The 72,089-nt window shown below is 41.2% G+C and overlaps 2 protein-coding genes across 3 annotated transcripts in view; one reads left to right on the forward strand and one right to left on the reverse strand.

The window, feature by feature from the left end:
- Positions 1-4,595: 4,595 nt before the first annotated feature.
- Positions 4,596-43,027, forward strand: LOC140652798 (acyl-CoA (8-3)-desaturase-like). Its single transcript, XM_072864024.1, is given in 14 exon segments — positions 4,596-4,616; positions 29,194-29,451; positions 32,519-32,629; positions 34,843-35,040; positions 35,438-35,539; positions 35,714-35,842; positions 37,286-37,346; positions 39,321-39,397; positions 40,237-40,334; positions 40,997-41,064; positions 41,067-41,092; positions 41,810-41,889; positions 42,665-42,790; positions 42,976-43,027. Coding segments are annotated over 14 exon segments (1,407 nt in total).
- A 12,772-nt stretch (positions 43,028-55,799) lies between these two features.
- The window catches only part of CAT (catalase), a 22,613-nt gene continuing 6,323 nt past the window's right edge, over positions 55,800-72,089 (reverse strand). For both annotated transcript variants that reach the window (XM_072865777.1, XM_072865778.1), the window contains exons 3-13: positions 71,080-71,190; positions 69,506-69,636; positions 68,472-68,576; positions 67,278-67,403; positions 65,738-65,929; positions 64,645-64,797; positions 63,345-63,483; positions 60,655-60,785; positions 59,890-59,997; positions 59,176-59,262; positions 55,800-58,713 (exon numbers count right to left, since the gene is read on the reverse strand). In XM_072865777.1, coding sequence (XP_072721878.1) covers positions 58,648-58,713; positions 59,176-59,262; positions 59,890-59,997; positions 60,655-60,785; positions 63,345-63,483; positions 64,645-64,797; positions 65,738-65,929; positions 67,278-67,403; positions 68,472-68,576; positions 69,506-69,636; positions 71,080-71,190 — 1,349 coding nt within the window. In that variant the 3' untranslated portion in view covers positions 55,800-58,647. The remainder of the gene's footprint in view (positions 58,714-59,175; positions 59,263-59,889; positions 59,998-60,654; positions 60,786-63,344; positions 63,484-64,644; positions 64,798-65,737; positions 65,930-67,277; positions 67,404-68,471; positions 68,577-69,505; positions 69,637-71,079; positions 71,191-72,089) is intronic.

The raw sequence follows: 72,089 nt of genomic DNA on the forward strand, positions 1-72,089 counted from the left end.
TAAAACGGAGCTGGAAGAGCCGATCCTCCACTTTTCCATAATACAGTGGTTATACAGGTGTTATGGCAGTATTATTACCTAGGTTCGATTCTCTCCCTAGCAAAAGTGACTCAAAGCCATAATGCTCACCTCTCATCCATGTATGGACTGGATGGTGACATGTTCACCTCCCCTTGGAAGGGGTACCACAGTGCAACAAAGAATTCAAAACTGGCAGAACTGGCCTCTCATTTAGGCATTTCTTGTCTGGTTCTCAGAACACTTCTTGGGAAGGAATTTGATCCCCAGTTTAGATGTTTTCTACACCTTACACACAATGACTACTGATAATTGCAAGAGCAATTTCCATCCTTTGTAATTGCATTCATAAGAGTGATACGGTATCTAAGCTGTCATCTTAGGCAGCCTGGGCCCTTAAGTTGTACTTCGGAGCCCGTCCTTGGTCAAACTCCACCAGAGACTAGAAAACAGTGTGCCAGGACTGAGTCAATTGTTCAAATGTTGGGTTTTGGTATCCTTTTTGAGGAAATTGCTATCAAGGGACATACCCTGTGCACATACTGCAGTCTGAGAAGCACCGTGATGGGTCTCTGGTACTAGGAATAGGCAATTTAAAATCAGGATAGTGCCGCTCCTGTCCGTGCTTCAGCACTCGTTACTGCCACTTAGAATAAAACAACAATGTGCCTTGAATACTAGAGGATGAAGAGTTGCGTGCAGAAGTCCAGGACAAACTCGGAGTGAGAACCAGAGGGATTACTGGAGAGCCTACAGAAGCTTATGAAGTGGTAACTTTTATAATGCTGTTGTAAGAGCTAGTTGGAAACATCTGCTATGGTATATGATGTCTTCTGTTACACAGTGCTGGTAGTCAGCTACAAGTCAGGCTCTGCATGTACAAGTTAGAGTCTGAATGAAGCCAATGTGCTAATTCCCTACTTCTCAACAATATATTTGGTGCTGAACATGCCAACTTTGCTTTGCAGCATCTTCAAGAGCCAGTAATGGGTTCTTTAATGAACGGTCGAGTTCAAGTGGTCACCTGGACACAGGGGAATAAAGTGAGGAAGAGGCCAGTGTGTTGATGCTATGTTAACATGATACATCACACAACGTAGGTATTCCTGTAGGACTGGCAGTGCTATTGTATTGACAGTGTGTATAGGGGTGTTGCCAAATGCACTTCCGTGAGAATAGTGTAATCTCTGTGCTTAATGTATGTAATTACAATAAGAACTAAACATAAAGTCAGATATACTTCTTTAAGATCTGTAAGTGTAGGTAGCTTTTATTTCCTCAATACTTTAATGTGAACTTAGAAAATTATCTAAATAGCGATAAAAAGTAAATGAATTTGTTCAGCTCTTACAAAGTAAAACCTACTTTCACCACTGGGGTTTTGCATGTCAAAGAAACTAACAAATATTGCTAAAATAAAGGTGAAAAAAAGAGTCAGTACTTGCGTTTCAGAAGGTGCCTGTATGCTTGAAATTCTCTGGTTTTCATACCAAGAAATACTCAGCTTGCAAAACCCTGCTCAGGGGGGAGAACTAATCAGAGATTATCTTTCCTCATGACTGAACCAAAAAAGGTACTAACCTACAGCAGTATTTGGGCCTTTATCAAGTCCAACCGCAGCTGCCTCTGCTCCAAAGTTTATTTTTTGGAGAAAACGAGTAGGATTATTAAGAGGATAAGATGATGGAAAGATACATTCTTTCAGAATTATGTCAGTAATACTGTAATAACTACAGTATAATAAATACAGTAATAACTACCACACAGGTAAAGGTTGGCAACTTGATAAGAAATCATGAAGCAATTCCTAACAAGGAAGAGTTCGTTACATATTTTTAGACTCAGGTTGAATCTTAATCAGCAGAACATTTCCAGCTGGTAGCCAGCTTAACAAACTTCTGCTGCTTCCAGTTAGACACAGAAGAATGTTTCTCAGTATACTTATCTTCTCCATGGACTGGAGGTTTCCATTGTGACAGTTTTGTCTCAGAATATGAATTATATCACTAAGCTTCAAGTATTCTTTTTTGATGAGTTGTGAAGATGTTCCTCATTTGGACCCTTGGTCCCTTAAGGGTATTTATATCTTATCAGAAAGATGGTATGCCTGTTACGGCTGAGGATACATGAGGAAAAATGAGAATCAAGCAAAATAATCTTTACTGATTTGACTGGCCACTAAACTGAATCTGGTAACGTATGGTCTGAAAAAAAATCATTCTCCCCTGAAGGACCTACATTCCTTCTTGGAAGTAACAATTAACATTTGAAAACATATTTGAAAACACAGATACATATATGTGATAATACATCTTTTCGGGACAGTTTAGGTTTCTAGGGGATCTAGATCTCTCCCTGCTGACTGCCCTATCCTTAAATATATTCACCACTCAAGTGATACTTACCCTATCTGTATATTTTATCAGCAGGGTGGTTATGCTTAGCATAAGCAAATACGCTTATACTTGAGGTTTTGGTTTTGTGATATGTTGAAAAACCAGCATGTTGGAAACATTCTAGTGGAAACATGTACAGCAATCCATACTATCTTTTTGTGCCAATTAATCAAGTTTATTGATTCAAGGGTGTTGACACAAGGGTGTCCACTAGAGCTCTTATTCTGATCTAGGATGGGGTAGAAGAGATTCAGTCTACATGTATCAGTGAAATAAAAACAACAGCAATTTTTTAAAGCACTATTCCTTTCCTTTTGGATTTGTTTATTGCATATAATACCCAGGAAACCTAACGTGAACCTCTAGAATCTCCAGCATCAAACTCCAGTGTGAATTAGTCTTAGATTTGTTTTATAAGCCTAGTTTCCCATGGAAGCCATCCCTGTATGGTGACTCCTGATTGTTGGGTTCTCTCACATTGTGGTGGGTTGACCCTGGCTGGACGCCAGGTGCCCACCAAAGCCACTCTATCACTCCCCTCCTCAGCTGGACAGGGGAGAGAAAATATAACAAAAGGCTCATGGGTCAGGGTAAGGACAGGGAGAGGTCATTCACTAACTACTGTCATGGGCAAACCAGTCTCAACTTGGGGAAATTAGTTAATTTATTACCAATCAATTCATAGTAGGATAATGAGAAATAAAACCAAATCTTAAAACACCTTCCCCCCATCCCTCCCTTTTTCCTAGGCTTAACTTCACTCCCGATTTTCTCTACCTTCCCCCCAGCAGCACAGGGGGATGGGGAATGGGGGTTGTGGTCAGTTGATCACACGCTGTCTCTGCTGCTCCTTCCTCTGCAGGGGGAGGACTCCTCACACCCTTCCCCTGCTCCAGCGCAGGGTCCCTCCCATGGGAGACAGTCCTCCACTAACTGCTCCGTGAGTCCTTCCCACAGGCTGCAGTTCTTCATGAACTGCTCCAGCATGGGTCCCTTCCACGGGGTGCAGTCCTTCAGGAGCAGACTGCTCCAGCGTGGGTCCCCCACAGGGTCACAAGTCCTGCCAGCAAACCTGCTCCAGCATGGGCTCCTCTCTCCACGTGTCCACAGGTCCTGCCAGGAGCCTGCTCCAGCACAGGCTTTCCACAGGGTCACAGCCTCCTTCGGGCATGCCCCTGCTCTGGTGTGGGGTCCTCCAGGGGCTGCAGGTGGAGATCTGCTCCACCATTAACCTCCATGGGCTGCAGGTGGAGATCTGCTCCACCATTAACCTCCATGGGCTGCAGGTGGAGATCTGCTCCACCATGGACCTCCATGGGCTGCAGGGGGACAGCCTGCCTCACCATGGTCTTCACCAAGGGCTGCAGGGGAATCTCTGCTCCGTTGCCTGGAGCACCTCCTGCCCTCCTTCTTCACTGGCCTTGGTGTCTGCAGAGTTGTTCCTCTCACATATTCTCACTCCTCTCTCTGGCTGCAATTGTGCAGGGTTTTTTTCCCCCTTCTTAACTATGTTATCCCAGAGGCGCTACCACTGTCGCTGATGGGCTCGGCCTTGGCCAGCGTCGGGTCCATCTTGGAGCCAGCTGGCATTGGCTCTATCGGACATAGGGGAAGCTTCTAGAAGTTTCTCACAGAAGCCACCCCTGTAGCGCCCCCCCCGCTACCAAAACCTTGCCATGCAAACCCAATACGCACATACAGGATCATTTTTACTGGTCTGTATCAAACTTGACAGGAGAATAGCAGCATCAACAACTGCTGTCTTAAGAAATGCGTGCGAAGTGTCAGTTGAGCACAAATGAGATGCGTGAATCCTTGTGTAAGGAAAAGTGGCAAGAGGAACTTTGTTTCTTACATCATGTGGTATCAGAGGGTCGCTCCCATTGATTCTCAAAAAGTGCTCATTTGTGACAGCAGCTTCACTCTGCTTTGGTTTAACTATCTAGTGTAAAAAATGTTATGTATTTTAGAATTAGCTATTTATCACTGCACAATTCCTGTGCCAAAAAAATGGTGTGCCGATACACACAGTTTCATACCAGCACAGTATGGAGAACGTTAAGAGCAAGCTAATTATGCAAATAAAGCCTATATACTCTGCAAGAATTGCCGCATACAGAAATCTATGTGACCTTAATTTCACTCTGACTCATAATCTCATTTTTGTGAACAGAACTGTGCATGGCGGTTGCATACCATTCGGTATGTAACTGGGGGTTGCTTACATAGGCATTTCTGCCCATTTACAACCTCTTATATCGCTGTCACACAGACTGATTAAAGCTTCAATTACCTGTGTCTATGGGGCTACTTAGAAGAACAAATAGGCATGAGGTGGCATAAGAGAGACCATGTTAGATCAGAGCAATATTCCAGCCAGCCCCCTGTCCAAAAAGTGGATACCTGAAGAAAGATATAAAAACAGATTCAATAGGGATTAATTACAACGTCTATTTTATTATTATATATGGACTGAATATGTGGTGACTTATCTAATCTGGGAAGGGAAATAATAGCAGCTCTGGCCACTGAGACTGTTGCTGGCAGTGATTTAAAGAGTAGCTCTTCTTGGGAATTACTCATTCTACTCCCACTGACCTACTAGGACCTTTGAAATCCCACCCTCATGCTAGATGTCCCAAGTATTAGTCTAACCTTCTTCTATTCCTCTTGAATTACAAAATAGCCTAAGACACTTTGGCCTGTTGCAATAGAAGTGGAGAACCAGGCTGTGGCTCCTCATGAAGCTGAAAAAGGATTTGTCTTCATATTTTAACATTTGTTGAAGTGGGCGCTAGAGCTATGTACACCATGAGAAAAAAAACACAGTAAAAATATAGATGAAAAAATCATCACCGCTTTGTTTCTGTGTGACTTTTTTCTTCCTGTGTATTCAGAGAATGCACACTCTTAACTATAACATCACAGTAGGAGCTTACCTAAAAATAGAGAGCTATGCCGTTAGAAAAGTGATTTCAAACTAAGATTCCCTGTATTATTCCTGTTATGTCAGGGTGAGCAGAGTCCACCAATTTTGGAATGTTGTGTCTTGCTTTCTATCAGGGCCCGCTGGGATTTCTGCTGCACTCTTTCAACACACCATTATGAAGCTCCAACCTGCTGAATCAGAAACGCTTTTATGCAGCAGCCATGCACACGAATGAGCGAAGCAAAGCAGGCATGTGCTGCCCATAAAAATACTCATTATAATAGCTTTAAATGTCAGCTGTCAGACATGAGCTAAAAGTTTGATATTGCAGCATACCAAATTTGCTCAATGTATGGGATGATGATGTAAGCTGCTTAACCCTGTGAAGAAAGTTGCAAGCTGTGGGTGTGTGAAAATGAAAGAGAGGTTCTCAGCATAATTTTTAATCCTTTTTTATTAACTCACTACTTCTTTTGACTGCCCTTACCAACTTTTAAATAAAAAAATACCTTCAGTAAGAAGCTGTGACATGCTGACAGCCAGTGAGATAAAACTCAGCCTTCAATCACTGTGTAGAATTGTGTAAAGAGTGTAAAACATCTGTGTCAACCGCACCTCTCAGCTTGGTGGTGTCTGCAAACCTGCTGAGGGTGCACTCGATCCCACTCTCTGTGTCGTTGATGAAGATATTAAACAGTACTGGTCCCAGTACAGACCCGTGAGGGACACCACTTGTCACTGATCTCCATCTGGACATTCAGCCGTTGACCACTACTCTCTGGATGCGACCATCCAACCAATTCCTCATCCATTGAGTAGTCCATCCATCAAATCCGTATCTCTCCAATTTAGAGAGAAGGATGTTGCGGGGAACTGTGTCAAAGGCCTTACAGAAGTCCAGATAGACGACACCTGTAGCTCTTCCCTTGTCCACCAGTGTAGTCACTCCATCATGATTTATTCATTCCTCACTTGCCAGCCTTATACATTACAAATTATTTACTATTTTTTGTTTACCACTTATGGTAAAAAGCTACTATAGACACAAGCAAGATAAAAAGCTTCAAAATGGCAGCCTGCATTATAGTGAAAAAAATAAATTCATATATGTAGGTTCTTTTACAGCTTTCTTGACATGAAGTTGCTTTGGTGGTTTTGCAACTGCATTGGTTGTCCCCACTATTTGCCTGCTGGCAGGTTTAAACTTGCAGAAGTCATGTTCATTCTGATGAATTAATTGTCTCCTACATTTATTTTAGATTTATAAAACAAAATGAAATAGTAAAAGCTTCCAATTGAGACTGGGTTTATGCCCCTGCTTTTCAATCCTTTGAAGTACGTGGAAAGCCTCCACCTTCATTTAGTGGTCTCTGACATATGTTGTATGAAGGATGAAAGAGGAGTGATGGGTATGTGGACTGAAAGCATGCAAATCCAGAGTTGAGCCTCACAGGTGCTGCATGAGGTTGGAGAAGTTTGCATTTTATAGCAATATCTATAGGTTGTAAACCTAAGCCATGTATGTGAATTTTATTTACTGTGCAGGAAGACTTGTAAGCAGGGTTGTATGCAAGTTAGTAGTCCACAGCAATTATTTACTGTCTAATGCACTAGTAAATGACTGGGATCAGCATGGCATTGGAAAAGGGATTTTCCATTGCTTCTCCCTGGTTGTAGCTAAAACTCTGCAGTATTTCCTGCCCAAGGTGTCCTTCTTTGCTAGATTTCTTCTGCAACAAACTACTTATGTTGAGTGCAAGCTCCAAGTGCTGTTTTCTGGTTTGGACAGGCTTTGTGAACAGGTAAAAAGGAGTGGTTGGGCCACTTTTAATTAGAAGTGGCATGTGCTTTTTATCCAGAGGATATTAAGGCAGCAGTCCGATAGCACATCCTGACTTCTGTGCTCTCTGGCATGAGATGAAATTTAGCAGTGCGTAATAACATACTAGAAAAAGTACTGAGGACATTTTTCCCGGACTCAAATAATATGTTCTTTGGACTGTGATTTACCGTTTGACCATCCCTCTAAAATGTGTCCTCTCCAATGAACCAAGGGACCTGGTTTCATGAAAAATCTCAACTCCTTTTTGTTGCTTTAATCCTTTCAATTCTCTGTATCATGGGCATGAGTCCCTCATTTTAACTACTTATATTTAAAAATATTTGGTGACTACAGGCAATATGTTTTATTTTTAACTAACATCTCCTTTTCTCCCATATGGACTGTTGCACCCTTGCTACACTTATCAGTTAAAAATCTGAATATCCCTAGATTCATTGTAGTTGTAAATACGATCTGTGTAAGTTATCTTGCCACCTTCATCTCTTGCTAATAACGTCTGGGCTACTATCTCAAGTTCTGTTACTCCTGGTATTTTGCCAGTCTTTCTTTGCACTGTAAGTTGATTTGATATAAATACTGGTGGGATATCAACTATAATGCCTGGATTTAGGCAGTTGGACTGTTTCTGTGTGAGCTGTCCTTCCCTATAAATGTCGATTGCTATTTCTTACCACAAGTACACCCAGTGTCTTAAGTGCAGCAGAGAAGAGATGCCAGCTAATTTCTTGCAAATTTATTGAAAGTATGCCAAGAGTAATGGAGATAATGGCAACAAATCTAAGTATTTGGCTCTTCCAGGGAGCTGTACAAGAGCCCTGTTCCCTACCCTTGTATTATGATGCCTTTCAGGCCTTGATCAGCATCGATTGCAGTACTTTTATGTTGCCCTCTTCATTCAACTCAAGTGGCTCTTCTCCACTCACCTGCTTGTTGCAGCAGGAGAGAGAACCCCAGGTTTGGTTCTACATGCCAGGGTGGTTTCTCCTTTCTCACCAGCGTTCTCCTTGAGTGGTTGTTTCCCTCGGTCATGCTCCCTAAGTCAGTATTGTCATAACCTTTCTGTGTCCACCTCAGGGATCCTGTTACCTCCTTTTCTCTCTGTGCCTCCTCAACACCATTCTGACCTGATTCCCTCCAGCTCCAGTCCTCCTTCTAGCCCTGCTAACAGGGCATGACTGGAGTGCACTTTACCCTGGCATGGTCCAATTGCCCAGTGTCAGTGTGGCTGGGGCTGGTCATGGAAATAAAAGCTTGCCTTCCTTTTTTCTCTTACTGAAAGTGTGGCTTTGGAAAAATCTGTGGAATATAATTACCTTTGCTGTTTCTTCTTCAGAACTGCAGTTCTTGTGGAGCAGAAGATTCCTGGAAAAGGAATACTCTCTTGATAAGCAAGCTTTTAAATATGACCTCAGATACTAAAAGCAAGGTTGAGACATTGCTGCCTTGTTTATACAGCCTATTTTATTGTCTTCCATGAGTGTGTTGTCACTGTCTAGCTGCATGAACCAGGGTGTGTCTTGCGTTCTTCTTGCTGTGGTGTCTGAATCTGCTGACAGCAATATAAGTCCTCTTGTCTCTACAAAAAACCTCTTAACATGTTTCCCACTGGTAGAGCTACTCTGGGGACAGGGCAAGGTTGCATGGATTTTAAATAAAATCTATGGCAAGGCAATCACGGGTTGTCTCTAATCATAGAATGGTTTGGGTTGGAAGGGACTTTTAAAGATCATCTAGTACACCCCCCCCTGCCATGGGCAGGGACATTTTTCACTAGATCAGGTTGCTCAAAGCCCCATCCAACCTGACCTGGAACACTTCCAATGATGGCACATCCATCACAGAAGACTGTTACTCATTTTTGTGCCCAGACTACAGACTTTGGTTTGTTAATATGAGGGGTTTTAAGATAAGAGCTCTACAGACAAAGAGAAAAATTAAGCAGTGACTAGAAGCTTCTGTTACTCCACAACAGCAGTATCTGGTCATCCCACATGTCTTTTTAATGCATTGATCTTCGTAATCCTTTTGGGAGCTGGGAAAATGCTATATCGATTATAGGGAGAGAAGTCTCAACATCTGCCTCTAAATCGTTTGAGCGTGCAATGAGTCATCTATTTTTATAAGAAGACTGTGGCAGAGAAGGTAACTAAGTCCAAATTTATTGCATCACTGGACCCATTGTGAAAGCAAATGGCCATATAGATGTGTCTGTTAATATGAAGGGGAGAGATTCAGATGTAAAAGAGATGAGAAAGAAATGCAAAATGGCAAGTTAGAAACAGGTTGGACGCCTTTGAAGACGAATGTTTGGACTAGTAGAAGTGGGCTCAATCCCTTCTTGCCTGGCTCTATCTTTGTCTTGTGTCTCAGCCTGCCATGTGGTACTTCTGTCATCTACTTTCTCTGTATGCATTCCAGCATTCTTTCACATTTCATTGTGATATTAATGCTGATGAAAAAGTACATGAACTTGGTGCTAACTGGTGAGCTGGCACCTAATAAGCCCAGCGTTGAGCCCCCCAAAATTCTACATTTGTCTTAATGAGTGCTTGCATGGTGGGACTGCCAGGAGAAGATGGTAAGACCTCCTTCTATTTCCTGGCAATTGGATCTTCCCATTTACAGTATCCTATAGCTTGGACTCACTCTCTACTGAACTCATCTCCAATCTGAACTTGTCCTTTGGGTCACTGCTTGATACTTTTAGCGTCATCCCCATCTGGAACAGGGAGCAAAACCTGCCTGCTCCAGGTGCTGTCTAGCTCATGTGCTTACTAAAGCCAAATAGTAGCCGTGACAATGTGCTCCCCACAGTGGCAAATGCATCAAAATGAAGATGAAATACATGCCAGGATTCTACTTTACGTTTTCTAAAACCAAAAAGGCAATTCTTAGTTATAGAAAAAAGAGGTCAGGGTGCTAATAATTTCAACACAGTTGTCCATGTGATCTTGTTTTCTTTGTAAAGATAAGCCTTTAACGCGTGCCTGGGAGAAAGATTGCTCCTCTCTTAGATTTTCAGGTGTAAATTTCTAGGCCCTTCTTTGAGGAGACTATTTCTAGACAATATGGAGACGTAGTTTTCAATGTGAAATTACCTTATTTTGGAGTGCAATCCTCAGCTACTGTGCGCGTTTTACCTCAATTCAGGAGTCAGCAGTTCCCCTTACGGCTTAAGGACAAATCAAAGCTTTTTTTAATTTACAAAGTGCTTTCAAAGGAGTGTTTGACTAGATCCAGATCTGGAGAAAACTATTCTGTCTTTCTTCACTCACTAGGGAGAAACATCTGAGTTTATAATTGATTAATAATGGGACAACTAATGAGAGAAAAGCTAGAGAGCCTCAAGAATTTGATCAGAAAGCTGGAGGGGTTGAGAAGGTCAGAGTAGTATGCACATCATTTAGCTTGAATATATTTTAGTAGCATAGTCTTACCACAAATAACATACAAAGAGGGATGCAGTTTGGTGCTTTGAAGCATCCTTGCCTCCTGAGTGGTAGAGTATGTACTGATACACTCAACAGGACTGATTGTGGTCTTTGCATTAGATCAAATCTTGGTCATTGGATCAAATCTTTAATTGGTGGCTTACAGTATTCTGTACTTGTTTGGTCTTTCTCTGGCTCAATACGTCTTGCACTTTTTGCTGCACAATGACAGTCTTGCTAGTAGAGAGTAAAGGACTTCTTTCTTTCAATATGAAAGGGAGTGGGCTGAAAAGTGGGGAGACACAGCTTTGAGTTTTTTAGCTATCCATCATAGAATCATAGACTCATAAAATGGTTTGGGTTGGAAGGGACCTTTAGAGGTCATCTAGTCCAACCCCCCTGCAATGAGCAGGGACATCTTCAACAAGATCAGGTTGCTCAGAGCCCCGTCCAACCCGACCTTGAATGTTTCCAGGGATGGGGCATCTACAACCTCATAACCTCATAATCATAAAAGGCATCTCTGTTTCTATTCTTTTTCTAAGAAAAGGTGGGCCTTGTGTACACTAGCAGGTCTTAATGGCCCTGACCAACCTCACCTGGGACCCTGATCAGGGTCCCCATGTAAGCTCAGCTCTGGGTCTTCAGTCCCTCTCTGAACTCAGCTGGGCCTGGCCATGACTGCCCCACTGCCCCTGACCTGTGGACCTGCTTCATCACCACAAGCTTTCTCCTGGCTTTTGGGACTTGGTTGAACCTGACTGCCATCCCAGGCCTGCCCTGCTCACCTCTCAGGTATGGTGAGACAGGGCCCAGCTGACATGGCCCTGCTGCCTGTGGCCCTCCCGCTCTCCATCTTGTGAGGAGCTGCCCTCCTTGGCTGCATCCTGACAGACTACTCTTGGTCTTCAGCTATAGCTTGCACCTTGAGTGCCATCTAGGTCTTTCTGTGACTAGCCAAAGAAGGTTTCCAGAGCGTTTGCAGACTTCTGAACCCATTTGTGTCCTGCTCATTTCACCTAGAATCACAGAATACCTCAAATTGGAAGGGACTCATAAGGATCACGAGTCCAACTCCCTGCTCCTCACAGGACTACCTAAAACTAAACCATACGACTAAGAGCGTTGTCCAGACGCTCCTTGAATTCTGACAGGCTTGGTGCCGTGACCTCTTCACTTGTTGAACTGCTAGAAGAGGTGGAAGATCCCAGCATGATTTCCTCATGAATAAATTTATTTGCAGTCCAAATAGTTTAGAGGTATAGCCTGTCTCAAGGAGAAAAATAGGAAAGAATTAGGAAAAATAATCCAAGTTTGCCTCCTTGTGGTAACTGTGCCACTGTTATGCCTAGAAATGGACCATTTTTTCTTTTTCTTTGTATGAATTCCTCCCTGTTTGCTGCTGAGACTGGAACAGCTGTGTTCATAAGAGATTGCCTAGAGCATCCCTGGCCTTTCAGCACTTCAGCTGTGATTTTGGAGACTCTTAATGCTAGCCAGCATTGTTCAGGTAGGACAAAGAGAGAATGCAGTTTTCCCTGATAATATCCGACACTACAATGCAGTGCTCCTGCATTGAAGTCCTGTGCGCTTAACACAGGAATGTTATCCAAAGAAGTGTAATGACAATATTAAAAAAAATTAATATCTTTCTCCTGGATTACTGCTATTACCATTTGTGTTAGGTGCATTTGAAAATGAAAAGGTGGTGCGATTGTAACAATTAATTTATAGCGCACAGTTTTGCAGCTGGAACTATCCAGTCAAACACTGTTCTGTGGGTAAAAGAACCCAAATTGTCTTCAGCAAGAGAGTCTTGTTTACGAGAGAGCAGGAAGCCAACAAACATTAAAAATATAGCTGAAATATAAGGACTTGCACGGAAATAGAAGGAATTACAGGGAAAGGCTCAGGGAACAGTTAAGGGCTTTTCTCCTTAAGCATCCCCCTCCCATGGATGAAAGGGAACCTCATCCTCTGGCATTTTTATGAACAATCTTATGCCCAGGCAGGACTGGAACAACATTCTTTGAGACCGGTGGACTTATTCACCTGCAAAGCTTCAGCTTGCTTACCAGGTACCCCTGATCTTTGGTATCCTTTCAATAATAAACAAAACCATGCACAACCAAAAGTAAAAGCCACAGCAGGCTACAGACTTCTAAAAATCATTTCTGAATTACACATTGTTATCACTCTTCTTAGGAAGTAAGGAACTTTGCAGTCAATAGCTGTAATAAACTCATATAAACGAACAACAGACAAATCTTGGACAGCCTCTCATTCCCAGCCTAAGAAAATGCAGAGTACAGAAAGCCAAATTCTGTATTTTTTATTTAGAAAGCACGATTGTCTGACGGCCATAAAAAAATCATGCTTTCAGAATTTTGCTAAAAGCCTTCGATTAAAAACACTGACAGATTTCTTTCCCCAGGACAAGGGACAAGTTACAAACCCCACAATGGTGAGTGGGTAGACCACATGCTGGGTATGGTGCTAGCTATGACCACTTGAAAATACCAGTTTGTAAGTAGCTCATAAAAGAGAGAAAAGATGAGATGAAAACACTAACATTGTTTGTGGATTAATTGCTAATAGCAGCATATTTGGAAGCCAGGACTACATGGGACTTAAAATTCACAACTTTAAGCCAAAACCTGTATATTTAGAGCAGCCATAGAGCACCTGTACAAGGACAGTTGTCCACATGGAAATTCACAGTGTGAAGTTCATAATAGTGCCTTGCTGCAGTTTTTTTCCTCTGTTTCCTGACTGCTCTGCATCTTGTTCTTTGAATGAATTTGACTCGCGTGTTTTTCCAGCAAATTGTGAAGGCTTGTTCATAAACTAGAGGACTCGGCAGGCACTTGCCTACACACCTTACTTGCCTGCAAGCCTAAACAAGGCGGTTCAGCATTCTCACCTCACATGCAATTAGTTCTGCTTTTCAACATGATGTGGAGAAAGGAGCAAGCAACAGGCATGTTTCTCTAGCACCTTCTTTTTTGACATAGGTTTGGATACTGGAAGGAGTTTGCCAGTGTCCAGGAGGACACATCATCTCTGAGGAAACTATCTTGGCAACCACAGAAGGTGTTCTTTGCTATCACCTTATGGTGCCTCATTTTCCAAGGGGGAGAGACTCAGGGTCTGCATGACAGGTCAGAGTCCTTGAGTTCACTTCTGCACAAGACTCCTCCAAAAACTCTTCTCCAAGAAATGGAATATAGGAATAGCTACATGGCCTCTTATACAAGTAGCCTTTTCTTTCAATCCATCTTGCAAAAAGTGGAAGGGGGTTTAGTCTGACAGTAAGATCTTGATCTAAAACTGCAGTAGACAGCAAGACACAGACAAAGGATCAGCCTAGCCAAGGTGAATATTTAGTTATTCTGTGTATTTTCAAATTCAAATAAATCTACGAGCAAGGATATTACTCTACTCCAACGTGCAAAGTAAGTTGACAGAAGTCTCAAGAGAGAGCACAGTGTTTGGAGTATGGAGTTTGAGTCTAAATAACAGAGCCTAGTTTCTCATAACTTTATTTTCCTTAACTGCAAGTTCCCATTGAAAGATTTTTTTCTTTTTTTTTTTTTAATTGGTTGTTAGCTTCTATCTGTCTCATAATAGCTGAGCCCTCAGTGGAGATACTTGAACGAACTTTCGGAACCAGATGTCAGTTTATACAAACTTGCAGGAACTTATTCTTGGCTTATTCTAATCAAACTTGAAATGGTGTAGAGGTCCCAGTGAGTTCAAAAGTTGTTGGCTGGGAGGAAAAGTGAGCTGAGAAACAGGTAGGCACCTGTTAAATCTCATTTTCTTGGAAAACCAAGCTAAAAAGCTTAAAGAGATGTTTGTGACTTACAAGCTGTAATTTATTTTTCAAACGAAACAGGAAAGAAAAGTGCAAAGAAACTAGTCCTTTTCTCTCATGTCCAACCAAGGCAGTGAGAGCTGCTCCTTTTGACCCATTGCTTCCTCAGGACACTCCCCACTTGCCCTGTTTTAATGTCCCTTGTAAAATTGCATTGCTTTAATATCTGCGATGCAGCCTACCTGAAGGCTTTGTCTGGATAATGAGTTAGTGCAGCAAATACAGAAGTAGCTCAGGGCATGAGTAACCAGTGTGAATTCTTGAGGGTCCATGATAATTTTCTATCCACTTTTCACAGCTATGTGTAAGCTCTACGCCTGCAGTGGGAAAAAAAAAAAAGGTGAATATTGTAAAAGCTCTGTATAGAGATTCTGCGCATGGGTACTTCAGTCATGGTCCTGGTTGAGGAGAGGAGAATAGGAAGTAAAGGGTGAGGTGACATGGGACTGGGTCATGTTTGGGTCCATAGGTTCCCTCAGGTGTGATGCTGGCAGGGCATCAAAACCTGATCCACTGTGGAAAACTATTGGCAACATCACAGTGACTGCAGTAGGTGTTTGCTTTCAGGGCTGATGTGGTAAGATTGTAATTTCTTAACCTGTTTCAAGCTGGCTCATGAATCATAGAATCATTTAGGTTGGAAAAGACCTTTAAGATCATCAAGTCCAACCGTTAACCTAACACTGCCAAGTCCACCACTACACCATGTCCCTAAGCGCCACATCTACACGTCTTTTAAATACCCCCAGGGATGGTGACTCAACCACTTCCCTGGGCAGCCTGGTCCACTGCTTGGCAACCCTTTTGGTGAAGAAATTTTTCCTAATATCCAATCTAAAACTCCCCTGGCGCAACCTGAGGATGTTGAATGTTGTGGAAACCCAAGGATGTTCCTATTAAAAGCGGGTCCCACTTCCTTATGCAGGACAAATGGACCTTTTCTAGAATACATCTAAAATCAGATTGTCAAGCCCCAAAATTCAAGTTACAGAGTTAAACTAAGAGTATAGGGTTTTTTTAAGCCTACAATTACCACCAATAATTTAAAAAATAAAAGAATGTTTTCAGAACTTAAAAGGAAATGCATTCTTTCCCCTTCTCCTACCCCTGCCCCAAGAAAACCTTCTCCCAGCACTCACTGATTTCTAAGTTCCTCTTATGCAGCGACATCAAAGTTTCAAGCTTTTCTGAGTAAGCATAAGGCACCTTTTCTCCCTTCTTCTCTCCACTCTATTCATGAATAGAGGATTTTTTTTTTTTTTACTTTTGTGACTGCTGAGACGAGAACTGTTAAGAAAAATACCCAGAACTGCAGGGCTCACGATAGAAAAGCAAGTGGTGATACCACCACTGAAAATGCATCCCAAAAGAAAACAACAAAGGTCAGTATCAGGGATAAATACCTAGGCATTAGAAATAGCAGAAGTTTTTCAGCTCTCTCCTGATTAGATTATGTCTAGGGGCAGTTTAGGGAGAGAAGGGATGTGGTGTCATGGCCTAGGATTAGTCTTGCATCTCCTTTGCTTGCTCCGTGTCATATCCTCTGACACTCTAGTAGTGGTTGGGACTGACTCCAACAGCCTAGGCTAATGAAGCTCATTCCTTTGCCTCAATCTGCAGCTCACAAAGCCCTTGTATGCCTCCTACAAAAGGAAATGAAACTGCCTTATGTCCCTGATATAATCCCTTTAGTTTCATATTAATTTAATTATGTTGCCCTTAGCCTTTTGTCCCAGAACACTGGGGGATCCTGCTATATAGAAGGTCATATTTCGAGATCCAGATCTCCCAGGTATAATCCCAGCTGCTGTCAAGCTTTAGGTTTCATGTCCAAAAAAACAGCACTTGCAGCATTGGGCCAGCCAATATATTGTGGAGTGATTTGTGCGTTTGGCATCACTGCCTCCTTAGGTTTATAAGCTGTGAGCAATCAGTATGTAAGCAACTAGTAGCTGCCCAGGGCTAAGATTAAACAATTAGTACTCCCCTTGGATTTTCAGAAGTATCCCACAGACATAGCCCAAGGCCTCTGTTTGTCTAATCAATGATTAGGAGCAATTAAGAGAAGTAAAATACAATACTTGCATGATATCCACTAATATCCATCATGCTGGGCTGGTGCAAAACACTAAGGAAATGTGTTTTTAAAATGCAATCAGTTTCCTCCCAAGGTTAATCCTTCAGGTGCATCATGGTACACCTAAAGAAAATATCATACTAGAACCTGGTGTCTATAGACAGAGAAGAAGAAAGCATTCCATTGAGTTAACCTATCTAACAGTAATCCACAAATCCAAATAAAGACCTAGGGTCTGTGCCTCAATGAGCTCGTTTCAGCGAGGAGACGAGAGCTCTTGAGCCATCAATTCCAAGGATGTAGAATTGAAAAGGAAGGGACTGCCATCCTGTGCCTGAAATTCAGTGAAGGACTCACTATAAACTCTGATTCATGTTACGTAGGATGTAACATCAGTTAGTCCATGAGCCTTTGCTGGCGACAGAAAAGGGACATGCAACAAGTGTATTTGTGAGGACAAACTGGATTCTTTTATGCATATCTTGTTTCTCCCCAAATATTTACAAGGAAGTTCACAGTATCCCTTCTGTCCATATAGCAGCTGTCCAAGGGATCTCAGGAACTGGGAGATGGGATACGTCAGATGTGCATGAAAATTCACCTCCTTAAGTCCACATTGTTTACCTGTTCTTTATTCTTATCAGGTATTATAATTTTCCCAGTTCCTTTTTTGAGTCTGGGCAGTACTTTTGCTTACCTCCATAGCTGCTTTGTCTGCCTCCGTTGTAACTTTTCTTTATCTTTTAAGGATGCTTTTTTTGGCTTTTTACCAAAACCTTCTGGTTTGATTAGATAGTTTTAAATTATGCATACTCTGAATAAACTCCTAGGAACAGTTTCTCTTTGTTACGCTTTGCTGACCCATAATTTGTAAAAGCTGAAGTAAAAATCAACTGGGAACAGTTAAACTCCTGTCCTTTTGCCAATTTCTCTTTCAGTAATACAGGTCAGCTTTAAATGAAGAGCATAAAATAATCTTCTAACAAAAAAAAAGCAAGCATGAAATAATCTGGTAAGCATAAATAAACATAAGTGAGGACAGGTTCTTAGACTTTGAGCAACTGAGTATCTACATCAAATAATTAGATTCTTGACCTAACTGATCTGATGACATCAGAAAAGAAAAATAAAATACTGCGCAGTTGATCCATGGAAGCTATGCAGGGATTGTGCAAGCAAATATAAAAGTATTTGTCATAATTTATGAATGTTTTTTCTAATGACTGTTTGAGACCTGTCAAACTTTCCGTGCCACGTTCCTAATGCTGTAGGTAGAGAGCTAAGCATAAACTGTGCATAGAACAGCTTGCATTTAAACATTATGATAAGGGCCTTGGCAGAACATCCATGAAATAAAAAATTTCACCATAGTAGGTATGAAACTGCTTATAGGAGCTATAACTCATATATTGCTGATTCTAATAATAGATTCTACTCACTGTATATGCTGTCCTACATGCTCAATTGCTTTTGCAGTATACATTTTTGTAACTGTGATGGTTCAGATAAGTTCCTGAACACTTAGCATTGAGGGAAAATGCCTCAATGTTTCACACTGCTGAGGACTGCAGTAGTTGCACACTGGCGTCATTTCACGATTTTCTTCACATCCAGAGAACTTGAATTTGAAAGCAAAGACTTTTTTAACTTTTGAAGAATACACCGATGACTGACATTGTCAGGTTTCAGGCTCTTATAGACTCTATCTGTCTTTACTTTTCAACCTGTGTCCTAAGGTCCCATGTCCTATGGGCATCCAAGGTCTAGAGGGGGGCAGCCAGGGTCTAGGGGGGCCAGCCATTCTGATCAAGGGTTTTGAGGGTTTTGCCAGCACTCTTATTTGAGTCTGTACACCTGGGGTGCCCTTCGTGAAAACAAGGCTACAGAAGGAAGTTGGTGCATGCCTGGATATTTCCTGCAGCGCGTCTGCAAACTCAGGCTGTGGAAGTGCTCTTCGGTGTGTTCATATGGATAGGCCAATTGGATGAGGTTCAACAAGGCTAAGTGCCAAGTCCTGCACTTGGGCCACAGCAACCCCACGCAACGCTATAGGCTTGGGGAAGAGTGGCTGGGAAGCTGCCCAGCAGAGAAGGACCTGGGAGTGCTGGTTGACAGCACTGAGCCAGCAGTGTGCCCAGGTGGCCAAGAAAGCCAATGGCATCCTGGCTTGTATCAGGAATAGTGTGGCCAGCAGGACTAGGGCAGTGATTGTGCCCCTGTACTCACCACTGGTGAGGCTGCACTTCAAACACTGTGTTCAGTTTTGGGCCCCTCGCTACAAGAAGGACATTGAGGTGCTGCAGCGTGTCCAGAGAAGGGCAACGAAGCTGGGGTCTGAAGGGTCTGAAGCACAAGGCTGATGGGGAGCGGCTGAGGGAACTCGGGCTGTTTAGCCTGGAGAAAAGGAGGCTGAGGGGAGACCTTATCGCTCTCTACAACTACCTGAAAGGAGGTTGTAGAGAGGTGGGGGTCGGTCTCTTCTCCCAGGTAACAAGTGATAGGATGAGAGGAAACGGCCTCAAGTTGCGCCAGGGGAGGTTTAGACTGGATATTAGGAAATTTTACTTCACTGAAAGGGTTGTCAAGCATTGGAACAGGCTGCCCAGGGAATTGGTTGAGTCGCCATCCCTGGAAGCATTTAAAAGACGTTTGGATGAGGTGCGTAGGGACATGGTGTAGCGGTGGTCTTGGTAGTGTTTAGGTTTACAGTTGGACTCTATGATCTTAAAGGTCTTTTCCAACCTATACAATTCTGTGATTCTGTGATTCTGTGATTCTGTGATAGAGCTACAGATTTTCCTGACACACGGTACCTGTCCTGGACCTCTCAGAACATAATACCCTGTTTATGCACAAGCTCTAAGTCCTCTGCCGCCTGGTCCAAACCTGCCTTCCCTGGTTTCTCTGAACTGCAGGGATTATCTGGCCCTCCTGGACTACGCATTGTGGATTAAAAATTGCCCACAAACCCCAGGGACCGTGCAGTCCTCCTTAGGTAGTAATCCCAAGACTACTTATTTCCCTCTGTCTGGTTGGTACCTTTGGTATACCTCATCCTTGGATTCTTCAGGCCTCAAAAAAAGCATCGAAGATAATTAGGCCTGGAGAGAGGGAAGGAAAAGGGGACAGAACAGGAAGAGAGGGATGAAATGGCTGGCACTGCTGAAGACAGTACCAGAGGAGTAAACACAAAATCTCCTATCTTAGTCTGAAATAAGCAAACAAAAAGAAAGAGGCTGAAAACAGTTTTGCTACCTTCAATTACGTTTATAGATAGAACTATTAATTTTAACCTTATAGATTCTTTAAACATTGTTTTTGGAGGAAACAATTAAAAGTTCCATTTGAAAAATAAGAAACTTTGATTATAGGTAAGTAGGACACAGAAAACTTTGAGCTTAACTGAACAATATGCAACTGCTTGTTTTGTCCCTGAGCATGAGCAACAACATATGACCATTTCCTGCCCTTATATGAAGATGTTTCTAATACAATAACCTTCTTAGAGGTGATACCACAATGCAACATTCACTTATCTATGCTCAGCTACTTAACACCACTTACATTGGCTGATTGAATTATATTATCTGTTCTTTGTATGTTGGACCCCTACACTTCTATTATAAAGGAATTATAATTACACAATTATTTTTATGGTTCCTTATCAATGTGTAAGAAAGAAGCTTTCAACAGGTATTAATTATTCTTATACATATTCAAAGGCACAGATGAGGGTGACTTGTCTGTGACTTACATGGCATCGATTGAACTGTGGCCTTGTTTTACAACACTGAACTTGCAGTTAGTAAATCCATGTAATTTCCAGAGCTAGCTGCACTTCTGGGCCTGGGGATGTGAAGTAAGTTGGCGTGTATCCTATACCTATGCCATCTATACAAATTTAGATTTCCAAATGCAATTGCACGCCAAAGTCTCTGTTAACCTGATAAATTCTGTTCGGCAAGCAAGAATGATTTGTGTGGTTTGGCTAACATAAGAGCCAGCATTAACTTCCCATTTCTGCGTCTTTCCCCTTAACAGGGAAGCAGAAGGAAGAAGATCCTAAAAGAAAGGATGAGTTGTGATGAGATGTGGATCCAGTCCCTTCAGGTGAAACAAGGCAATTAGGTAACCTAGTAGGTGCTAGGCACAGGTTGTGCAAGGAACCAGTCCAGCTACAAAATATAGATCCTCCCTTTTAATCTTGATAATGAATGACAGAATGAGTTGTATTGCCCTGCTTTGCTCCCCCTCATTTCCCTCAAATAAAAGTGACTGAATTGTTCTCACAGAGTAAGTGGGCATCCAGGATTTCGTAAGACTATTCTGAGTGTGCAACACGCCAGTTCTCAGTTGAGATTGATTGAATAACTTGACTGTGATTTTAATATTCTGCCTCCCTTGGGGAGAATAAAGAAGAATCATGTAGACTCATTACTGAAGGTGAGGGATGGTGAATGCACATTGGTAATTGTAAGAGAGTAATTCTGCAAAAGTTTTTTTTAATTGTTTGATTTTCTATTTCAACTGCTTCTTCAGACTTTTTCTGAAATTTGTTTCAATCATTCAAAAAAAAAAAAAAAAAAGAAAAGTGGTGATAAGAGCTGAAAGAACAATTCCTTAAAGAGCTCTGTTATTTCGCTTATGAAAGAGAAGATGAAGAGGTAAGCTGGTCACTGTCCATAACAAATGGAAGGAATACAAAGAAAATCTGAGTAGATCTCAAGTGCTTCGGTTTTCTTTAAATCTTAAATTTGTGCTGCCTCCAGGAATGACTGTTTAGAAAAAGAACATTATCAACCCTAACACTGAAGGACTTATTAAATAGGATTCATCTTGCCTAGCTTTATGAAGTTAAGCATCTAGTCTAAGCTAGTGTCTAGGTTCTCTTGTCAATGAACATCTCTAGATAGCCATCTCTAGATGTAATTTATTCTGTCCATTTTTCTCAAATTATTATAGAGCAAGAAGAAATAAATCATTTAGATTACGCATTTTTAGACAGCTAAGTGAATGAACTCATTCATTGTATCTGAACTATTCTGATGCTCACATCATCCTCTTTTGAGACAGACAGATGCCATGGAGCACTTTCTATGTCTGTACCACCATACAGCATAATCCTTAAACCTGTAGGTGATAAAAAGAGGTTAGTTTGTTAAAGGAAATAATCTACTTGCAATATAGTGAAATAAAGACGAGTTAAAAATACTTATGTTTACCTACTATGTTTAAGTCTTCCTTGTTTTGTTATGATTTTGTAGTCACATTTTTCCATCCTTCATTTTCAGGTCATTCTGTTTCTGTATTAGTCAGTCACAAACAGAGCAAAGGAAGCTGCTCAAATTAGAAGTACTTATATATGTCTGCACATTCAGTATCCTCTAGATATTGCCTGAGCACCCTTTAGTGTAAGTAAATATTAATATGCCTTTTTAAAAAAATATATGTGCAGTGTTGTCATAGTGGCTATATTAGCCCAGGAAAATGTCATGTGGCTATACTGTTTCCAATGCCTGAACTACCTGAAAGAGTTAAGTCTAGAGCCATATAAGCTCAGCCTCACTCAAGATAACTCATTCTTGTTCATTTAGAGTGTCTAGAGTATGTATACATGGGCACTGAGTTTTTCTCTGTCAACAGAGAGGAGCTGGACTCGATGATCCTTCCAACTTGAGATATTCTCTGATTCTAACATGATCTGGCTGGGATCACATGGGAATTCAAAGGCTGAGAAAGAATACAATAAATTTCCAAATCCTGGAATAAAATCTTAAGTGTTGTTTTCATTAATGATGTCTTGAGAAGGACAGTGCTACTGTCTGATAATCACCCACAAGCACCAAGGGGGGGAAGCCATGGGAGAGCAACGATGTCTACAAGCCAATGCTGTGGTGCACCTCTGAAAAAGCAAAAAACAAACTTATATCAGTCAAGGAATTGTCAGTAGTGAAAGAAAAAAATTAGTCGTCTTGGTCAAGACTGGGGAAATCTCTCCTAGATGATTGTGCAAACTGTTGGTTGCCCATTCCACAGAAAGATTAATTCAAAACTAAAGAGGGAGGGCTCCTTGGTAGATCAGAGAAATGCTGTGTTGATCGTATGATCGGAAGCTAAAAGAACCTAGCAAATTTGAAGGTGATGGTTCCAGTATTTTTCTCCAAATGAAAAGTCAAGAACCAATACAACTGTAGTTCATATATATGTATTTACATTTCGTAGAACAATATGATTTTTGTAGGAGCCTAGTAGGTGCGAAGAAATACTACATTTGCTCTCACTGATGTAGTGCTTCAAGAGAAGAAGTACTGTCATGAGATCTAGTGAAAGAAGCACGTTATGCCCATATTGTTATAGAAGCGACTTCTCAGGAAGATAGTTTATAGTGTTGTGCAATGTGTTTTCACCTACTGTTTGATGTGACTTGTCTGTACCTGTTGACATACCTCAGAAGGGAACGCTGGGTGGATCTTTATCTTATGAGGCAAGTTGTAATAACCAGTTTTCTCCAAATACTAACATAGACAAAAGCTTTCTACAAACGATATCTGTGAGTCTATGCAGAGTGTGGACACAGTCTGCAAGTTCCATGTGCAGGAAATTATTGCTGGCTTACTTAGCATTGTGCTGCTTCATCTCTTGGAATTCAGTTTCTCTCCTGTATAGGAAAAAGAGGTGCTGCAGTGGCATATACATAAAGAATGCCCCTCTCTTTGTCTTTCTTTCCAGGAGGATATGTGTAGTTACTAGGGACACTGTCACAAGTTTCTCTCCAGATTTGCTTGAAGAACCTGAGTGATTCCAGGTTTTGCTGCACTTCCCATCCTTGCCACCGGTGTGATGGCAACATAATTACTACCCTTACGAAGTCTCTCTGCTGAATTTCCATCACCAGTGAGAACCACATTTCACATGCTACACCATATAATTTGAGATTGGTTTTGTTCCTTTCCTTTCATAATTCCGATGTCTTTTGTTGCTTTTGCTAAAACTTATTTAGAGTTGCTAGGCTGTTTCTTTGGCCTTTTCCAAATACTATCTTCATCAGAATATCACTCTCTGAAGATTAGGAAAGGAAGTAATTACGGTTATGACATATTTCTGAAAACCAGGGACTAAGAAATTAAGAAGTATGCAATATTAATCCCTGTCTCCCCCACAGATTGGCAGTGTGAAGTGGAAATCAGCTGAGAATATTCCAGGCACACCTAACATGTAAGCATTTAATGAACTGGATGGTGAAAGGTCAGTTTAGCAATGCTGTGATACAGGATTATCTGGAAGAGCCAAGACTTTCAATGGGATTTCAGCCTCCCTCTGACCCTTTTGTGTACAGAGGACAGCGTTACATGTACACTTGCAAACACTCAGCCATAATTCATATCTGTGCTGGTTTGCATAGATTATATCAAGTAGCAGGAAATAGGGATCCTCTTGCTGTGGAGATTTCCAGGAGTAAGGCAGTTCTTGTTTGATCTGTGCATTTGATGGTAGGAAGGTGAAAGTGTAGTGACAGGATCCTGGCCAAGAGACTAAAAGGATCCAAATTTTGAGACAGGGTAGTAATCTGTATGGGGTAAGCTATGGCCACATAAAATCAAATCATCCGCTCAAAGTGTGTATCTCATTGCACTGGCCAGGGACAGCCTAACTGGCCTCTTAACACAGGCAGTTAACTGAAGTGAGACACTTAAAGTTAGGTATGATGAATCTAGACCTAAATATTTGACCTTGTAGGGAAAATGTAGACAAATTCTGTTCACTGCAATTCTAAAATGAAGTAAGAGTGTCTGTCTAGGTAGGGGGAGAGGGAGAAAGAGAGGGACTGGTAGATTAGGACATCATTCAAATAATGTAAAGATCTGGGTGTAAGTTAACTCTTGTTTTCAATTCTTCACATGACTGAGTTTGAAATACTTTAACTGTTTCCTGATTTTCAGGTGTTTGAGTTTGTAGAACAGCTACTCTCTAAACTGAACAGGATAACACGAGGGAAAGTTATGTAGACTGGTAAAGCTTTCAGTTGCTGAATTTCCTACTTCTTGTTCTAATAAGAGAGTAATGCTCCCTGCTGGAGTAAGTGCTCATGCACTTCATTTTATGTGTAGGTTTGAGTAGAGGTGGTATATGATTCTTTATCGTGTCTTCCCTTTCTGTCCCCTGTTGTAGTAGCAAGGTAATTGCTGCCACACATTGGAAAGTTTGAGGTGTGAGAAACAGGGCTGATAAGAGAAATCTCTTCCTCATTAATGTTACAAAATCTCTTCTATTATGCAGCAACTTTAAGCATGTGAGTACTGACATTTCCATAACTTTTGTACCCAGCGTCTTTCTCAGCTTATCTTCCATTTATCCTAATAACAGTACTAGAAGTTATTCCATGTTAACATACCCCAGGAAGCAGGGTGTTAGGTGAATGCCCGGTTCCTTCGCCGTGTTATCTGAGTTGGAAAGAAACTTGACAAATTAAGTCAGACTGTTTGGGTACTGAATGAGCTATCCTTCCCCACTTACAACATGGAGCTCCCACAAACCACCATGCCACAAAGAATATACATTCTTTGTATATTTTGTTCAAGTTCTTCTCTTCCCTGTTCTTGTGACATGGTATTCCTAGCTTGGCTCAAATGACTTTTGAGTTGCTACGGCTCTGGGAAGCTTCTCCGTCTTCTTGACATTCTTACCTGCCTTGTTCAGACATGCAGAGACACATATTTAGTGCCTCTTCAGCACTGAATTTGTGACAGGGAACTTCTGGTCTGATTTAGATAGAAGTATGGTGATCTGGTGCTTTGAAAAGCAAGTTGGAATGAGGTAAATGGGAATAATGCAAGGTTTTCTTAAGAGTTTAAGTTGTTAAAAGTGAGGAAATGTTGGTGGGAGAATGCTTCCATATGTTTCCATAATTTCTTCAAGGGGTTAAGGCATCCACCCCATCACTGTGGGTGCAGTCATCACCAAAACGGGCCATAATCAGCTGTACTAGCCCAAAAGGGTGTAACACGGTATGACAGAAAAGAGATTATATCACTCTTTCTATTCAGCAAGTCTGTGTTGCAAATCTTGAGTCATACACTGATGCTTTTTGGAGGGCAGTAGATAAGATCTGTTATTATGAAAGAAGACGTTACACCATATGAAGATTTGAGGATACAATTCTGTCAATGTCACCTTTCCATTCAGACTGTAAAACCTTATAGCTGTGTTTCAGCATAGGTATCCCATGCAAACCTGGCAGCCATAGCACAATCGTTTATGTGACCATCTTGAGTGGTGTGCAGCAGCAAGTCACTAGGCATGAGCATAAGAAATCTTTCAGTCAGAATACAGTGGGTTTTTTCCTATGAACTTCCAGCTTTTTCACCCATTCTTTGTCTCTTTACTGATCTCCACTGGGTTATATTATTTAATCTTTCAGATATTTCTGCAAATTAGCACAAACAGAATCCACCTTTGCTGTGTCATTATGAAGAGGACCTCTCAACACAGTGCTAGTTAACTAGTGGAGCACACCCAAATAACGGGGAACATCTGGAAAGAATATGGTTAGCATCAGCTCTGTGCCACATCAGCTGCTCCACTAAAACACTATTTATCGGAGCCTTGCTCACTTGAGTCTTTTCTAGACCAGTGTTTAGGACCATGAACAACATTCAATGAAGAATTTCTGAAGATTTACTAAAGGTCCTTGCCAGCATTGTTATTGCTCCAACAATGTGACCCTGCTGTGTGGCTCTAGAGGAAGCGTTCGGATTACTACAGTGCTACATGCCACTGGTGATCTCTTCCCTAAAACATGATCTTCAATTCATAGCAGAAAAGGGGGAGTTCATGGTCATCAAGTAGTCCCAGGAAGCAACAACATTTGCAATGTTTTGAACTGGAGGGGAATATGGATCAGCGTGCTTGGGATTCATTTTTTATGCATATTCTATGCAAATTCTATGCAGAATATTTTATGCATATTATCTGCCTCTCTTGCTGATCCAGTGGTAGCTGCAGCTTTACATCAAAGATGATAGGAAAAGAAGGTAATTTTATATTTTACTCCACAACCTGTGATTCACTGAAAAGGTAAAATATCAAGGGGATTTGAATTTATTTCTCTTGTGTATTGCTAGATTGCCCTGGCCATCTGACTAGCCTCAGAAAGGTGGAGAAAAAGATGAAAAGGAAATCTCTCAGTGATGTTGTTGAAGCTATTTAACTTCATGCAGGATTTTAAGGTCAGAAAAAGCAGCTAAGGAGGTACGAACATAGGACAAGGGGGGCTGAACTCTTCCTCCTTTTCTGCTGAATATTCAATGTTGAGTATTCAGTGTAGGAGGGAAGCTAAAAGGAACAAGTTCTGCTGTACTCCTGAAGGTGTGTACTGGTGCACTGGAGATGGCTTATCTCAAAAGCTATAAAAACATGTTCTGTAAAAAAGTACCAAACGTGAGCCTAAGGGATGGCAAAGCCCAGGAACGAGAAGGAAAAGATGCTTTCTGACTGCCTGCTATGACAGGGGAGAAGCAAAGAAACAGATCGGTGATAATGACTATTAAACTTCTTTTTAAGGCATCTTATTGCATTGGCTGTCACTGGGAGCTGGGCTGAGAAATCAACTTTAGTCTTTTCACACCTTCTTATAAAGGGAAGAGCCATAAACACTAGTTCAACAACTTAACTGTGGTAACTATATGAGATTTCTCATGGTTCTTTGGATCAGCATTTCTAACTTGAAATATAGACTGCAGAATTATCATCAAGTGAGAACTTTACTAGCCCAAGCAGCCTCAAAAGCAAATGAACACTGAGGAAAAAAAAAGGCAAGTAGATGTGTGAGAAATGTTACAAATGTGTAGGAATTAATTCAAATGAAATACTGCAAATCATCAAAAGATAGTAACTCAGACAAATTAATTTCAGCTTTGATCACATGCGTTGAAAACTCTCTCCTAATTGTGTGCTCCTCCATCTGGGTTGATGTTGATGTGGGCTTTACATGTGTTTTTCTATGGAATAAAGAAATCGTTGGCTCAGTCACAGTTTTATAGTATTTTCAAGATGTTGTGGTCTGTTTTGAAAAGAGACAATTATGTGAATGCTATGACTGTTTAGAAAGACAGGAAAAGCTGAACCAAATGTTGTTTTGCAATTAATACTGATTTCCTGGAGTCCCCGGGTCAATAGTTTACTTGATAATTTTACAAACAAGAAGGGGGCAGGGCAAGAGGAATCAAAAACAATTTCACAACCTACCATCAGAACCTGGTATAACATATTGTGTGTGCCGTCCCAGGCTTATCCAAGGTAAGAGAAGCATCAAGTGCAGAGCTCTGAGAAGAGGATTATTACTGTAAAGGGCATTGTGGAAGACGACTCCTCCCTGCTCCGTTCTTGCTATGCGTGCTGGAGAACTGCAAGTACAGAAATACAAAAATCAGGTTCTAAATAGAACACTGAGCTCTTTAAGAGGTTGGCATGGTTTGTTTTTTTCTTTTTAAATTGGGCATAAGAATGTGCATAACTCATGTTTCTTCCAAAGAGGTTCATGGACTGTAACATCTAAACTAAGCTGCAGAGTGATATTGTTTTTCTGGTTAACAACAGGTTAATCGGAGGTGTATGCGAAGTGAAGTGACTGTCAGAGCCCAGTAAGCCTGTCCTGGGACCAGAATGAGCTAGCTGAGAAAAAACCCCTAAGTGGTCAGATAGCCTTTACCTGTGGTTACTGCTGTGCTTTGCATAGAATCACCAAATCACAGAATTGTATAGGTTGGAAAAGACCTTTAAGATCATCGAGTCCAACTGTAAACCTAACACTACCAAGACCACTGCTACACCATGTCCCTAAGCACCTCATCCAAACGTCTTTTAAATACCTCCAGGGATGGTGACTCAATCCCTTCCCTGGGCAGCCTGTTCCAATGCTGGACAACCCTTTCAGTGAAGTAAAATTTCCTAATATCCAGTCTAAACCTTCCCTGGCGCAACTTGAGGCCATTTCCTCTCATCCTATCACTTGTTACCTGGGAGAAGAGACCGACCCCACCTTGCTACAACCTCCTTTCAGGCAGTTGTAGAGAGCGATAAGGTCTCCCCTCAGCCTCCTTTTCTCCAGGCTAAACAACCCCAGTTCCCTCAGCCGCTCCCCATCAGCCTTGTGCTCCAGACCCTTCCCCAGCTCCGTTGCCCTTCTCTGGACACGCTCCAGCACCTCAATGTCTCTCTTGGAGTGAGGGGCCCAAAACTGAACACAGTATTTGAGGTGTGGCCTCACCAGTGCCGAGTACAGGGGGACCAGCTTGGATCCACTGTGGCTGCCAGAGCTGGGATAGTGAGGAAGCGGGGTTTTTTTTGTGGGGGGGAACCCAGAGCGGTTGGAGCTTGTGTGGGAGCTCTGCCTGCAGCCCAGCACCGCGGGCCCGCAGCCGCCCTGCCGACCTCCCTGGGGCCGGGCAAAGGAGGAGGGCGGCGGGCCGGGGCTGCGGGGCGGGTCCCCCTCATATGCCATGGCGGGAGTGGGGTGCTGGGGCCGGTGGAGCGGGAGGGAGGGAAGATAGATAGATAGATAGATAGATAGATAGACAGACAGACAGATAGATAGATAGTGGCACCGCTGCGGGGTGCCGGGGAGGTGCGTGAAGAGCGGGATGGGGATAGGGATGGGGATGGGGATGGGGATGGGGATGGGGACCGGGACCCCGACCCCGCGGCGGGCCGGGCGCTGGGGCTCTTCACCTGGGAGGAGATCGGGCAGCGCAGCGGCCGGGGCCCACCGCCGCAGGAGCGCTGGCTGGTGATCGGGAGGAAGGTGTACGACATCAGCCGCTTCTGCCGGAGGCACCCAGGAGGGGCCCGTCTCATTGGCAGCCACGCCGGGCAGGACGCCACGGTGAGGGCCGGGGTGGGGGTGGGGGGGACGGGGATGGCAGGGAGGTGCTTGCTACCGGCTGGTTTTGAGATGAGGGGCAGAGAAGGTCGGTACCTGGTAGGCATCGTGCAGCGAGAGCTTGGGAGGTGACTTGGGGGGGAATTGGTGGGTTTAGGGGTATGGAGCAGGGTCGGGGTATGGAGCGTCACTGCTACGTGCACGCTTTCCAGCCTCATGCTATGGAAAGAGGCAAATAAAGAGGCTGTTGGCCCGTGGGGCACCCAGACTGTAACTGTTTATCCAGCTGAAGTCTTTAGGATTGCTCTTATCTGCTGATCTTGCTTTTGCAGCTACCGTGATGTGACCTGCAGTGATTGCTTACAGGCAGGGTAAGGTGGGGAAGCTGTCACAAGTAGTGCATCGGCCCTGTGGCAACGACAGTAGCTGCTTCCAGAAACATACCTTTAGGAAAGGTATCCCTCCTAAATGCCACCCGGCATAGCTTGGAGGGAAAGCAAAGACAGCAGGCTTTCCCACGCAGTCTTCCAGAAAAGTTTCTGTAGTTGTTGCATATGGTCCTTCTGACCCTTGAGATGAACAAAATTGAAAGGGTCGGCTGGTTAACAAGTGTCCAACTGCTGGCGAGTTAGTGTGTGGGCAAAAAGGCTTCTGCTCATCATGTTTCCTTGTCTGACTGCTATTTTAATGCCATGGAAACCTGGGGTAAAACCCACACCAAAACGTTCAGCAAATTCCCTGGAGTTCTTGCCTCCTGGTATATGGAGGAAGGGTGAAAAATAGTGGTAAATTAACATCTATACAAAGATGTGACAAATGTGATTGCTTCCTTGCTGTGTATTTTGAAAGAAAAAACCCCAAGACAAATAGTTCCCTGATCTTCCATATATAAGGGATATTTGAGGCTCACGGAAATAAAAAGAGTTTTCAGTCCACTAAGTTTAAATTTCAAATTCCGTATTAGCTACACTTTGCATTCAATATTTTCCATCATTCATTTGCTCTAGTTAGTACTGTCAGGTTTCTTTCATTTTAGGATGCTGGAATACCCCAGACAATGGATGAACCTGGAAAACACGGATATTTTGTTTCTGGGATCTGAGCTGGTTCTTATAGGTTGGTTCCATGTCCAGATCATTAAGCCCTGCAAGACTTCAGCCAGTGTTGTGTGACACCAGCTCAACTGTCTTCACACACAAGTGTGAAGCACATTAAATAAGCTGTGCACCATAACGGAAAAATGCCTGCTTATTTTCCCCTCTCTCTTGTTAAGCATATATGATAAAACTCCAGCTCAAGGGCTGCAAGTGAAATTAAGAGGAACGGTTTTTCCTTTGCTCCAGAGATGCTGAAGAACACATAGATCTTCATCAACTCGGCGCTTTGGGATAACAACAGCATCATCACTTCTGACAAGGCACAATATTCAGAATATGTATTTATTCCAAGGCAAATTGATACATGTGATTCTGGAGTATCTTGCCCTGCTTGAACTCTGCACACTTGCAAGCTGTGCATCTTGGCCTCTGCAAAATCTGTGGAAGAGAATAAAAGGTGGAATATTTGCTATAGGTTCCTGTAATACAGTACAGAGAAAGCCATGCTGGCACTAGTCAGCCTCTAACAGAAGCAGGGTAAATTAGTGTGTGTGGACTTCTGTGCTCTCCTATGTAGCCTGATGATGTGTGAACTATCTTGTTTAGAGCAAACTTGGTTATATCCACACTGAGTTGCAGTGGGAATATATCCAGGACATTGTGGGTGAAGTAAGAAACTCCTCTTCATTACTAAGAGCAGTTTCACGAGGCAGTGTGAATTATTTTGCGGAGAAACTGCTTGCTGATTTTTTTGATTCATCAGCAATAGCAATTATGTGCACGGTATTTAAACCCACTGTATGTTCCTTATATGCCTCAGTGTTAGACATGCAGTTGCCCAAACCTTTGTCATTTTGGAGTGGAGGACAGAAATTCTGCAGTGGTTTGCTCAAAGAGATTAGCTAAACAACTTCATTTTGTCACACAACCGTTCTTAATAAACATTTGCCCAGAGGAACTCTGGGGCTGGAATGCAGTAAAGTGCTGATTCTGGTCTGTTTAGGATGACTGAATTGAATCGGATGAAAGGTGGCACAAAAGCAAGCATGCAAGCAGATCAATAAGTTGAAGGCACGGATGTACAAAAGCAATTTTCCATGGTTGGAGAATCTTCAGGGGAAGTTCCTTTCCTACAGACTGAATGCTCAGCTCAGTCTCAGCTGTGCTTCAGGGCTCCAACTGCCCCCTTCATGCTCTGTCAATGCAGTTGTCTCCTCCTCTGCTTTTCTGCATCCTGTCCCTTCTGTCCCCAGCCCTGCCTGGAAGCTATCACACCATTGCTTTTTCATGCTCATATCTTTGAGAGATCAGTAACACCAGGCCTGTGCTTATGAATTGTGTCCTTGCATTCATTTCCTTCTGAATATTTCCAAGTACTACAGAAAAATAGAAATTTCTCTGCTGTCACTTGGTCCCTGATGAAATGCTTCCTGTCTTAGTTAATTTTGGAGTGGAGTTCTCTACCCAGTGAATAAGAGGAACCACATTTTTCTTTTAAGTGGTCAGATTTAAAGGGCAATTTTCTCTTTTGACAAATTGCACAACAAAGAAGATTCTGGTCTGCTGTTAAGAAAGGTCTTTTGGGCACCTGGATGTCCAGGAAGATGGAAAAGTCACTAATATTGGGGTTGAGAAGAGGGGGAAGGAGAAAGGCAAGGGAACTAGACTCTGCTTTAGGCGTACGATGGAGGTTCATTCAATTTTGTATTATGGAGCTTGCATACCTGTACTGATTGCAGTAGTGGAAGTCAGACCTCTTCCGTTTGCCAGCTGGAATAAGATCTCATTTAAGAGCATAGAACAAATATGAGAAGAAAAAGGTCAATAAAAGCTTGAGGAGATAGAAAGGTAAACCAGCCGGCTTTGCTATTGTGGTTCCTCCATAGTGAATGTCTTGCTGTGCACAGCAGATTGAGGTTAGTAACAGAGAATTTGCTTTTCTTACCTCTTCCTTTACTCTTGTGCATTTGCAGGATGCCTTTGTAGCATTCCATGTTGACAAGGTACTGGTGAGCAAGTACTTGAAGTCACTGCAGATTGGGGAGCTGGCACCAGATCAACCCAGTATTGAGCCCACTAAAAATGTAAGTCTATCTTCATAAATCAGATCAAAGGTACATTAAAGGGAAATATTCTGAGATTAGACTTTGTTCTTCTGTGTCAGCGTAGCTCCTGGAACAATGGGATCCAGGTTCTCCACAATTTTTTGTGCTACTACTTAGAAACAATACATGAATATTAGTCTGAATCCACATTATGTGGTTGAGTAGGAGATTCCTGAAGATGAATTTTTCTTATCACAGCAACTCTACATAAATAGCAGAGCCTTGGTTTGCTCTCACGAATATATCGCAGCTATCACCTTTTCTTCTTTCCCTTGCTTTGAGAAAGAGCTAACCAAAAATGAAGTAATTCTTTCCAGCTGATAGTAAATGTTCAGACTGTACTCCCTCCTGTTGTAGGTATCTGTAGAGAGAGACTGCAGGTAGAGTGTTTTAGCCTTGAGTTAAGTTTCGCAGGCTGTATTGGCATTGCCCTTTTGGACAGCCGCCTTGTAGCAGTCTCAAGGTCGTTCACAGAATGACCGTTCACAGAAGCACCGTTGATGGTTACCCTCACAGTGCCAATCTGGTATGTCAAAGAAAACCTCATGAGAGGGGCACAGACAACAAAACAGGAGCAGTCTTGGAGTACAAATATTCCCTGGGCTGTATGGTCCTCATTGCTTCCTGCTGTCCAAGACTATCTGTTTTCCCCATTCCTTCTAGCCTGCCCTGACTTTTCCTTTGCATAGTCCCACACTGCATGCTGAAGGGGGGCAAGATGATTGTCGTGGTTTAGCCCCAGCCGGCAACTAAGCACCACGCAGCCGCTCGCTCACTCCCCCCCAGTGGGATGGGGGAGAGGATCGGAAGAGCAAAAGGAAGAAAACTCGTGGGTTGAGATAAGAACAGTTTAATGATTGGAACAAAATAATAGTAATAATAATAATGAATTGTAATGAGAAGGAAAACAACGAGAGAGAGAGAGGAACAAAACCCAAGGGAAGGAAAAAACAAGTGATACAACTGCTCACCACCCGCTGACCGACGCCCAGCCAGTCCCCGAGCAGCGATCGCTACCCCCTGGCCAATTCCCCCCAGTTTAGATACTGGGCATGATGTCATATGGTATAGAATAGCCCTTTGGTCAGTTTGGATCAACTATCCTGGCTGTGCCCCTTCCCATTTTCTTGTGCACCTGGCAGAGCATGGGAAGCTGAAAAAGTCTTTGACTGTAAACACCGCTTAGCAACAGCCAAAACATCAGCGTGTTATCCATATTATTCTCATACTAAAATCCAAAACACAGCACTATACCAGCTAGTAGGAAGAAAATTAACTCTATCCCAGCCGAAACCAGGACAATGATACATGGCCCCATGTAACTCGGACATTAGAAACACAATTCAGAGCAGCCTGGCTGTGCCAGAATGGCATGGCCACACTTCCTAGGTAGGTGGGAACCTCATGAACCCTCTTACCTATCTGTGGCCATGCTTTGCCTATTTCTCGATTCCATAGCTGGCCTGCACCAGAGCCTGCATGTGCCTTGGTCCATGCAAACTCCATTTCCCCAAAATGATTGGGAAAGTAGGCTGGCAAGCTCCTTTGTGGGTCGGGTTGCATGGAGACAGGAATCAGGCTTGGGAGGCATCTGCAGAGCTGGCAAAGACAAAGGGGGGTTATTCTAGCACCCGTGCTGTGCTCATTTCTTCTTCCATCCTTCCTCAGTGCCACCAACCTGAGGCCAGCTGGGCTGTAGGTGCCATTTTCATACAGGCATTTAACCCTCCCCTGTTGATCTTGGGAAGGGTAAAGTGAAAACATATATCAATCTATTGGAACTGGCAGAAGAGGAATAATTTCATCCCAAAGACCTACCACAAGATGGCATGCTATGTTCATGCACATACAGTACACCTTCCACTAGACACAACTTCCAGCTGAGCCCTGTGCTACCTGCCAAGAAGATGATGGAAGCAACACCAAAGATATAGTTTTAGGGGTTGAGGGTACGGACATTGTGCTCTGTGATGGCTGCTGCTTGCTCCTCTGCTCTGTGTACCTTGTCAGGCAAAGACACAGAGAAGCTGTAGGAAAGCAACCATGAAGTTTACTAGTGTGCAAGCTCAGCTCTTCCCCATTTGGCCAGATCCTTTGCTCTTTCTTTCCTCCATTAAAGTGGTCCTTGGCTTTTGAGGCTGCAGTGCTACGCTCTAGAAAGAGGGAACATGTAACACTGGTGCTTCCCACAGAAAATGCTGGTGAAAGATTTCTGTGAATTGTATGCTACTGTTGAGAAAATGGGACTTCTGAAGCCAAATCAACTGTTCTTCTTCCTGCACCTCACCCACATCCTCCTGTTGGATACTGCTGCTTGGCTCATTCTCTTCTACTTTGGGACATCCTTAATGCCCTTTATTGTCTCTCTGGCAGTGCTGACCATTTCCCAGGTAAGCAACTAAGTACACAGCATGTACACATGGACTTGCATCACCTTTCATACACATAATATTATTGCAGTTTTGTAGTCCTCCATTTCCTTACTTGGCATAGTTCTCCTTTGTCATTAGAAGACAACCACTATATGACATGTGGTTACAGAAGATGTAAAGAAGAAATTCTGCATGTGGGGAGCTCCCACTAAGCCTAGTCTGGGATTCTTTCAGCAAGATATATTCTAGGGGAAGCCTCGAGAGTATCAGGATTTCATAGTTCCTTTCTGATTGTGACTTGGGAGCACTGTCCAAGAAATAAATCTCACTATTTCAAAGCAAAGGATGGGTGTGGCAGTGTCCTGGTCTCGATTCCTCTTTCCCCCCTCCCAAAGTTTTCTTTTTTCCCTTCCAGGTCCAGGCTTCCTGGTTACAACATGATTTAGGACATCTTTCAGTATTCAGGAAGACCAAGTGGAACCACTTGCTGCATAAGTTTGTGATGTGCCATTTGACTGTAAGTACCTGACGCTGGAAAAACTTGGTAGATTTGACGGCTTTCCTGTAAAAGTCTGTGTTCTGAAGACTCTGTGGAGGATAGTGTGTTCAGCATTGCGTGAAGGAGGGGAACTGGAGAGATTCTGGCTCTGAAAGCGTTGTACTTTTCGAACTTTGTTCTTCCCTGAGACAGGGGGCATCAGCCAAATGGTGGACTCTTCTGCGCTCCCGGCACCATGCCAAACCCAACTGCTTCCAGAAAGATCCTGATATTGATATGCACCCTTTCTTGTTTACTTTGGGGAAGAAATTCTCTGTGGAGGTCAGTGTGTGTGTGTGTGCACTCATGTACCAGGAACTGGGAAGAACACCCTAGTCAACAAAAACATGGGGTACCATAGTGATCTAAAACTAAGATGTGATGACAGTTTCTGAAAAAAGATTGCTTTCATCTGTGTCTCCTTGCTTCAGCCTTTGTAAGCAGGTCACAGTTTGCATTCAGTTCACATAAGCACAAAATTTCTTGAACAGCTGACAAGTAGATGTAAATAAATTAGACATGATGTACGTGCATCATATATAGGGTGGAAAATCCATCAGCAAAAAGACTGTTAATGGTTATAGCAACTTAATGACCTAGTAGAACGACTCAGTAGTTAATGATTATTAGATAACTTGTAAACATTAATATAAAGCATGTCTGCAGTTGGCCTGGGATTATTACTTTAATATTAACGTCTGAGGCTCAGAGATACAGGTGGCTTTGGCATGTCTATGACTTCTACGAGAAGGTAGAAGCCTTGCTGTTCCTGGAGCTCTGTAGGACTGGTTGTTGGCAGGTCCCTCTAGTGGGCACAAGTCATTTGACCACACAGGATGTTCTCAGCTTGTACTGCTAGGCCACTTCCAGGAGCAACACCCTAAGACAATGCTGAACCCTTTTTATTGTACAACTTCAAACCCCTTTTATTGTACAACTTCATCAAATCTTGAGATCTTGTCAGTGTAGCTACACCAGTGAAATATTTATTCTCCTTGGAAGACCTTTTCCATCATGAAACTGTCATTGAAGTGTACAGAATCAGACAAGAAAGTCGGGGGTGGGGGGGGGGTGGGGAACATATTACTATTTTTGACCGGTAATATAACTTAGCCTTGAAGTATCTAATATTTCACCAATTGAATTATGAATGTGGTAAGAACACCAAACTGGGGAAATTCAACAGTTAAAATTCACCTCAATCCACCCTCAAAATTATTTTTGTCATAACACACCATCTTTTAATGGATGAAATGTTCTGGCATAGTTTCTACTACATCATTCCATGCCAACCCAGACAATGGTGGTATCTGTGACAGCAGTTTCCTTCCTACCATGTATCAACATAGGTTTTTCTTACGGGCTGTTACCTCTCTTTTGGCTTGTCATAACTATATCTAGAACTACTTTTCAGCAATCACTTATTTAATTTATTTTCCCCTACTGGAGAAAAATCTCGTGCTTGCTTAACAGTTTATCTCTGAAGGATTTTACAAAGCTGTAAGGCATTAAAGTCTTACATTAATGGAATGAGGATTTATAGAAAAGGCATATTATGTATGTAAACTAATAGGACAGGTACAGAAGAGGGAGACAGTAGGAATAAGGGTTGTGGGAAGTGTGCAAGAAGAGTGCCTCTGGGGAAGAAAGAATGGAAAGCAGCAAGTTACCTGCGCAAATTGCTTAGTTTCCGCTCAGGTTTTTTTTTGCTGTTTCTTTTCACAGCTTGGGATCAAAAAGAAAAAATACATGCCATACAATCACCAACACAAATACTTCTTCATCAGTGAGTATCTCCGTTCTCCTGCAATACCATGAGGGGTACTAATAGGGCTTGTAGATCTTACTTTTGACCTGTAGGACTTGAGCAGAACTAAGGTGCCTGCACGAAAGAACATAATAATCAGTTTGCATTTAATTTTTGGAGGAGTTGAAGACCTGACTGAATAAAACCCCAAGTAACCTGGTCTGACCTCACATCTGATGCTGCTCTGAGATCCTGAGGTCCTTTCCAGCCTGAATTATCATATGATCCTATGTGAGATCAGGTTTCTGTGCCCTTCTTGACTTGAAACACATTAATTTTGTTTCAGAATTTCTAACCAAATGGCTTAAGTTTGTTCCAGGGCAGAAAAAGTAGTGGGTAGGCTTATCCCAGGTCAGCTTAAAACTGTACTGCTTTGCAAAAATAAGTCTACATCTGTTTGGACAGAGAAAAGGAGAAAGACTCTTAATTCGCTAATCAAGGAAGTTATTGGGGAGAGTGAGATGAGGGCTCCAGGGACTGTTTGTGTGAGCTGTATAATGTATGGCTAATAAAGTGCATAAACAAAGCAGAGGAAAACTTCTGAATTTCTCCACTGTCAGTGGAGAAACTGCTGTGATTTCTAGGCTCACTCCTGCCCTCTTCTTCCCATCTTAGTGAAGCTTTACTCATTTTGCAAAGCAGCACAATTTCAACACGGGACAAGGAGATATCACCTCTTGCATTTCTCCAGAATAGTCTGAAGTCTGCTGCTTAGGATGCTTGCCTGAAAAGTGGACAGTATGAATTTGAACTCTAAAACCCAGCATAAATGGGCACTTTGAAGGTGTGATTCATTTGACCTATTTTTTTCCCTTGACCTCTGAAGATGGCAGGAGCTGGACTCCAGCACTGGCTGTTCTCTCAAGTGGCTAGACAGAACTAGTAGGGTTAGTTCAGATGAACATATCTCAGATATGCAACTCTGAGATGCCTAGTTAAGGAAGGTGATCCTATCCCAGATCTTCCACATCCTCCACAGCGGCTCTGAGTTACAATGTCATACCACATCTTTCAGTCATATTCAAGTTTAAATAATAGTCTGTGAGGTTTTTTGTTGTGTTGTTTTGGTTGTTTTTTTTTTTAAGTAAAAGTGAGATGTCCATTTGGAAGGTTGAGTTTGAGTTCTTGCAACCCAAAATCCCTGGTAGGCAAGGGATTTTATATGTATTCCTGTTGTTCCCCTGCTTTGAACAACTGAATGGGGAGCCAGATAAGCTTTGGGGCTGTGGAAGCCATTTCCTGAAATACTACTCTGTGGCTGTTCCTCAGTTAGAAGCCTAAAATGAAATCTCGGGTTTGTAGGCACTATCAGATTAATGGACAGACCTAGAAATGTAGGCACTAATCGTAGAATTGTAGAGTGGTTTGGGTTGGAAGGGACCTCCAAAGATCTTCTAGTCAAACCCCCCTGCAATGAGCAGGGACATCTTCAACTAGATCAGGTTGCTCAGAGCCCTGTATAGCATCCTAACCAGTGTCAGTCAGTTGCTTTCTTGCAGAGTGGTTACTGTGGTACTCAAAAGGATTAAGTCTCTGGGGTCTTGTCCTCCTTATCTTTCAGGATTCTCCACAGCCCTTTTTCTTTTCACTCTTTTCTAAAAGAAGCTGTGGTTGTAGCTCTCCATGAAGAAATGGAAGGCAATACTACCTGCGTTGACAGGTGACATAAGCAGTAGCAGGCTGTCATGCTGAAGAGCAGGAACTGTCCTCAATCAAGCTTCAGAGAGCTTCTTGTCTTGCCTTTGTTTTGCCTCTTGAGGTCAGCAGGCTCCCAGATTGCTTACTGTTTGTCTGTGTTGATGCATACTGATATCATCCAGAAAATTCTGCAGCCCTAAAACTTCTCACAATATTCTCCATATTGAGTAGCTGTTCAGGGATCCTTTGCTTCCAGTTTGATTATCTGTCATTCAGTCCATGACATTACCAGTGATAATGCATTCTCCTTTACAGCTCTTCCTCCGCTCCTGTTTCCCACCTACTTCCACTGCCACACATTTTATATTGCATACACAAAAAGGTATTGGGTGGTGAGTATTGCTACTTGTGCAACCAAGAAGGGGTCGGTTGTGGGCCTTCAATCTTTCTTCTGAACATGGAGCCAGCTTCTGTCCGGAGCTCAGTCCCTGCTGTGTGACACTCTATGCCATTCAGTTAAGCCTAATATGACAGTCAGTTTGGTGCAATGTTTTCAGTGGCTCTGCATACTTTCTGCTAAACCCATTATGTTCCTCAGCCCGATGATAAAGGTCTGGAAACGAGCAACAGGCTGTTTGGCTTGTACTGCTCTGCCTCATTTGCAGAACCACAAAGTGGACTGTCTCCTTTGGTTTGGGAAACAAATTGGAAGGTCCCTAGTGGTCCGGAACGGGAGGATGTGGATCTAAAGGAACTGTTGTCACTGATTTGTTAGCAGTATGCATATACTCAGCATTAATTCCTATGCCAGGCAGCCAGAATTAATACTTCATTCTTCCTTGTCTTGCATGTGTTGTGCATACAGGAGGACAGAGCAACTTCCAGCCAAAATGAGATCGTTGGTCTAGCATTTAGTTCACTGTGGAGTCCTGGGCAATGATTTGATACAAGTCTTCAACTCGTGTTTCTGAATGCATAGTCATTTGCTAATATATTAACCTACTTACTAGGTGTGCATTCAGCTCAGATTCATCTCTATTATAGCAAGCCATGAAAAGAAAGTGGTACTAGCTTCTGTTAACTTGGATCACTCCAGGTGATTCAATTCAGCAAAAACCTGTAAAAGCTGAATGGAGATTGTTCTCTTGTACGTATAATGTGAAGCTTATAAAAAAGATTTAAGCAAATATAATTTATAATGATTTTTTCTTGTTGTCTCTGGTTTTGGTAGGACTTGGCCTGGATGCTGATCTTCTATATCAGATTCTTTTTTACTTATGGATCATTATTAGAAATAAAGAGTCTCCTGGCATATTACTTTATATTCAGGTGATATCTCTTTAGAAGGTTCTTCAGCCTTCTTTTACATATTCTTTCCATCTGTGCCTGCCTGCCTTTCTTATCTTTCCATGTTCTCCTTGACCATCTCATTTTTGCTTAGTTTTTTAATTCTGTAAAGTTAAACTAAGACTCTTCTGCTTAATTGCTAGTTCAAGTTTTATGTTGCCTCATTGGCTCTGGCAGCAAAGAGACTTCACTGAGTGCTGACAAAATTGAGAAATACTTACTTTACATAACATTCAGTGCTTTGGGTGTTGGGTCTGCTACCGGTTAGAGAAAGAGAACATTTAACAGAAACAGCTTAGCCTGGGCTTGCAAATGCCAAGGCATTATCCAGCAGCATTGGCTTGAATGTACAATACACTCTCCACTTGGATCATTTTACTGACTCTAATCAGTTTGGTCCTTGGCTACAGATGAAACAAGATGAGTAACAGGCTACATCAGTTTCATAACAAAACATGTTAAATAATCATGAGTTTCATAAGGAAGTATGAAACTTCCAGGTTTTGGAAGTTCTCCCAGGTGCTGGATTAGCCAGGCTTGTGTTCAGCCATGTGTTTGTAAGTCTGGCTATGCTGTTACTTCAATGGCTCATCATTGACTCGCTTACCTGTTACTGAATTCTGGCCTCTTGTCTGATTGCACAGGATGCTGCAGAGCAGCTGGTTTGTCTGGGTTTCACAGATGAACCATATCCCTATGGATATTTACTATGACACAATTTGGACTGGATGTCTACTCAGGTAAAATATTTTCCATTCTTAAGAATTGTGGCCATACAGGTACAAATTCCAACCACAAGCCAAGCAAGTCTTCTATTGCATTAAGGGTAAAAACCCGTTGGTAACTGGGAAGTGCAGGTTAATGGGATAACGGGATTCAGTTACGGTAACAGTAGAGGAGGACAGCAATGACACGTTCATGGGCAATCTAAAACCAAGGCTAGGCCCCAGCTCTATTTCCTAAACATACCCATCTCCCCACTTATTGCGTCATTCTGTCTTGGACCTTTTCCGCTTATGCGGAGATGGAAGTTTTCGTCCTGCTCTTGCTGAGCGATTTTGCACTAGTAGAATGCCAGTGTGCTGTCTCCTCTTTGCAGAGAGACTTACTGGAGTCCAGCAGTAAAGCCTGACCATCACAGCAGCACCCTGCCATCTCTGCTTTTTCTGCAGACATAGGTTTGAGAAGACCCAGGAGGAACTTTTGACTGTTCACATGCATTCACAGGAGCACAGAGCCAGCTCCTAGTTTTACCATGGTCCATGTTAGCCAGTCTACGTACCTCTGCTGGTCCACAAAGCTGAAGGAGGATTATGACCCCTGGCTTGAGGTAGCTCAGCTTAGGCTAAAAGAAAACAACGGAACAGAGTAGCACAGCATACTGTGCTCTTCAGACAAATGAGAAAGGCTGCAGTCACCGATCTGTACTGACTTTGCTTTCCTTTCCCCTCCTCTAGCTCCGGGCAACATGCAATGTTGAGCAGTCTCTGTTCAATGACTGGTTTACTGGGCATCTGAACTTCCAGATTGAACATCAGTGAGTACACACCCTGAGAGAGAATTTTCTTCCCTCTTTTTTTTTTTTTTAATATTTTTTCTTCTCTTTTTCTTTTTTTTTTTTTTTTCTTTTCTTTTCCCTATTCTTCTTTGCTCTGAATTCTACAAATAGGTGTGGGGCACTAATGAGTTTGTCTTTAAAAAGACTGAAAACCCTAAACAGAATCATAAATGTAATTCAAAACCTTCACTGGACCCATAGGAAGGTGAGAATGACTAGTGAAAACTGAACATGGGCAGGATCTATGAAACCATATAGGCAGCAACAGGGTCTATCCAAAGTAGTAGCTCATAAGCATCAGTGAAAATGTACATGCTAAGGCACCCTGTTTATAGTCTGACATAGTAGTTTAAGCCTGCCTATACTGACTACTTACACTATTACTCTAGAGACTGGGATATACAACTGGAGGATGGGCTCATCTCCTTTTCTGTGCTATGGAGATGGTTATTTATGGAGAAAGGGATGGGGGGGAGGAGTAGATTCTTCTAGTTTATGGCATCACTTAATTTGGAGAAATGTTGCTTCAGAGATTCTAGAGACAACTGTGGAAAATAAGAGGGGGAAAGCAGGAAAGTCTTACGAGTTACTTGCGCTAAAAGCGCACCAAGGGGAAAGAAGAGCCAGGAGCAGCTAAAGACCCTACTCAGTGTGAGCTGTGTGATTCCTGGGAAGGAATAATGAATGTGAACATGTGAAAGGTAATATTTCATATGGGGCACTGGAAGAGAATTTGTCTGTCTCCTGTTCACAGCCTGTTCCCCACAATGCCAAGACACAACTACTGGAAGGTGGCTCCTCTGGTGAAGTCCTTGTGTGCCAAACACGGCATTGAGTACCAATGTAAGCCGTTGCTCACGGCTTTTGCAGACATTGTGCAGTAAGTAACAACACACTGGCAAAATATTGCAGAAGGATGTAGGAGAGACTGGAAGCCTAAGAACAAGAGTTGGCTTGTTCTTATCTTACAAATCAACACACAGAAACCCTTATTTCCCCTGTCCCCACCAACACTCCACTAAGCAACCCTGCATAATGTGGCCTCTTGTGCTCTCTCTCTCTCAGCTCTCTGAAGAATTCAGGAGAGCTCTGGCTTGATGCCTACCCACACAAATAAGAAGACAAGGCTTGATGGTACCATTCACAGCCTGCCACGTCTTTGCATTCCCAGCAAGCTGAGGAGCAGGGACCACAAAGGACTCTATGGCAGAAGAAAATGGATAAGAACTGAAGGATATGATTCCAATAGATAAGAAGTTACCTGAATTTTACTTTTGGCCTTTCCTGGTGTTTTGGTTCAGATATGTTAAGAGTGGATAGGGAAAGCAGGAGATGACTGCTTAGAACAGGAGAAACTCTTTGCTAGTTGTGTCTGAGTAAATACGGCCAAGAGCATTTCTGAGCCTGAGTATGTGTTCAAGTCAGATTATGGACTGGTGCAGCTGCACACCCTTAACTTCATGTCAGAGTCCTGTGACCAGTTGGGTTTTTTTTTAGGTATTCCTCGTGTGGAGGGTTTAATGCTTAATAAAATGTTTGCTTATTTGAAGTCATTTGAAATTGTACAGGAGTTTGGATTAACATGGTGTTCCAGCAATGCGCTTAAATCATAATAAATTATAATAAACTACATATCCCACTGAGAGTACAGCAATATGCAGTTGAATAACAACATAAATGTGTTTCCCATTACTGTTCTCTAGAGCATCCTCATTATCACAATGCCAGGCATCCCCACTTGTCAGGAAGAAATACACGGATTGAGCTCAAGCCCGCTGCTCTCTTCAAAGTTTCTTTATTCGTTGTTTGGTTTTTGTACTTCGTGTTGGGCTGAGCCATGTGTACGTTCCCCAGGCTGGTCTGTCTGAGGTGTTTATAACCATAAGGTCTCCACTGTCAAGTCTGTGCCCCAAAGTGCTCTTAAACACTTCATGCCTGTATTCCGTCATGCCACGTCCTTTGTCTTCACTTCTCAAAGCTGCTAGTATGATACCGGATCTGTATTTCATTATGTTAACATACAGCTATATCTCATTCTACATGGAGTAACTGCTTGGTACTGCTATCTATATAAGACTATGATCATACTATAGAAAGATAAACCAAAAGTAAAATAAATTAGCCATAGACATTTGGTCAAATAGAAAAGTTGCTGTTGCAGCTAAACCAAATAAAATGAAGTTGCAGACAGACCAGTAAAAGATCAGACTAAGCAAGCCTGACAAGCCTCAGTTCTGAGGCTTTGCAAACTCAATATGAAGTTGAGCCATTATTTGGCTCCACATAGTTCATATAAATCATAACCCCATTATAATCACTAAATAGCTGTCATAATCGGTAGAAAGTTCAGAATTTCTGCAGTTGAAGAATGTGCAATGAACTTCATGATGAGGAACAGATTTATTTCTTCATCACCTTCTGAGCCTACGAGTGGGCTGTACTCACCCGGAGCTCGAGGCTTGCAGGCGCTGCTGAGCAAGGCTTTTCTGGCAGGCTGTGTTTCTCAGCTCCTCAGGCTTGCCTCAGAGTCTCTGGTGTACCAGATGCTACTCGTAGGTGAGGTCACAGCAGGTAAGGACACTTGCTTAGAGAATGACAGGGCTCTACCAAAAAGTACAGAACAATAAGCTAATGCCTAATATAGTTCCATGAATAAAAAATATTATTTATTAGTGTCATAGGTTCGTAGTATAAAAGCAGATCTAATACATACATACACAAGCTATGTTACTATAAGAATAACCGTACCCCTAAAACTAGTTTTGTCCTTTTGTAAGCCTGCATTTCTTTGTTGGGGACAAACAGTTATACAAGTGGTTGTTACACTTAGCTCATATAGCCATTCTGTCCAAAACAAAGGCACCCACTCTCTGTTTGGGTGGTCAATCACTCCATCACTCTCCCTGGAGCCTCCATGGCATGGAGCCTCTGCTTAGCTGCTCTTCAGAGCATTCCTTGTGTGCCTGTGTTTCTTCGATCTGTCACATTTCACAAAACCGATCCAAGCTCTTTAATAAGTAAACTAGCAATTTTTCTTTTGGCCTTCTTTCAGAAGGTTTTTTTGAGGAATTCTAGGGAAGGGGGCATTAGTGAGTAGTAGGAACAGTGAAAGTCAGCTGCTGTTAGTAGTAGAAAATAGATTAGTTTTCTCTAGCCCATCGTTATATTGATAGTTATTAGCCATAAAGCTAAAAATAATAGGATTATTATCCTCTAGTATAGTATACATGAGTAATAAACCTAGAAGTAACACAACTGAGTTCCTGGAACTGAGTTTTCTCAATCACATGTGGATTGTTGCTTATAATTTTCTAGTAAGAAATAATCCTGGTTTCTTTATTTAAGGAGTGCACTGGGGAAAAAAGAGTGCTCATATTCTCTTCTCTTTAATAAGGAGGCAGCAGCAGAACAGACATTGTATCTAGTACACGGCCATCCTATATTTCTCTCTTGAGAGAGAAGCTGTGATTACTTGGACTAAGGGTGCCAACACGCTTCTGGTATATATTTTAACCTGTACAAAAGAAACTTATTGTATGCATTTCAAATTGCTTATCCTAGGGTGTGGGAAGGATGTATGTATTTGTATGTATGCCTCTAGATGAATACCATCTTCAGTTACGCATCTGCAAAGCCAATTGAGAGTTTTTTGTAGTGGCCAAGCATTGGAAATACGCACTGGAAGTCACAAAAACGGCTGTGGTTTGAGAAATCTGTAAATAAGCCTCCTTTTGTCTTTTTTCCTTCCCTAACCCTTGGCCTAAGGTGAGCCTTGGCTAGTAGGGCAGGGAAAAGAGCTATCTGGGGAGAAAGATTTTGCAATCTATCTACCCTGTCCTTTGGCAGCACACAGAGCGCTCCAGGGGCTCGAGGAGGCACTCAGAGGACTCTAGAAGCCACAGAAAAGGAAAAACAGATCTGGGGCAAACTGAAAACTGCACAGAGGGCTCTGGGTCTGCTCTCTGTCTGCTGCTTTATCCACCTCCTGAGGGGCAGGCAGCCAGTGCCGGTCAGGCAGGGCCAGCAGAGCTTCTCCCCGGGCAGAGCGGTGCTGGAGGATGCTCTTCCCTATTACCAGCTCTTCGAGTCTCCAGGGAAAGGTGGGGTAGGGTGCAAGTTCAGGCTGTCTGGTGAATTTCTGATAATGCTTCCACAGGGTTGACTGTCTTAGAAAGGAAACAAAATACATAGCTTCACAGCTGAGCTCTTTTAGGTGTGTGATGGCGGAGGAGGCTGGGGGTTAGAGAGGACTGGAGGTGGCAGTCAGACAGGGGGGGCTTGCTGGGATGGGGCTGGAGTCCATGAGCCCTTCCATGAGTCTGGAGTGAGCGCAGGAGTGGAGGGGAGCAGGGCACAAAGGATGGAGAAGGACCAGAGGCTGAGCAGAGATTTCTTACTGCTCCTTTTCATGCTCGGGCCCTCAGCATCTCCTAGGTTTCTGTCCATGGAGGGGAACCTGAGGGACGCTCCTCCCCAGATTCCTTCCTTCCTGAAGTCCCATGCAGGGCAGAGCCCCATGCGCTGATCCGGCATCACCAAGCGGTGATGCTGATCTCTGTGCTCTCTCCTGGGGCTCCCCTGGCCTCTGCTCCACCCAGCAGGGGCATTGCTGAGGGATGGGAAGGATGCGGCTGGGGCTGGGGCTGCGGAGAATCAGCTGCTTCAGCTCCCTGCACAGCTGAAGCCGTTGTCTTGATTGCTCCCAGCAGCAGAAGTCTGGGGGCTCCTGGCAGGCAGCAGCACATTTCAGAGAAGCAACTCAAAAAGACCGACTAGAAACAATGCAGGCAGAAATGTTGTCCCTCTGGGCAGGTCCCCCTAGCCAGAGCTGCTAGGTCAAGAGACAGTTCCCTGCCTCCTCAAGGGGAGAGCAAATGTCCTGGGTCTGGTTGGGGTGGCGTTCATTTTCTTCATAAAAACCCGTATGGTGCTGTGTTTTAGACTGATGATGAAAACAGTGTTGATAACACACAGCAATAGCTCTTGCTGAATGGTGCCTTCATGGGGACACCACCTTCTCTATTTCTCACTCTGCCCCCCCACACCCCGAAAAATAGGCAAGGGGGTCGAGTTTGCGTTACGGTTGAGGTTAGCATTAGAGCTTGACACTCCGAGGTGCCTGCATTCACCAAAGGCACTTGGAGGCACCTCGTGCACTTCAGAGATCTCTCTTCAAACCCTGCGCAGCACAGAGATGTACACAGACGCCCGTCCTGCCCACCAGATAGCTCTGGGTGATGCCTGAACACACTGAAAGGCACCCACAAAGCCATGGCGCACACCAGAGGGCCCTCATAGACCACTGGATAGGGTTAGGTTTAGGGTTAGGTTTAGATTTCGGATGGGGATTATCATTAGAATAAGGGTTAAGGTTAGGGTAGGGCTTCAGGATTAGGGTGGGGGATCAGAGTTTGGTTCAGGATGAGCGTTTGACTATGGGTTAGGGGTAGAGTTCACGTTATTGTTGAGGTTAGCATGAGGGATTCGCACTGCGAGGTGCCTGCATTCACCAAAGGCAGTCGGAGGCACCTGGAGCACATCTGAAGGTACTTTTCAACTGCCCTGCGCAGCACAGAAATGTACACATGGATGCCCCTCCTGCCCTTTAGATGGCTCTGGGTGATGCCTGACCACACCAAAAGGCACTTGCAAAGCCATGGTGCACGTCAGAGGGCCCTTGTAGACCACTGCAGGTCAATTAGCTCTAGGGTTAGTGTTGAGATAAGGATTAGAATAACTGCTAAATTTAGGGTAGGGTTTCAGAGTTAGCGTGAGGCATCAGGTTAGCCAAAGCCCAGCTCCAGAATAGACACCCATCGACTAGAGCTCCCACACAGAAGTGGCCAGAAGGGTGTAAAACATCAGCTTACCCAAAAAGCTGTTGCAGCAGATCCAACAGCAGCTGGACTGCTGAGGCTTTTGTGCTTCCCGGTGTGATGCAGGGGACACCTGCACCACGATGGAGGAGGAAGGATGAGCACTCTCACCGTTGGCTAGGGAACTAATTCCTCTTCTTTTTTTGCTCATAGGTGCATGAATTAAGAGTTACAAGTTATAAGTTATGAAATCTTATGACCTGAGTGGTGAATAAGTGAATTCACGTGATAGACCAGTCCAGGCAACAGGGGATTGAGCCCCTGTTGTCATAGGTTTTTGTCATATTTCTTAATGAGCTCATGAAACAAAGTTTACATCACAGAGTACGTTGTCCTGTAACTTTGAGAGATCCAAATGGACTGTGACAGGCACTAACCCTAAGCCAAAACCTAAAAGGCCTGAACCCAAACCCTAATCCTAATGGCCCTAACCCTCAACCTAACCCTAACCCTAATAGGCCTTAACCCTAATGCTAACCTAACCCTAACTCTAATGGCCCTAACCCTGAAAGTAACTCAAACCCTAATAGGCCCTAACCAAAACACTAACCCTAAACCTAATCCTTACCTTAATGGCCCTAACCCTAATAGTAATAGGCCCTAACCCAAACACCAATAGGCCCTAACCCTTACCCTTACCTTATCCCTAACTCTAGTGTCCCTAATCTTAACCATAACACCAACAGGCCGTAGCACAAAGCATAACTCTAACCCTAAGAACCCTACCCTTAACCCCAACCCTAACATTTATAGGCACTAACCCAAACAGTCCCTAACAGTAACCCTAAGCCTAACCCTAACACTAATAGGCCCTTACCCTAACAGCCCTTACCCCAACCCTAATAGGCCCTAACCCTAAACCTAACCCTAACCTTAACCCTAATGGCCCTAACCCTAGACCTAACCCTAACAGCTCTAACACTAAACCTGACACTAAACCTAGTCCATTCAAACAAATAGATTTGAAGGTTTCTTTGACCAAATGAAGTAAAATGCATTTTTTACTTCCTATGCCTTGATAGATGGGGGGGGAGGGTTTATATTACAGTTTTTGGAGCCCATTCATGCTATATAGTTCCAGAAAGTCACATCATGTTTCTAAGCATCCTAGGAAGTTTGGGAGGGCAGTGAAGGCTTCCCGGTGAGGTTTACAGCTCTGGAAATGAACCTGAGAATTTGGATTACAAATAAAATCAGGTGAGGAAGGTGGGACGAGAAAGCAGGGAAAAGGGTAGAGTTGGATAGCTGCTTATGCAAGTTTGGCTTGCAGGAACGACAGCCACGTGAACTCGTTATGATGCAGAGCTTCTCTTGCTCCAGCCTACATCCTGGCTACTTTTTAAACCAGCATCACACAAGGTGGAGTGCTAGCCATTTGGGCTCGAGCACTGGCCGTATACCATAAGGGAACAACAGTACAGGATCCAGACTCAAGGTTTTAAGTGAGCCGCAGACTTTTTTGTGTCAAAGCTTAGTAAGGCAGGGCTTATTAAGCTCAAGCTTATTAAGGCAGTTTTGGGAGTTCAAAAGTAAACGGAATTACCTGAGTGGACTCACATTTTGGCTCTGCCTGTCAGAAGAGGAGTCAGAGAAAGAGGCTGATCTAGGTACTTTGAATGACCCTTGAGAGGAGGCAATCTCTCTCCATTAATTAGTAAGAGAGGGTGTTCTTTGTCTGAAGTGAGTACCATCGTGAGTACGTACTCAGACCCTGAAGAAAAGACGAACTTTTGGAAAGGGGACTCCGGGAACAAAAAAACTCATTTGAGTATCAGCAGTTAAGACCACTTTCTTACAATAATGAAAGTGATGAGGTTAATAAATAGAGATCTCGCCTGGTAAAAAGATATAAAAGCCTCTGATTAGATAATGAATGGACTTTGTCCTGTTTGTGCAATGATTGTCTGAATTATACATGCCATACTCAGCACTGACTTTTATTTAAAAACCTTTAACCCACTACAGTCAGCCAGAACATATAAAAGATTTGTTATTAAACCATTTTCTGCCCTGGAAAATGTGCAATGATGTTTAGAGGTTAACAGCACAAAGTACGATGCCTGAACCATGGGAGTAAAAGAAGCGATTCCTGAAAACTCTGTGGGAGAAGCAAGGAGTGAAGCAGTACTCAGAACTGCTGTATTCACAAACACATTTCAACTGTTTGAAAAAGCCTTTAAAAATTACTTTAAGTAGTCTTTTAAAATAATTTCTTTGAGTAGATGAGAGGCCTGACTTTGAAGACCAGCATTTGATTTTTGGACCCTTCGACACCATTGGGCTTCTAGTGCAATTTGCAGTCAGGACCCGTGTAAATCAAAATGCAACAAAAAAAAAAGAGCTGCAAATGTTTTCATTAGTTGAGGACCCAACAGCGTGCAAACGAGGAAGGGTGTGCAAGAAGGCTGAGCAAGACTGAGATGAAGGGCTGTGGATAAATGTGGAATAAAGCCTAAGCAGTATGGATCAACGCCAGAGCAAACAGGAGGAGTTGCCAAATTTTCCCCAGGTATCTTCGACCAATCTTATCAGTATGGTAGGTAGCATGGGTTTAGATGAAAGGCTGCCTGTATTACCTCAGCAAAATATTTAATGGCTTGGTGAGATTTTACACAGAAGATATCACAGCGAGGATCAAAGAAGGAAGCATATACAAATTAGTTATACAACCCAAGAGAAAAGCATAAAAAAAATTACTCTAACGTAAAGGAGTTAAGGTACATGAAAACAGAGTGGAAGTAAAATTAGCATCACCACTGCAGTATCTTCTCTAAATGTGAAGAATGATAGAAATAATACAAAATATGAACCGACTTATTCTAAAATACAGCCTTTATTCCTGCAGCTCTGAAATGCAAATTCTATTCTTTTCCAATGGTCATATCTTGAAATCGGAAGTCCAGGACAGACAGTTTCCACTGGAAATAATATTGAAAATTTGAAATTAAAATGAAGTATTTTTTCTGAGAAATTGTCTCTGAAAAAGGGTATGTTTTAAGAAATATCAGTATGCATGACAAATTTCATTTTATACATGGCACCTCATGTTAATAGCTAGATATTAAGTAAATGAAATAAGCAGATTCAATGTCTTCTGTGTTATAAAGCTGAATGGTAAATAATAAAAAACCTTAATCTTTAAACAAAAAGCTGTATCTGTTAAAAGCTTGACAGATCTTAGCAAAACTTTTTGTAGTATAATCACACTGTTTATTTCATGGAAGTGTTGAAACTATTCCTCATCCTGCGATCTTCATGAACTTGTACATATATGCCTATCAGATGCGTGACTTCCCTAAAAAAAGCGTGTAACTTATTTGTTTTAAATCTAAAGAAAGAGCAGCATTTAGGAAAAGTCATGAGTGTCAAAAGCACCTTGGACTCTGCATATATGCAATAAGTAAAGCAGGGAAAATGAGCAGAGATGTCTGCATTCTCGCTTTTCCAACTTCCCTCCACAAAGTCAAGAGCATTGTCAAGACCCTGTAGGCAATAGGAGAGCTACGATTAGGCAGAGCTACGTGGTTTCATCTCATTACTATGTGCTAATCTTGATTTTTCCCCTCATCTCAAGCTACACAAAAAGGAACACCAGACTTATTGCCTTATTTAACTGGGTTTAACAGAAAGACGAGAGGAAAATATGCAAGCAAGGCAAAATAGGTTAGACTTCTGTTAAAGATTACACCTTTAGGCAGAGCAAGTATTGCATAATTTAAAGCAGCACTGGTTTGGCCAGCTTGCTGCTTCAGCAGAGCCGGCTGGGAACAGCTCGTGTAGAGCTCTGCTCAGGGAGGAGGTCGGCCATGCGGCATGTGGGCAGTCGTTCCCGAAAGCAGTCAACAAAAGATGACGTTGGATCAAACAGGCAATTTACTCTGCATATTTTCTTTGGTCTATTATATCCAGAGAATGTGAATGTGAAGAAACAACATGAAGAAACTCAATTAAAATTGAGTTGTTTTCTAAAAGTGAGGAGGCACCAAAAAGAAGGCTGGACGTGATCTATGAGGTAACTGCAGCAGACTGAATAAAGCAAGCCGAGAGATTGATGTTTGGGTTTAGGTCTCCCAGTGGTCTCTGTCCCCTAGACACCCTCACCCTTTCAGTCTTACATAGCAACACAGTCCGCGTATAGAAAATGAGATATCAACTTCCACAAGAACTCAGTTACCCACTTCTTCACACATTTTCAACGGCAACCCCAGCAGCATTTGGGAGTGAAAGCCAGACTTAAAGCCGAAAACTCGCCCAGCTACCGCCCCTAGCGCAGAGGCAGGGAAGGCTGCCTCAAGGCATTTTGCCTTTTCATTCTGTTTGGGGAGTGTTGCAACTGCAACTTAGTCTGTAAACGGTATCTCCCATCATCCTGATTCCTCAATAATTCTTACAACATATATGCACAGGGTCAAGAAAAGATTCCTGAGACCTAAGCGTAGAAAATAGGAAAGAGATGATTCTTCCCCAGCTATTTGTTTGTAGAAGAGTCTGTGCACTTGTGTGTCAATGCTGTTGCTGTCAATCCTGAATCAACAATCACTGAGACAAGGATTTATTGCACTGAAAAAAAAAAAAATCAATAAAAAAATAACAAAGTTCCCAATACTGGTCAAAGTTTTAAAATGGTGAAATCTGAGAGGAATGATCAAAGAATAAACACTGAAGTTAACAGACACAGCAAATCTGTGTAAAACATTTTTGTGATTTATCACATGCTATGAAACAGGAAATGAAGTTTTTCTTCTGACTTGTTCCATTATAGCTTTACAGTATTTGAACTGAATCATTGGCTCCAACTTTGATTACAGCAACCAAGCAAACTGCCTTTTATAATCTTGTCATGATTTGAATGAGATGGATTAAGATCAAGAAACAAGATCAATTTCTGAGGTTTTCAAGAAACTATGAAGACATAGTCTGCAAGTACTTCTGAAAAAAAACCACGAAGTAACCAGTGTCTACTGTTTTCTTTCGAAGTAAAGAGCAGTGTATCATCATTTAAGGAAACAGGCCCGGCTGCAACTTCTAGGCTGAAAAATGTTGCCATTAATCATGTAACAGTACTAGACCTCCTTGATCCAGCTACTTTGCGCTGGTAAGCAGGATGCAAAAATATTTTATTTTTTTCATTAAAAAAGTACAACTATCAGTGTACCAAGCTTTAGTGTGTGACCTGAAAATAAATTTCAGCACAGCTCCTGAGGGCCCGTTTACTCTCAGGCTGCAACGCAGTGAGATTTCCAGCCGCACTGGGGTTGAAGTTTGACTTTAGGTGGAACTCCACCATGCCAAAGTTCAAGCTTTTATCACACAACTAAATCATACAGGCTCTACACAGCAATCCAGGCTGTAGAAGTGTCATCATTAATGCTGAACTATCAAGCTACTTCACTTATTATTTTTACACCACTGCCTCGTTGTTTAGCCTTGATTAGCTTTCCCAGACTATGTAAACATGCAACCCTTTACAACCTTTTTCAAACATAGGGCTTTTTCAGGAGCCCATTTTTCAGGAGCCCATTAAAGCCATTTAAGGTCTCAAAACTAATGTTAATCATGAAGCCTGATACTTACTTCAAACCATAGCAAATTGTAAAGCAGGTAGGTACTTTGAAGTTCATCTCTAGTGTGCATCTACTGCCCTGTTCGCAGTGCTGATCAATACAGTTACTTTCTTAGCATCATGAACTCATGCCCATAACTTTAACTCAGTAAGAAAGCAGACGTTCCTTCACATTCCTTCTCACCCAATTAACATTTAACTTGCAGATAAAGATGAAACGGTCTAAAAAGAAAGATTAATGGAGCCCCAACTAAGAATATACTCAGGCACTCACGCATAAAACGTGGGTTCTCAGGCTTAAGACAGGCTTGAAACTTCATAGACCACAACTACCTCCTCCCATGGTATTAGGAAAGACTCTTGCTCTGATATAATTTTGTGAGAAAATGGTGACTCACATGCCTGTCTGAGAATTCACGTCTCAGATCTCCAAATGGAGAATGAACAGCTTTTTCCTCCAAGATGAGCAACAGGCGTATAACATTATTTGGCAAATCAACCTGATTTGTTTAATGGACACTAAAGTCATGGACACCTACACACTGCTTAGTAGACAATTTCCCTCAATGGCTTTCACCAGGCAATGAGCTAGCTGGGTTCAAGAAAGGAATTCAGGGCTTACTTTTTCCAACATACTTAAAGTGGTAACTATCTGATCCAAACCTACTTTTTTTCACCCCTTTTTCCCCTGGAGAAGGTTTAGCAACTCCATACACTCACTCATCTCCTGGCACAGCCCACTTCAACAAATGTCCACTGAGATTCTGGAATTTGCTGCTGCTTTTGGCTACTCAAGTCCAAACATTTTGGAAAGGGGAAAACAACCTAGGAATAAAGGGGAAGGGCCCACAAGGAGAGGTACTCCGGGAGAAGCTGTAATTTCCAAAACATAAGTTTCAAATTCATTCCCAATTCCACCGTTACAGATGTGCATCTAAAATAAAACAGTAATAGGAAAATGTTGAGCAATTCTCCTTTACACATAACTGAAAATTGTATTGCAACAACCCATCAAAGGAGTATTTGCTTTTACTTGAGCAGAACACAAAGTCAAAACACAAGTGAGACTGTGTCACGTCATGTAAACAGTCTTTTTATTCTCACGGTAAGTAGCTGTAAATGGATTTATCATCTTTATTTGAAGACATAGCATATTGTTCTTCCAGTGTTGCCTAACCCTCTCAGTGCCTTTTGAAAAAGCCAAGTTTTACTGTATAATACTTGTCACGGTCAGCTTAGCAGCACAGAACAGAGGTCAGTCTTTTAAGCACAACTACCCTGAAATGGTGAGCGTTCAAAACAAAGGTAGCTGCAGAAAGTACATACTACCTACCTAGCCCATTCCATGTCTTCTCAACATTACTGCACAAGATGTTTCCTCTCTCTTCCTCAGTCCCTAGTGCTCAATTTTCTTTTCTGACTTGACACCAACCAAATTTCAGCCTAACCTCTACTCTACACTAGGATAACTTCCAGTAGAATTTATTAGTGATAATCATTTATGGGCACGGTCAGATAAAAGCCACCTGGACAAAGTTAATAAAATAGCTGTCCACATTAAACACTCTACTAAAACCTCCACAAGGTCATGTCACAGTGCCCTTTCCTCCACATGGTCGGTAGATGTATTTATCCACCCGTTTGTAAAGGTTACCCTACAATGTACAACGAGGCGTGAGGCACACAGTTCCTTACCGTGAAACAAAAAGTAGTGATTTAGGAAAAAAGTAACTGCAATAAGAAAAGCAGAACTGAACATTTGGGTAACATAGATGGTAGAATAAATCTCTGTAGGGACAGCTTTTTGAAAGGCTCTATGGTAGCTTTGAGACACTTCAAGTGCTATATTTCAACTCTACATACTCTGTTAAACAGTTAAGAACTGCCCTTCACTAGAAGTTCAGTGAACTGTGATGAAAAACTAGATAACCTTGTGACAATTCTGTAAATTGCCACCAAAGTTTTTAGATCAAAAATAACAAACAGCTCTTCAGCAAATATAGGCTTAAGGACGGCATCATCAACCAAACCCACAGTAAAGCGGGACAGTAACTTTTTCCCCTTCATATGGTACACACAGTCGTAGGCACTGCTGTACCACAGACGTGAGCAGCGTTCCCTTTTCTGAAGGCTTAGGAAATTACAGAGAAGGTTCCTAACAAGTAATTTCACATATCAGAGCTGAGCAGAATTTCATGCTTAGCCCCTACATATGAATTCCAAGCATCAGCCTTGAGCCCAGGGCTTTTGTTGGCAGTCAGGGCCTGTGCAGGCCAAGTAATTAAGTTCTGAAATAGACACCAATTACCCAGAACTTCAACAGCTTCTGCATGATCTCCAAACAGGTGAAGGTATGAAATTCCTAGATTAAAATAAACTATTTGAAGACATTCACACACAACACAGACAACACCTTGCCAAGAGATTTTTTAATTCAGTTTTATTTCAGAAACAAAAGAGGAAGACATAATACAACTTATTTAGTGGACGCAACCAAAATTAAAGATTAAACCTTGCTTATTCTTTTCCAAAACTCACTAGGATTTTATGTTCCAGCAAGAAATATTCCCACCCATTCATGTAGCGCTTTCAGCTCCCACCTGCCTGAGCAGGTAAAAATCCAGTTGAATCCCAGAACAGAGTAGGCTATCAATTCATATTATTTTACTGCATTGTCCTGGTTTTGGCTGGGATAGAGTTAATTTTCTTCCTAGTAGCTAGTATAGTGCTGCGCTTTGGATTTAGGATGAGAATAATATTGATAACACCCTGATGTTTTAGTTGTTGCTCAGCAGTGCTTACACTGGTCAAGGACTTTTCAGCTTCCCATGCCCTGCGAGTGAGAAGCTGGGAGGGGGCACAGCCAGGACAGCTGACCCAAGGGCTATTCCATACCATATAGCATCATGCTCAGTATAGAAACTGGGGGGAGTTAGCTGGGGAGCAGCAATCGCTGCTCAGGGACAGGCTGGGCATCTGTTAGCGGGTGGTGAGCAGTTGCATTGTGCATCACTTGTTTTGTACACTCTTTTATCATTATTTTCTCTTCCTCTGCGGTACTATTAAACTGTCTTTATCTCAACACACAGGTTCTACCTTTTTTTTTTTCCCCGCCCGATTCTCTCCCCCATCCCACAGCAGGGCAGGGAGAGGGTGAGCTAGCAGCTGGGTGGTGCTTAGTTGCCAACCCAGGTTAAACCACGACATGTGTCTACATCACAGCTAATTTTTCACAATAGTTTAGTAGATAAATAAGGTGGAGAAGAAGCAGCTTTCTACAATTTAATGGAACAGCACTTTATGGAACTCTTCTTTATCTATCTGCCATCACTTCTTGGAATGCCAATTCACCCTTAAATGCCAAATCAGGAAGTACTCCTATTCAAAATACAATTCAAGACAGACCCACAAATGCACCAAATATTGAAACAAAAACCAACCTGCTGTGATTTGAAATTTGTATAACATTTGCCTGAGTTAAGAGCTCGGAGCTGGGCTCCGAAATCCTTTGTATCATCATCCATGCTTTTTCCAATCCAAATGCTAATGAGGCAGTATCAGCAGGCAAACAAGGAAGGCAAATATTTCAAACGAGGGGTAATGCTGCGCAACTAGGATCTAGACTAATTACACATATACACTGATGTTTCTCTTTGGCAAGGGAAGAGGAAGAAGTAACAGGCAGAGCAGTTATTAAAACTTGCCAGGACTTTAGATGCATGGTGAATTGCCTGATCCTACTGAGCACACTTCTGAGACCCTTTTGGTCTGTTAGGACTAACTTCAACGTGCAACAGGTATGACTGATTTTTATTCAAAACTCCAACAAGTCAGCTTGGACACTAATTACCCCATAACTGGGTAAAACTTTCAAATAATTATCTAAGAAAAAATACCAGGTGGGATTTTGGCCCTTATAAAACAATAGTCTCGGTTGTGTTGTGTGCTTGTATAGCAAAGCATTCACATGCTGACAGTGTGTTTGCTTAGGTGACTACTACTCATATTCAACCAAGGTAAGTCCAGAAATTCCATAATTATCATTTAACTATTGCTCTAAGTTCTCAAATATAAACACTTTCATTGTGTGCCAATTAGTAAGACCTGATTAACGATTGTACTCCAAGACTGAAGACAAAATAAGCTAAAGAAATTCCTTTGGATCTAAGGAATAATAATAATAATAGGGTACACTTTTCAATCCAAAGGGTTCCAAAATCTTTTCCACTGATTAACCAAATGGCAAGTACTAGGCAACATTACAACATGCCCAAAATCATGTTTTATACATATATCTAGCTATAGATACCCACATTCATACAAACATGCCACTTCAGTTAAAGTCTAACTCTGAAAACTAGCTCTGGCTTGATTCATAGATAGCAATATCAGATTATGGCAGTAAAATAACAGAATGTCAGGAACCACTGGGAATAGCTTTGAAAGTGCTTGAGCTTGAATTTGGCCAAGATAAAAATATTAATGCATCTGGAGGTTAATTTCTCACACTTGGAAAATTAATATTTTTCTATTTAAATTCTTACAGATTAGAAAGAACAATTCCCCCCCCCGCCCAAAGAAATGTAAGGTGTAATCAGTTTAGTTGTAAAGTGTACATTATAAGAAAATAGCCTTTCCTATCTCCTTTAGGTCAGTTATATCCAACCACGCATTAGTAAGCAAAGGTTATCTTAAAATATATAGGGAATAAAATGTACATATATTGAGATTAAACTTTCTAGTTAGTTGAATTTCGATCATAAGGAATGAGATATAACCAACATTTTACTCTAACGACTGCATATCATTTTACTTCTGGAAGGCCAAAAATGAATTTCAAAGGAAGTGTCTACAAATACATACAGATAACTATTTTATTAGAAATACTGAGCAACATCAACTTTTTAACAGGAACAAGTTTATCCGTAAGGATAATCACAGTGTCATCATAGAAGTTCTATTGTGTGATTCAGCCAAGAAAGTTATACAATAAAAAAGGAAACAGATTAAATTTACGTTTGCTTCTAGAAATGAAGACAATTTTTAATCATGAATTTCCTTGAAAACACCATATGTTGTTAACCAGCAGTAAAGCACTAGGTGTTGAAAGGCACTAGGATTGTTAGCTTGTGTTACCTAGTTTCCAATACAGATACAGGCACTTGAAAGCTTAATAAATCAAGCCTGTAAACACACTTCTATATTTGTGCGGAAGTCTGCTACATTCATTAACATCTTCAACAGGTTGTCCTGCAGTTATAAGGACGCAAAATTCAGAGTAAGTCTCTGCAGCACACTTTACAAGTTGGATCTTTCTTTGGCAGACACACGAGACGTGGACTGTGTATATGTCCTAATGACATCCTAAAAAGAAAAAAAGAAGAAATATTCAGAGCAAGTTCCATTAGAAGTAGTTAGGGGAACTTCAGAAAAAAAAAATGAGTACTTGAAGCAGCAATTTTGTTATTCTATGTAGCAAGCACTGAGCCCAGGAAAGGCTTGTGGAAATGCTTCATTACCATTACAAAGAGTGGGTAATCATTGGTCTGGAGAATCAACCTGAACAGATTGCAAATCATGTACGGTTATCTTCCAGAAGCCTTACAAAAACCCAACTGAAACAAAGTAATTGTACATAATTGGTTAATTGACATTTAATTAAATTCAATTAGTGATATTTCCTCATTTTGTAATTCTACATGCACTGACTTGGGCAATTGAAACCAAATGGGAATCAAGACCAATTTCTCACTTTGTTGCATTTACAAAAGAAGTTAAGATAATTCACAGCCAGTCAAAAGTCAACTACAGAAATCATTAGCATACGTTTTTCCCACTGTCAGCATTGTATTTGTCCAGCAAAGCCTGAATACGGGCACCATAGTCAGGATGAACATCAGTGAAGTTTTTCACCTAAAGAGGAAGACAGAACAGAAAAGGCAACAAGAATTTTTTTCCTTCACTTCAAATGTATTCTTTAACACATCTTCTGCTCTGTGGTCTACAAGCAGTACGTATCATAAGGAAGAAAAGGAGGATGAAAACTCTTTCCTAGAACTTTAATTCTGGCCAGCCAGAAAGGAGCTATGAACATCTTCAAACACTATTTCTACTATCGCACATGGAGCTCTTTCCTGATTTAAACAAAGTTCCACTGGGAAGGATAAAGATCCAATCCCTCCCTGGCCCTCACTGCCTTTTCCTTGTTTAGAGCAAAACATTACACTGGCAGTCACTTGATTTTTGAAACACCAAGCTAAACACATAATGACATCCTTGCTGTTCAACATCAATCCCATTCTTCCCATCAGGAAAAAGTCACTTTATCATGTTATACATTATGTTATATTATGTAAATATGCACATATTTAAGTGTTCTGTATTGATAATTCCTGCATAAGAAAAATCCAGAAGTCACTTTGTCAGAGAAGAATTTCTTATCTTCCTTTCCATAAGCATATTGCCATTTTGACAAAGTTACAAGACTGCAAGAAAACCTAGAATAAAGAGCAAAGGCTAAAAACCAAATAGGCCACTTACAGCTCTCTTCTGAATGAAAAGTTGCGCATCTTTAAGATGATCAGCAATATTTTTACACAGCCTTTGGCGTTCATCCTCCTTCAGCACTTTGGTATAGAATTCTCGCACCTTATGATTAGAAACAAAGTATTATTTTGAAATTCTCCAAAGCAAGTCATTCTACCTGTAGCAGCCAATAACACTTACTAGACTTTTAGGATTCATTATTACTGAAAAAGAATAGCTTTCACTTACCTAGTCAGGCAACACTTAAAATATTCAAAATACTTAAACTCAAAAGGCAACCAACTTCTGGGTTTGTTTTTTTTGTTTTTTTTTTTTTTTTTTTTTTGCCAGCCTGCTAACAACTCCTTCTATGCCTAGCTTGAAATAACTGTTGCTTATTGAATTAATGAAAACAAATATTGCTGTTGGGGTCCAATTCAGGAACTGATGATCACGACATTACATGCATACTCTAGTTTGCATATCTGCAGACACTAACCGCAAGAAGACAAAGTCACAACCTCTAGATATCTGTCCTCAGAATATGGAAGGCAAAGGTCTGTGAGAATTCACTAACTGCCCTGTCAGCACAAATTCACTTATTAATCAAATTAAGCTGTATGCAGATCTTCCAAGCTCTCAATGAGAGCTGGACTTCAGGTCAGCCCAGATGCTTCAGATAAGAATCATTCAAACGTGGCTCCTATCAATATTCTCTAGACTCATCCTATAAACTCATCTTGTATAATAAGCAATATAAAACCTTTTCATACATCATACCTGAGTGACATTATCTTCATTTGCACTATTGAAGCGCTGTACATCTCCCGAAACAGACATGCGGCTCTCCCTTACCATGGGCTGATCTTCCGGACCGGTAAAACTATTTGGATAATAGTTTGGGGCACCACCTGAAAACAAACAAAAAACCCCCCACAAACCCAAAACAATCAGATGCCAGCTCTCTCAGATAAAGTCAGAAGACATAAAATGTTCTTTGCCTAGAACAACCTAAATCAATTACCCAGTTATGATTCACTTCTCTAAAAACAGTTGTCAGTATTTTTCTGTCAACATATAGCTCAACATCATCAAGAGCTGTGTCTTCAAGCCAGTACTTAACAGCACTTACTACAAACAGAATTTCAATAGCTTTTTGGGGGAAAAATTGAGTTGTTTCAGAAATAACGAGGTCTGGCCACTCTCACAACAACATAGCTCAGACAATTCTAATAGACAAAGTCATGGAAGTTATTCAAAGTTTTAGTCCAAGGCAGCATAAAACTACACTTTCATCTGCATATTTGAAGTACTACTAATCTTAACTATGTAGGGGGTTTATTTTAAACACGTAATGAACTTACAGAACTACATAAAAATAAACTTATTATCTGTTCTCAGAGAGGAGCAGCTGTACTCAAGTTCATATTTTCCAAATATTTCCCTCTTCTCCCTCAGCATGTATTAGAATGCATAGCCCAGAGGAATACAGTGTTTTTGGCACGAGGCATAGCTTAAGTATATCCTTGTTTACTCTCAGGTATAAAACAGTCACTATTGGGCAAACGCTGACAGAACGTAACCTGCTGAATAGAGGCGAAGTTAAAAGCTCTAGTCTTGGCATTTATACTCTTGCCTTTCGCAATCTCTTGGAAATCAGAAAGCAAAGCAGTTTAACAAAGTGGATTGAGTATATGAAAGTCAGTCTTTAAATTTAAAAAAGGCAAATACAGATTCAAAGACATTTAGGCCATCTCCATTTTTAGAATAGATTTTTGCTTAGAAGTAGAGACAAAGAGGCAGTAATTAAGTTCTCTGAAACCATTTCTCAGGCATATTTCTTCATTTTAAATAATTAATATTTTAGAACTTTTTCAACTAAGTCCCCTTTAACAAGCATGTTTCTAGAAATCTTCAAAGGAACATAAACTAGGGACATAACTGAACTCATTTGACAGGGTGTTCTCCTGCAATCTCCCCTTTCTCTTAAAGGCCTATTTGTAAATTTTTAAACACGTCTTAAGCTTCATTTGGTTTTAACACCTTTAAACTCCCCACCCCCTGTCCAAACATCCAAACAAAGTCTCCTTTCCTGGATTAATAGGAGATATACACCCATTCTGAACAAGTATTTAAAGGTGACAAACATTCGACTTTTCAGGAACCAAGAAGAAAAACCCCTTTCCCCCCCATTGTTTACAAAATTAAAAATTAGTCTATCTGTAGCAAGTAGAAGTTACATACATAGAACTGAAAAACACTTATAGTTAAGAGACTATCAACTACTTTACACAAGGCTTAAGTTGTATAAGGAACATCTAAGTGCTTCTTTTAAAGTCTTGAAAAAAGATGTAGAGAATGCATTCTGTAATCTACACAAGCATGTTTATGTTTTACAGCAAAGTTTTGATTCTCAGTACTTGCACAAGACTGACAAGAGACATACAGGGGATACAAATAAGTGCAATAAAGGAAATACAACATATTCAGATTTAAGAACACTTTCAATAAGATCCCTCAAACAGCAGGTAACAGGATAAAAGTCAGTATCTTGTCAATTAGCATCATATCAAGAACATAGGAAACAGAGGAATAAAAAGTCACTTTTTGTATTAAGAATAATTAATCCTCCTCAAGGATCTGTGTGAGGACTAGTACTATTCAACACATTCCTAGAGTTACCTGAAAAGGGAGCAAATAATAAATTGACAGCTCAGCCTCTGCAAACTTTAACTTCGTCAAAATCAAAGTTGGCTATTTATACTGACACATGACCTCATGATACCAAAACAGTGGATGAAAATTGCTTTTCTGAAAACAATTTTATTTGCCATGTAATTCACATGGGGAACAGAAATGCATGCAACTTCATACCTGCACAATCATGGGTTCTAAGATACATCAGTACCTATCACAAAATAGATCTTGAATTCATTTGGATAGTTTGAAGCAAATTACTTTTTGATTGCTGGTGAGCACTGAATTAAAGAGAGTATTAGGAACAGCACATGGACAAATTTAGGGCACTACAGAAAAGAGCATATGGTGGATTTGTAACAACTGCAGGTGAGGCCACCTAATCACAGAATCATAGAATAGTCTGGGTTGGAAGGGACCTTTAAAGGTCCTCTAATCTCAAAAAGGATCTAGTAATATAAGGAAAGGTACTAAAAGGTTGACAAAGATTATGAGAGGTAGGGAACAGTTTTCACATAAAAGGAAAAAAAACAGATAGACTGGGAAGTCTGAAGCTCAGGAAGTTACACAGTGATAAGTGAGTTGGGGGTGAAAAAGTCACAAGAGACACTGAATGGCTGAGGAGAAAAAGTAGCATTTCTCCCAGTATAATAAGTTAGCAATATCCAACAAAACAATCTGTTTAGCAAGTATCTTAAATCCCTTGTGAACAGAAAAGAATTCTGCAGTACATGCACAAGTATCATTATATTTAAAGGTATTTTCATTACTACCTTGGTTGTCAGAAACGCACATTGGTCCATCCCTCTGGTAATTGGCTACACGAGTTCTGAAGGGGCAGTTCACAGGAATTTGTAGATAGTTAGGTCCCAGACGGTGTCTATGAGTGTCAGGATATGAAAAAAGACGACCCTAAAACATGTATCACAAACATTACCTACTACTTGCTGAAAGAGATCACTTAAATGGTACATCCCAATTCAAAGCATTCTACATTAAGGAGTAAAAGGAAGACGACTGTTTCCTTTGTGTATATATTCTTGACAGGCTAGAAATTATGTCCAAAGTGACACTTAGCCACAAACTAACTTTGCTGGAATACCAGTGAAGAATGGTAGGTTGAGTTGCATTTATGCAGCTTGGGTATTTCCTATCAATTTCAGAATGCTAAACCTATTCTGAAGCAGGAAAATGGTTACACACATAGACATGAAAATTACTATAACGGTGCTAAATATTACCAAGGAATAATTTTCCTACTTATTTTCAACCTTAGATTTTAAAATTGATTACATCTGAAGTATGGTAGTCCTTTATTTATTTACTGAACTGAATCTGAAGTAGTTCTAGTGACATTTGGACACCAAGAAAACAGACTGATTCTGACCATGAAGTTTGTGGGAGTGAAGAGAGACAAAACAAAAGAACTGCATGATTGTTCAAGAGTTTATCCAGTTAAAACTGCCAAAATACCTTCCTGTCTCCATGGATATCATTTGAAACAACAATCTGGTTTTAATCTGAAAAAGCATAACATGCAAACATCCATGACTCTGCAGACAGTATGGTCTACTGCAGCCAGTCTCATCAGATATTGTGACCTGTAAGAAATCTGATACTAATTCTAAATGACAGTCTTGCAGTTTCTATCAGGGATTAGTTATATCTGTATTTTAGAGCATTTGAAGTCCACTTCTCACACTCATAATAGTTTATAATTCTAAGATATACTGTAAAAGCATGAATAAATATGCATTGCTGCTATGGTTTTATCCCGTACTTCTTGCCAGACTGACAGATTTCCCTGTCAACTTTGACAGTGGTTGCAGATGCCCTCTAAATTCTAGATTTTCTATTTCTTTAGTTCTTTCCCGTTCTCTTTATATGTAAATTTTGGATGAGCACATCAAATGGTGATCATTAAAAACAACCACCAAAAAAAAAAAAATCAGTTGCTTTCCATCTGTCCGGTTATTTTACCACTGCTACACCAACAGTGATAGGAATGCTTTTATAAACAGCAAAGCAAATGTAATGCTCTTCAAGTAAAGTCTTACGTGCATTGTAGTTTACCTGCAGCATTTTATCAGGGCTAGGTTCAATACCCGGTGGCATGTTGCTAGGATCATATGCCATCTGTTCTACCTCTGCAAAGTAATTGACAGGATTCCTGTTCAAGACAAGCTTTCCGACAGGGATGAGAGGGTAGTCACCATGCGGCCAAATCTATAAGACATAACACACATAAATTAAAATCAACATTATTATCGTATTATGCAGCTTAAATAATAGATCAGGCAAATGCTGCCTAGTAAAGTCTTGATTGAGAAAATACATTACTGAAGAAATGTATTTTTTGCTAACAAACATTTTGAGAAATGTCTTATTTTAAGAAGTCTTTTGCAATTAATACAGAGTATTAATGCAACTTATTTCATCATCCCAGCATAATTTCAGCACTTGAATACTTAAAAGAAATACCCACAGGTGCTTGAAAAACTGCCTAGGAATGCAATATAGTAGGTGGAACCGGTAGCATGATTGTTTTCAGCTACTTCAAAATGCAACCAGCTTAACTAGCCTTTTCTTTGTCATCTTAGCCTGTACATTCAAGTTCAAAAGTCTTTAGCCATCTTGGGAGAGGAACATTGGGGGGGGGGGGGGGGGGGGAAGTAATACAAGTTTACGTTAGTATCTTTCAACAAGCCATTCCTTGGAACAGCAATTGGAAGTCTGACTAAATCAGACCAACAATCAGAAGCTACATTATCAACAACAGTTAAAACTAGCGAGCTCAGGGTGTGACTATATGATCCAAGATCACACTTTGGAAATGCAGTGCAGTTGTAATCTACAGGCCTGGAATCAAGCCCTATCCATACTTCACTGAGGAAGAGTAACATCAGATAACATCAATATAATTTTATCTCCAGAATTTCTGACTCATGATGACCATATAATAAAGAGTACACAAAAAATAGAAGGGAAGAATAAAAAGGACAGACTAACTTTATTGATAGGGACTAATAAGAAAATAGTGCTCCATGGCAACTATTACACTTTTTTTTTTTAACGATAAGCTCAGTTCTGGCATTTGCTACATTATGATCTCATGACCTTTCTTAAACTAGCTGAAATTGAATATTCACAACAGTATCAGAGATACCTTAGTTAAATCAAAAGGATTAAATGGAAACTTCTCTGCTTCTTCAAACGTCATAACTTGAATGTAGAAAGACCACGATGGATAGTCCCCTTTGGCAATGGCATTGTAAAGATCACGTATTCCGTAATCAGGATCAGTAGAAGCCAATCTTCCTGCTTCTTCAACAGAAAGATTTTTGATGCCCTGGTCAGTCTAAAAGCAAAAAAAGCAGCAGCACCAGTTATACCATGCAGAAAGTATTACAGAAATCATTAATAAGAATGTGCTTTAACAAGACTTAGAATCCAAGAATGCCATTGTCGATCTTCCAACCTCCAATAATTTGAGTTCAGAATAATAGGATGTTCAACAGCTGCCTTCCAGATAAAAATTAGTTCTCTGATAAAAGTGAAATAAATATGTAATGCTACACCGCAAAACATAGGACAACAAACATAAAGGTATGAACCCTCCAGCACATCAAGTAAAGAGGTTTCCCCTCTCCCCTTACAGGATGGAGTGCTCCTTTTCCGTCCCATCATTCCACATTTTCCTGCAGACAACATGCCACCACAAAGTGATAAAAGGGCTGCAGCCCTCAGGGCTGAAAGTTCTGGATTCTACATGAATCTCAATCCCCCTCCCCCCCAATTTCTGCGACATCTTTAGGAGTAACTAAAAATCTCACTTTAATATGCTTTTGTCAACTTGAAAGCCAAAAGCTGCTATACAATCCCTCTTAGTTTAACATAATGGTTTCTGAAGTCTTGCTTCAAAGGTAGATGTCCAGGCCCCACTAAAGCCTAATGAGGTAAGAAGCTGTATGGCCTTTAAAACTTTGAAGGGAAGTTGTTTTCAAGTGAGATATGCTAGAGACTGCTTTCTCACAGGAGTGTGGAAATTCTGTGAGCTGCAGCTGAAGAGCTCTTGGAAACAGAGTTTTTATATTTTGGTAAACAGCTGAGGCCATCTTAAAAATACTAGATCAATGCAGCTCATATGCAGAAGATTAATGGGAACAAAAACCAGATCCAGATTGAGAGAACTTTTACCTGAAGAAGCACCTGTTGAATGTGAACTACTGTGTAGCCAGGAATATATCACACACTGAATAAAACACACATTTCCAAAAGGCTAGAGGATTCTTGCATCTGCACTGAGTGATAGCAAAGGAGTCTGATAGGAAGTTCTTGCACAGCTTCACACCCAAAACACCGAGTGGTATGAGGCTGAAATGCAATAAGCTGAGCTAGGTGCTCAGAGCTCACCACAAAAGTAAACCAAAGTTCTCCCATAACAATAGACAGAGTTTTTTCATACTCTAGTAAATACCTATTGTGTCACAGCAGGAACAATGATGTCCATCATATTTGTTAAAGGCATGCAACCGATATAAAAAAGCCACACACACCTTTCTGATTGAGTCTATGTACTAACAAGTCTTTTCTTAATTAAACTTGAAAAGTCACAGAACATTTTTAGACAATTTGTTTAGACTGGTTTTTTTTATCCAATATGATGCATACTTCCAATACATAACTGGAAAAAAAAATATCAATACCTTCACATGGAATTTGCAATAAACTGCTCTTCCACTAGCATTAACCAGTTTAAAAGTATGTGATCCATATCCATTCATATGGCGATACCCATCAGGAATACCACGATCACTGAACAAGAAAGACACCTAAAGAGAAGGATCAAACAATATTAATGGACTCACCAGATCAAGGATAAAGTGACCATGCGAAACAAAGTTCATTTATTGCATTACTCTGCATCACTGGAAACTATTTTAATGTCATGTATTCCTTGAGGAATTTCTAGTTTAAGAGTGTTAAAGAAATAAGACTGCTTTGGTTTTGCACAAAGAACAATTGTGAATTAAACCTATGTGAAGTTTTATGCCCACATTAAATATTTGGTGAAGTACAAGACATTAACCTAGTGATAATGTTATGATTTCCCCTATAAGCACAGAGCACGTAAGCATGGATAATTTAAGGTACAAATATAAATAAGAACTTTTTCCGGGTTAAAGACAAAATCTGAAAACTGAAGTCCTTAACAACTAGTTCTTCAAAGTCTTCAAAGCAGTAAACACACCACCATGCAAACATATTCAAAATGCTGTTTTTCTTTAGGTTTATGATCACAAACAATGCTTGTGGTACTTCTTGTTCTAATTAGTAATTACTGAAAGGCTTCTGTATGAACCCATTTTCTTTAAAAAAAAACAAACACAAAACCACTGCATTTTTAATTTTATATTAGCTTTTTTTGCATAACATTCTTAGATATAAATACATTTCAGAATAATTAGAATGCACTGTGAATTCTAGTAATTTCTGGAGATGATCTAATGTGCTACACAATATACAGCTTTAAATAAACTTATATATGATAGCATTACTTTCCCAGTATTTTACTGTTCTCTAACATTAACAGTTTGTTGTTCATCAATATCTCCACTGCTTTAGTATTAGAAAACCTAGCAACTTCCCCTTCATCCCTATATGAAGTAGGACTATGAAAACAGCAGAATCCCACCCATTTCATAGTGTCATTAAAAGAAAAAAGGCAAACTAGATACATGTACTAATAGCCTTAAAAGCTATTGGAGGCCTTTCACCTTTACTGTTCCTAGAAGATTATGTAGACTTCTACATAAAACATGGAAACGAGACACTTAAAAACATATGCTGTCATAACATGATTTTCTTACACACCAAATAAAGTCAAAGGAGAAGCTTACTTGATGCAAAGACTCAGGGCGAAGACTCCAGAAGTCCCACATCATGTCTGGATCCCTCAGATGAGTCTGAGGGTTCCTCTTTTGGCTATGGATGAAGGATGGAAACTAATTTGTCCGGAAGTGGAGGAGGGAGGAAGGAGCACGTGGGAAAAAAAAAAGAAGTTCTGTAACACCTCCAAATTATATGGGGTATACTATACAAAACAAGACAAACAGTTTTTTCAATACACTTAGCCCTGAAAGGAACAGCACACTGAAAAATGAGACAAAGATGCAAGATCACTGAAAAAAATCTTCTACTGTCATACCCCTCCTGCAACCAAATTCATTCACAGACCAGTAGAATTAGGGTAAAGTGAAACATTTACAATTAGGATAAACAGGCTGTTCAAAGCTTAAGAATGCTTTCATTTTGTGAATGATAAAGTGAGAGGTAAATCTTTTCAAATTTGTATATCTGAACTTTACTGCATAGCTGATGCCTAAAGGAATAGAGATACTATAAAATATCTGTGCAGAGCTTCTCCACTCTAGAAAAGCCCCTCTGCTTACAAACTGCTGTTAAACTTAACTAGAAAACAAAAAAGAAATATCAGATTTAATAAAGAGAATTTGCAAGCTTTTAAAGTCTTTTTTAAGTAGCCTCAGAATGAAAAAAATTAAAAGTTAAACAGCTAATTTGAAAAGAGTTCAACAGCTAATTTGAACACCAGTGAAACTGATCAGATCTGAAGTTAAAAAAACACGGTAGCATACTTGCTGGCTATTCTGCTGTGGCATATGCGCGAGCAAACACAACTAAATGTGTGTGCTATTTGTGGTATGAAACCACATAAGTAATCAAGCATTAGTTATTAAATTTATTTTTTTTTAAATAACACCTTTTCAAATTAAAACTGTTCAGACCATCTAACAAACAACAAAGTTTAAGTGTGTCAAAACAAAAGCTTTTGCTTCTCAGTGAGGCAAGAACAAGACGTGAACGAACTTTTGGACTCTTTCACAAAGTACCCTCATCTTTTGTGTTTACTCACCAACATTGCATCCCGAATGAAGAAGATAGGAGTATTATTTCCCACAAGATCCCAATTACCCTCTTCTGTATAGAATTTCATTGCAAAGCCTCGAGGGTCACGAACTGTATCAGCTGACCCAGATTCTCCAGCTTGAAGAAAGACATGAACATAGAGAAGTGTTATGATAGGAAATGCATACAAATTGTAAGCATAAAAACATAGAACTTGAGAATATGCCATAAAATCCTAAAAGGGTGGGTGTTATTACATTAAGTCTTTTCTAAACCAAGGAATTTTTGGCATATTTCCAACAATACTTCAGACACTGGAAGTTTCCAAAGTGTGAACAGACACCAAGCATTTGGGCCACAGTTAAAAAAAAGAAAAAACAAGTATATCCACTTGAACCAATTCAGATTTCAAGTATTTGCATTATCACGAACAGAGACAACATCAGATTATAAGGCTGAATCTGCTAAACACACATTAGTTTCTGTGCATCAAATCCCAGTGTGAAAGCTCTCATTTGGAAGGCAGCAATCTAAATAGCGTACCTAATAAAAAGGTAACTTATTATAGAAGCCTTGCAACCCTTTTAATTCCCCTCCTGCTTTATCCAAAACAGTCCTTTCAATGGGTAACTTCATACCAGAACAAAAATGCCTACCACAATATCTGAGCAAAAGGATTCCAGAAGTATTCAGGAGCAGCTAGTGCTAAACATCATGATGAAATAACAAGGACACTCATTCTCTCATTTTAAAAAAAAAAAGTGTACTACAGAATAGCTAGGAAGAAACATGTTCAAAGAGAGCAGGGAAAGGAAAGGTAATGATGCAACAACCCACTTCAGCACAGTCTGCAGATCAAACTCAGCTGCGTGTCCTTCCCCCATATAACATCCCCTGACTCCTTAAGTTTTGGGGACACAGGGAAAAGCCAGTAGGTCAAAACCAGCAGCTCCTTGAGCCTTGTTGGACTACTTTTTTCTCTCCAATACTACTTCCAGAACTGAATCCTTACTAGGATTTCTTTTATTTTAAATACAGGTAGAGCAGTAACACATACGTTTTGAAAGATCATTTTTCTGTCAGACAAGATATTGATCCTAATGCATGTTTTAACTAATATTACTTAAGACTTTACTAGTTTATGCATTCAGCTCTTCAAGAATTAAGAGTTCATTTATGGACGATTGTTTATTCTTCTTTGCCTAGTACTTACTTTACAGCATTCACCCCCAAAACATTCCTACAGCATAAGAGATTATAGGTATTTAACTCTCAAGTGTTAAACTGCAGCATTCAAGCGTTGATTATGATCCATCCAGAAACAGGGCAAGCCTTCCATCAGAAAACAAAGTAGCTCAGACTATCCTTTCTCTCACATTGCAGGGGGAAAACTGTCTACAGAGAGCTCTGGCAGAAAGATGCAGAAGCTGCTTAAGGTCTTACCATTTAAGCGAAATTCACAGAAGAGCAATTGGTTGGCAGAAAGCATTTCAAACTACCTTAAGTGCTCCACAATGCAAACATTGCTATCAGTGTAACTATGCTACACATGTAAGATACACAGTAACTTTAGAGCCTTACCAACAGTGGAGAATCGTATAGCAATTGGAGTTCTCTTTCCAATGTGTTCAAACACTTTTGCCTTACAATACTTGGTAATATCATGAGTGACTTCAAAATAGCCAAAGGCTCCTGAAAAAAAGTAATTTCAAAATATCAGATCTAGATACACTGTGAGTGGAAGGAAGGTATCTCTTATTCCATGACGGTCCAACATACAACTTTAAGTCAAAAGGAAACATGGAGAAACACCAGTTTAAACAGAGTTTATATCTATGTACTAAAATACTCAATTTATTTTCACAAAATGAAATTTACTTAACACAAACTACTATTTGCATGGGGCTCACTCTCCCCTCCTTAACTGACTGTTAACAGTTCCCAGCAGCAATACAGACCTCATTACTACTGTGCAAAATAACAAACAGTACCTTTTTGGATGCTTTTCTGTGAAGATTTACATATTTACTGCAGAGCAAGACAAGTATTTCTTTAATCCTGATATGTGTTGCAGAATTTTTGGTCCACCTGTAAGCTGGATGAAGCAACGAAGTTCTTCCCACCCCCACAGAGGAATTTTTCCCATGTACATTCACATTATAACAAAATTCAGTCCCATATCTTCTTCTAGGGCCACACGTAACCAAAAAAGAAAAAACACCCCAAACAACAAACCAGAGATGTCAGTTCTACCCTACTAAGATCAGTAACAAATTTTAAAATGAGTTGGTTGAGGTTTTTTTTAATTTAAGTATTAGACCACCATCTTGCTTTGGCAGACAGATACAAAGACAAGAATCTCCATCAAATAGCATGCAAACAGACATTAAAATAGAGATAGGTAAGTCTTCCCTTCCAGAAGAATGGGGTACTACAGAGGAACAGGTAGAGGAAGCAGAGATTACAGCAAATACAGTAAAAATCTAAGGGCTATAACTACATTTTCTCCCCCCCCCTTTTTTTTTTTTTTAAACAGTTTTTCAGTGCTTCAGGTTTTGGCATTGACTTCTTTTAAGCCAGGTCTTACCACT

This window comes from Ciconia boyciana, chromosome 6 (genome assembly GCF_034638445.1).
Source record: "Ciconia boyciana chromosome 6, ASM3463844v1, whole genome shotgun sequence".
In the NCBI taxonomy this organism is placed as follows: Eukaryota; Metazoa; Chordata; class Aves; order Ciconiiformes; family Ciconiidae; genus Ciconia; species Ciconia boyciana.